The following is a 56,856-nucleotide window of genomic DNA, read 5'->3' as shown; positions in this document are numbered from 1 at the left end:
GTGTTGTTAATGGATACGGTCCGTCATCTTCATGAACCTGGGCTGATGCGTCTGATAAACGCCAATCCACATACAAACACTGTGATGTATAAAGACAAACTCCAGAAAGGCTTGTAAGTTTTTACTTAATAGTCACAGAGAGAAATAATCTGCAATTCAAATGAATGAACGTATGTCGCTTCTTTTTCAATACAACTGCATTTCAAAATACAGATCATGTCTTGTTCTACAAAATGTCTTTGGCAACCCATACTTCAACATTTTTATACAAAAATACATGTAGATGAAAAAGTGGTTAGCTTGGCATGAGGACACTTGTGCGTATTTCTTTTAAGCAAGGCCATGTGCGCTTTAGCGTGGATTTAGCTGAGGATTCTGTTACACAGTGAAACTCTTTCTCAGGATAATGACAGGAAGCAGATGACATGGTGGAGACATCTGCCTGCTACAGCCGAGGTATTATCAATATTAGCACTGACTAACAGCAGTACCTCAAAGTTTGCCGTTTCTCTGCGTTCAAAAGCACACTGGCAACTGGTTCATTACCACTGTGCCTATTTGAATTTTAGGCAAAGAGAACTTTTCACAAACATCTGCTTTGCGAATAAAGGTAAATGCATATCATATGCATATCTGTGACGTGGTGAGTATGAGGGTAACGGTCATGCATATCTGTAGGCTACAGCCATCCACACCCACCGTGTGCTCATTCACAAAAAGCCACACAAAGTAGACACACACACACACACACACACACACACACACACACACACACAAATATATTTATAGAGTCCCTGAGGATGTGCTTTGCTATTTGAGAATCACAAACACAGGTCATGCATCATGGGAAGTGTAGTTTGAAGCATTTGGCTCTTGTACTGTTCTAAAGCACCACAATCATTGTAGGAGCCGCCATTTTAGCATGATCAGACACACAGACAGACTCATTATTTCCCCACAACAGGACATGAGATAAAACATCAGTGCAGTTAAAGAGCCTCACAAAAACGCGCACGCGCACACGCACAAACAATATGTGAAAACATAACAAGAGTGCTTCCTTGCTCTTCAATTTTTTGTAATGCTGTGCTTGTTGTGCATTTGTTGGACTGTGTGTGAGATATTTGTATTCGTCAATACATTTGCCCCATCACAGATGCACACACTCTCTCCTTCACACACACACACACACACACACACACACCTCCCTAGCATCAAGACACAAAGTGCTCCTCCTCTTCCTCCTCCTCCTCCATCTTGTTGGGTCCGGGGTCGCTAAAGCAACGCGGCAACCTCAGGTGGTCTGACTCGCCGTGCGGCACACTTAGCTCCGCCCCCAGGCTACCATCACTGCTGTAGGCCCCTCCCCTTTCAGAGTCCTGCTGCTGTGACAATTCGTCCACCAGGCTGACGGACTCCTGCGACAGCTGCTCCATGCGGGCCATGGGGGCTCGGGTCACCTGGATGGACGGCACCACCGACACCTGGAACCTGGAGCTTGGGGTCGAGGCAGGCGTGGAGCCAAACACCTGGTTGTCTGCAAGGGCGAGGTTTGCAATTAAAACTTTATTTGTACGGTCAATTAATTAATCTTTATTTGTACAGTTAATCAATCAAACTTTATTTGTGCGGTCAATTAATTAAACTTTATTTGTAAGGTCAAATCACTCGAACTTTATTTGTACAGCGCATTTCATACCAGGAAGTAACACTATGCGCCTCACAGGAGGAAAAATGGGGGGGGGGGGGGTTACAAAACACTTGTAAAGATACATAGATTTTCCAGAGATAAATAAACAGGAAATGACTTACTAATCACACTACTTTCAGTCACCTACTCGCCTTGCTATTGATTTCATGGGATATTATTGGAATTCCTGGTAATGCCAACATGTAACAGTGCTTATATTGTTGTCTGTGAAAAACTTCCAACATATCTCAAGGAGCTCCATGAGGCTACAAACAATGTGACTCAGTAAACCAACAGCACGTCACACACACACGCTGAATGAAATGTAGGGGTTAGAGTGTCTCACCTGACTCAAACCGCACTCTCCTGGCGGGTGGGGAATTCTGTTTAGCTGGAACTGTCATGTAATGACTCATCTGTAGGACGTCAAACACAAACATCTAAGCACACATGTGCACAAGACAAGAGTGACGTCCAGCACGTGAAAGTGTGTGTGTGTGTGTGTGTTTTTGGCCTACCCTTCTGTGAATCTCGACTCTTTGCTTCCTCATCTGGGCCTCACTATAGTCCTCCTCCTCTCCCTCCAGAGGGTCTTCAAATAAAGTGTGCCTGCTGTAGGAGCGGAGCTGCAGCACACACAAACACAGAGAGAGAGCGAGAGAGCGAGAGAGAGAGAGAGAGAGAGAGAGAGAGAGAGAGAGAGAGAGAGAGAGAGAGAGGTCAAACATACAGGAGAAAGAAAACAGAATAAGAGAATAACTGCATACAGCCTATTTACATCACGGTCTATCTGTTTGTGTGTGTGTGTTTGTTTCCATGGAATGTCATCTCACCCTTTGTCTGGTGTTCTGCAGGTTGGCCCTGAGGATCTTTCTGACCTCCTCCTCACGACCTCTAGACATCCGGGGAACACGCTCTGGAACCGGCCTCTTGGGCTGGATATTCCTGCAAGCACGCACACACACACACACACACACACACACACACACACACACACACACACACGGGTCAGGCTCATATCTTTTGATCAGCTTGGGCCTTTACCATCAACTCAAAGTTCACCTCTGCAGCAGAATTACCCAAGGGGAACACAGCATAGGTACACAATACAACATAACACACACACTCTAAGAAAAACTAAAATCTTATTTTAGTTACATTTTTGGGTATAGAACCTTTTCTTCATTTACTATTATGAATTAGCATATTTATTTGACAGTATCTATATGTCTGTTTAGTATATTTCAGTATTCCTCATCACTGATTTACATTATTTAGTATCAAATTGTCAAATGAATAGCAACTGCTGCCCAAGGTTCTGCAGACGTTAACATTGATAAGTTTAAATAGATGTGATTACATCCTGACAGCTCTTTTATCCTCAGAAGCTGAGCAAACACACACACACACAAATACACACAAATACACATACACACACACACACACACATACAATACACACACCTTGAACCCCAACAAACACACCTACATCACATTATCAAGTATTGATGCAGCAGAGATCCCATTCACAGTCTGACACACCCCCACACACACACACACGAACACAAACGTACTGCATGGAAACGTTAGTGTACGTGCTGCCGCCCTCCAGCATCATGAGGGCCTGCTTGAGCTCCAGCTTGTGGTAGAAGGAGATGAGCTGTGGCTCCATGGAGCGCTCACCCGCTATCAGCCACCTCTTTACATAGGCCTTGTTAAAACGACTTAGCCTGGGGGGGGGGGGGGGGGAGAGAGACAAGGGAAGGATTTATGAACAGCCAACAAAAAGGACCACTGAAGTACAGCACACAATACACAAGGCCCTTTTAAAACAAGCACAAATGACAACCATTTGTCCTTTGCATTATGTGGTGTCTTAGACATCATGAAGGGTAGTATGCATCCTGAAGGACATTGAGTATCACAAAGGACAGTACGCTCACTGAAGGACATTGAGCCTCATTAAAGCAACAGTGTGCAGTAATTCTGGGGGGGGGGGATTTAAGAACAGCAAATCAAATTTGACACAAGAGCCTTCCAAAAAAAGCATTTCTGCACATTTCCTGTGGAGTGGAGTGTGTATTACACTGGGGGATACATACTTGTCCTTCCAGTGGTGGTGCCCGCAATGTCCACACACATCCTCAATGCCCCCGAGTAAATGATCCAGGAACTAAAACACACGATGGGTGAAACAGAGGAAAAAAGAAAATGGGCGTCATTCAGATCCATTTATCATACATGTCACCAGTTATTATACTACACTTACCAACGGCAATGTGGATGCCCTACTTGCTGGCCGCTGCAGACCAAAGGGGCTCACCTGAATGTGGATCTCTTCATTGATGGAGTGCTTGGTCTCCTTCTTCCTCTTCACAGCCAGCAGCTCCACCAGGGGCCGGATGGTCATCCCCTGCAGAGAGAGAAGAGAGCTGTAGTTTACAGCCTCCACCTTCAACCTTTATATGTGTTGTTTCAACTTTCAGTCTTTGTTGATTCAATACTTTTGATAACAGAGAGAAGCAACACCACGGTGTTAAATAAATACATAATATACAATATAAATAATGTTTAAGTTTATGAGCTGGCAGCTCAGTTGATTACACGGCATATCTATGATGACACCACAATGGCATCCACCATCTGAACACCATGACAGACCCATCATCAACATGTAGGTCTCTGCAACTCAAAGGAAGCTAAATGAAAGGGCCATTTCTAATGCATAAGTCTTTGGTCTTATATTTGATGTGGTGGCCAATACTATTCACCTGGACGAACACAGTGAAGAAGACCACTGTGATGATGGCTGTGAGGAACATGTTCTTCTTGGTAAAGTGCTCGGGAGACAGCAGGTACACCAAAGAGAACGCTATCGCCCCCCGCAGGCCGCCATACGCCACTATGAACTGGTCTTTACAGGTCAACTTCACAATACGAAATCTGTTGATGATTAAGGTTAAGCCAATCACTCCTGTAAACAAAATGAGACACACACAGAGTTTAAAAATATAATCCACATTCTAGAGGACGGAGTGAAAAAACACAATAAAACAAACTACAACCAACCATTTCAACATGATTAGATCATCTCTAGCTTCCATTCATCTTTATAACTTAGAGGATACCAAGTCGTTCAACATTAGAATAAAGAAACATCTCCTCCAGTGCCTGTGGATATTGCATTGTGCTTTATCTGTACTCTGAAATCTGTTATTATTAGTCTTATACTAATGTCCAGATGACAAATACAAAAAAATTTAAATAGGTCACACTCACCGAGCACACGAGAGAGGAGGCAGAGGAAGACAGTGACAATGATGAAGGTCCAGTTCCACTCGTGAGGCCCTGCCACTGTGGACACGCCCAGGAAGATGAAGATGAGCGTCTCGCTCACACTGCTCCACATCTTCAGGAAGTACTTGATGGTGGTGTAGGACTTGTGGGACACATTAGCCTCCACATACGGCCGCATCACCACCCCACACGCAATCAGACTACAAGAGAGGGGACAATTTTTTGAAACATTAGTTCTGAAATATCTCCTGATATAAAACTTAGTCTGTGGAGAGTTGCTTATTTGTATGCTTATGTTCATTTGCACACCTAGTGAGAATTGTTCTTCATTTCAACTGGAATGTTCCTCTCTTGTTTGTGATGAAAGAATGTATGAATGAATTAATGAATGAAGAGCTTCCATGAATTTCTGCCACACCATTGGTTCATATGCTATACTGCAGTATGACCTTGTGAGTTAAACACACTAAGGCACTTCCAATAAAATACATTGTTATATTTCCCTTCTAACATGTATGAATGTATCTGTATATGAATTTAGCATCGCACGGAGAGAGTATGCAAACGTACGCCATGATGCCGGACAGATGGAACACCTCGGCTGACAGGTAGGCCATGTAACTGTAGAGGAAGACGAAAAGCGGCTCGATGACACGCGTATGCGAGGTGAAGCGCGAGGTGAACGCCCCCAGGACCCCGTAGATGGCGCCCACAAGGATCCCACCCAGCGACACCACCAGGAAGCAGACAACACCCAGACAGGCGTCCGCCAGGGTCACCATTCCCGCGTTGGAAAACTCCTCAAACAGATGGTAGAGGACCTGGAACAGACAAAAGAGTAAGAGATGCCCTACAGAGGTCCTATCTGGAACCTCCACACCACAGTGACATCAGGGCCTAGTGCACTACATGAGCCATTTTTGTTGCCATACCAACATCCCGCCTCAGGTCATTCTCACGACTTCTCTGCACCATTATGACATAAAGGGTTTTGTTTCTATCATTTGGATTCTAGTACTTAGTTATATAGTTCCCTTCAACCTCCACACAGTGACTCACAGACCTCCTATACAACAGTGACATGATAAACAAATCAACTGTACAATTATTCCCTGTCTGGAAAAGGTTTTCAGTATCTTCTTCTGCAAATTCCTTTACGGCACTGCCATCTGCTCATGCCTCTGGAGGCCTGCTGGACTGCTTACAGGAGTGCTAATTCAAAAAAACAATTGGCTTACAAGAGTTAAACTGTCAGGCTGAGCAGAGATAATAAATCACATTTAATAGACTGAGTGGAGAGATAATCAATCACATCTTTTCCTGTGGGGAAAACAGAGGTGCTTTCTTGCATTTATATCTGCTTCATCTACATAACCTATCGAACTTCCACAATAACAGCCACATTATCAAGTCAACTTTGTCATCGCCTAAACTGGCAGGTAACGAAGGACACTCCAGAGAAACTCCTCTGGCTATAATCTGGGCTGCCTGTCAACTTCATCAGACATAATCTGACACAGGTCAGATTTGCATCTACAAGAATCGCGTTCATTCACCCAGCCCCACTGGGTGCTAGAACAGACAAGTGCTGTGTCACGTTTAATGAGTCATCGATCGTGGCCGTAAGCGTGGTTCACTCTGGCTGACTCTACAGTGGCCCAGCTGGTGCGCGTGGGTGATTAATCCATAAATTAAACACAGCATAAGGCAGCATTACTCCCAGCACGGAAACCCTCTGAATGGGTTTTTCTACAGACTGTACATACATAGACATCTTGTACATACATACAGACATCCTGTACAGATATATACATTGATAAGGACGAAATCATGGTTAAGGGACTTGTTAAGTTTCTATTAGCTTTGAAGATGTGCCCTGGTGTTTGGCTATAAAGGTCAGTTCAGATCGAAGATTTGCTACGAGACGAGCTGCAACTACTTGAAACTTGTTACAACAAAGCGTTCTAAAACCTGAGGGTTATTATCGCTGGGACATCTTACAAAAGCATCAATGTTTCCGTAAACAACGCATATGTTACATCCCTCATTCTTCCCACCTGCACCCTGCAATCAAAATGAATCCCGCCCTGGAGGTCTGGGACCAGCGGGAGTCATGCATGTCCCTAGTAAGAGATACCCCCCCCTCGTTTGGCATCTTTGGTTGAATACTCACATTGACTTGTCCTTCCCCGTGCCACACTCCTTGCCAACTATTCCCTTTATCACATTCCTGGACAAGTAGCCACTCTGGTTATGACATCACAGCCCATACACCTCATCACTCTAAAGGTTCCCTCATTCCCATGTAAACAGTCATTGAGTAGCCTAATGTCTTAACTTTTGAATTCCTGTTTACCACCTACACTTTTAGGTAACGGTGAGATACATATTTGACAGGTTTGGACCATTAGCTCACCCTGACGTTCAGTAAGGAGGCATACTCACCACAGTGACGGCATCATTGAGCAGTGACTCTCCAAACACGATGATGTGCAGCAGCTCGTTGATGTGGATCTCTTCAAACACAGCCAGCACCGCCACCGGGTCTACCGCCGACACGATGGAGCCAAACAGCAGGCATGCCAGTAGGCCGACTTCCTTCAGCTCCCCGCCTTCCGCCTGGCACACTCCATACAGCACCATACCCGTAAAGGCGGCATTCCACAGCGTCCCTATCACGGCGAACATCAGGATGGTGCCCACGTTCTCGGAGAAGGCGCGGATGGGCAGGAAGTAGCCGGCGTCCAGGATGATGGGCGGCAGCAGGCATAGGAAGAAGAGCTTGGAGTCGAGGACGGGCGGGTTCTCGCCCACCAGCTTCATGAGGCCGCCCACCAGCAGACCCACCACGATGAGTAGGCAGCTCTCTGGAACCACAGCAGACAGCCGTGGGACCAGGTGGAAGCCTGACGGGGAGGAGGGAGAACAGCGATGACAAAAGACAGGTTAACACAGGGGGGTGTCTAACAATAATGGAGTCATTACAGAGCTGAGTGAAGACAGAACTAATGGGACGTAATGGAACATAATGGGAGACCACTAAAACCTTATTAGACATTAAGGCAGCAATAAGGAGTTCGATTCCAAAACTAGCAAGCTCACTACCCAAAAGGCATGCAAAAACCTTGCAAACACCACCAGCAGCCCAGTTGACACTGATAGAAGCTTGCCAACACACTTACTGGTGTCTTTTGACAGTATAGCTGGCACTGTCATGCTGGAAAGCTTTTCTTCATTTTTGCAGGATATTACAGCCCGTTACACAGAACTACATGGCATATCCTGGATGGCTAGTGGGAAAGACACCGGTGTTTATCTGTCCTTAACATGACTATATGTTGTCAAAATGAATTTGAGGATGGTACCATGGTGTCAAATTGTTGCATAAGACCTGCAGCGGGTAAAATAAGTATTGAACACGTCACCATTTTTCTCAGTAAATATATTTTCAAAGGTGCTACTGTCATGACATTTTCACCGGATGTTGGTAACAACCCAAGTAATCCATACATTCAGAGAAACCAAAACAAATGAGTTCACAAAATATATTACGGTAATAATTTAAAATGATACAGGGAAAAGTATTGAACACATGAAGAAGGGAAAGTGCAAAAAGACATGGAAAGCCAAGACAACAGCTGAAATCTATCAGTAATTAGAAAGCAATCAGGCCCCTTGTCAGTGCAAATTAATATCAGCTGTTTCATTGGGAAATTGGGAAAAAAAGGTGTATCATTACCAAGGTGTCACACAAGAAACATCTCATGAAGGGTAAAAGTAAAGAGGTCTCTCAACACCTTAGCAACCTTATTGTTGCAAAACATACTGATGCAATTGTGTACGGACGCATTTCTAAACTTCCTATTGTTCCAGTAAGCACTGTTGGGGCCATTATCCGGAAGTGGAAAGAACATAATTTGACCATAAACTGGTCATGACCAAGTGCTCCTCGCAGGATTTCAAGATTTCTCACATTTGCAGAGGAGTAAAAAGAATGATCAGAGTTGTCCAAGAGCCAAGGACCACTTGTGGAAAGCTTTAGAAAGACCTGGAATTAGCAGGTACAATTATTTCAAAGAAAACAATAGGTAATGCACTCAACCACCATGGCCTGTATGCATGCTCACCACGCAAGACTCCATTGCTTAAGAAAAAGCATGTTGAAGCATTTGAAGTTTGCTGCACAACATTTGTACAAGCCTGTGAAATACTGGGAGAATATAGTCTGGTCAGATGAGAGCTAAATTAAACTCTTAGGATGCCATAATGCAAACCATGTTTGGAGGAGAATGGAAAGGAAGGAAATGGCATTGCACATCATCCCAATAGTGAAGTCTGGAGGTGGGAACATCATGGTGTGGGGCTGCTTTTCAGCATACGGTACTAGCAAACGCCATACAATTGAAGGAAGGGTGAATGGAAAAATGTACCAACACATTCTTAATCAAATCTGCTGCCATCTACCATCCATCTCAGGATGATGAAGATGAAACGAGGGTGGACATTTCAGCTAGGCAATGAACAGCCAAGGAAACTCTCAATTGGTTTCAGAGAAAGGAAATAAAGATGCTAGAATGGCCTAGCCAATCACCTGACTTGAATCCAATTGAAAATCTATGGAAAGAACTGAAGATTGGAGTTCATAGAAGAGGCCCAGGGAACTTTCAAGATTTGAAGACAGTTTATGTGGAAGAATGGTCCATACTCACACCTGAGCAATGCATACAACTAGTTTCTCCATACAGGAAGTGTCTAAAAGTTGTCATTACCTACAAATGCTTTTGTACAAAGTATTAAATAAATATCAGTAAGCGTGTTCAATACTTTTTCCCTGTGTCATTTCACATTATTAGACATAACTTAATTTCTGAACTAATTTGTTTTGGTTCCTTTGTATGTTTGGATTACCTGGGTTGTTCCCAACATCTGGTGAAAATGTCATGTCAATAGCACCTTTGGAAAAATAGTGACATGTTCAATACTTATTTAACCCACTGTATGTGAGAAAGTAGTGTAGGAGAAAGAGAAGGAGGATCTATGCTCAGGGACTACACAGAATAGATATGGGACAACCCTAAAACCATTACAAGCAGTGTGGCATGTTTACAAATTGCAGTCTTTCGAGGGCACAGCCTTACAGTTTGATTAGATGTTTAATCTGGGTTGAGGGGTTTCTGTGTATTGCTGCACTGGGCATTCACTGATACAGTACGCAACCAGCGCTTATGTGTATCTTTTTGGCACTCTTATCAGGCAAAACACCAGGCACACCACCCAGATAAGCCCCTAAGGCCAATGCATTTAGTAACCAAATAGATCAGGAAAATGCCAACTTAAACAATAGAAAGACAGGTCCCTGATCTGAAAAAGCCTGAAACTAATAACAAGCTTGTAAGAGAATCTGAAAGATTTGCACTAGTCAATTATTGGATACCGATGTTACCTCATTACACAGTGTCAATTTATTAAAAAAAAAAAAAAAAAAATGTAAAACTTTGAGGACTAGCAGTATTACACACTCATACACTCGGTCCCAAGGATGGTGAAAACGTTTACCTTTAGTGCATAATAATTACGCACAGCAGTGCAAATTTTACTAATTTATATGTGCATTCTACTTCAAACGGGTGCACTCATTAGAACTTTATGAAGTGCAACGCTAATATTAGCTTTTAATGATCTGCACGACGACGTGACGTAATTGCGTGACGATAAGGAAATTAACAGCCTACAAATCCCACATTATCAGCAATGATACAACAATCACCAAGGAACATTTCCGAAGCGAAAAACTTAATTTACTTACCTAATTTCATTAATGAAGCAAGTAATATCCATAAAGATATCTCAAAGGGCATCCGAACATAGTCATAATTGACAGAGAGGACTGGAAAAGCCTTTTTCGAATGATGACTTGTGCCGTTAGTTTTGGAATCGGTGTGGGAAGTCGTGCCGTTTCCCTGGCCGGTACCGGCGGCGGATGCAGCCGCGGAGCTTGCCATGACAGACAGAATTAATACCACCACAAGGAGACTCCATCTCAGCCCCGGGGAATGGTGTGGAATGCCGGCACCTCCTAAAAGCGCTGGCATCGCAACGACTCTGGAAGTTGAACTTAGTTCTTCATTCTAAACAACACGATAAAGATGCGTATGACACCACTGGGCGGAAATCACCGAGCCACTGGAACAGGTGAGGCCGCGCTCTTTTACGCACATCGATCGACGTAGAATGAGACTGTCTGGCGGTTGGCTCGATGAGTAGGTCAGAAAACGTCAACGCTACAGAGTCCTCATTCTGAAAAAGATTATGGTTGACCCCACAGACTGAAAGATAAGCTCAGTATAGGCCTACTTACTGTCTCTTTACAAAAAATTAATTAGATGACATATAAAACCGTGTCTATCACGTATAAGCACCACATTTGATCTGTCCACTAGCGGTTTTCTGTCCTTTTGGATATATTGGATTTTAGGTTGACTTGTCTTTATATACCTTTCTACAGGTTTAAGATGGCGAGAGGAAGTTTATTTAAAAAAAATAACGTCACTAGATCAAATTATGGCATTCTCATGGCCTGTATATCGTCTGGTTGAAAATAACGTGAGAAGCGTGAGCGCCTACGTCACTGTATAGGAGCTTCCAACCCAACACATACCAATATCCCACTTGACAGTTTGTATAAACAAGCCTGTGATTATCACAGGCAGTAAGGCGTTTTCTTACCATCAAGTAGAAAGAGATATAATATTCTACTCGAGTCACTACCCGATGACGTGTGGTGATGTTGGTGATGACAACGATGATGTATACAGTACCAATATTTACCGCAAGACGTCGGTAGAGATCTACTTACTTTAACTTTTAATGAAAGCAAACGGCGGTTGAACATAAAAGTCCCTGCTGTCACGGTTATCCATTTATTCAGTCTCTTAACAGGTGACATGGATAACATGACCGTACCATTCCTATGAGTTGTCTAATGCACTTGAAAGGAGTTGATGCTTTATGAAGTTTATGTATAGTTTTGACAATTATGTTTTTTTTTTTAATATGCAGGCCCTAATATTAATCTTTTAACTTCCCTAATATGCAGAATTACATTATCTAAACATCCCCAACAGTGCATACTCTGTTGTTCTCACAAGTGAATCAGCACATTTGAAATGGTAATAGCAGAATGACAGACATGCATATCATCCATGTCACCTTGTCAAGTCAGTTAAGAACCCTCTGCTGAAGATGTGTGTACCAATACATAGGAGTGAGTGGAAGAAGAGTGTGACGCAGAGTGATCAGTAGTGGGGAATGCGGATTAAATAAACATGTTTTACTAGTGAGAGACAGTAGCCTGGAGTGAGACGTGAGGGGTCTGTTTCCTTTCCTGTACAGCTCACAATTTTGGCGCCAGAGATAGTGGGATTTGTCCCTGGAGCCGTACTTCCTGTTCGGCTCTCCGCTTTTCATTATGGACAACAGGCGTTTGAGTCTCTGCCTAACCAAACATTACTCATTCACACACTAATGGGACTTCACAGATGAACACACACTGGATGACAAGGGTGGGAAGATGGCCACGTTCAAAACCGTCCATGCAGTTCAGAAGCGCTCCACAACTGACTGGGTCTGTGCATAATAAAAGTGAACCTTAGGTAATATGTCACATGATTGTAAATGTATATTGCAATATTTTGTATGCATTTTACCATATGGGAAGGTGTTATACCGCATTAATGTGCTCAGAGCTTATTAAATAATAGGGAGAAGGTTCTTTACTTTTGTGGAGCTTTTATCATATGCCAACTTTGTCAAGGGAAGAGTAACATATCCAGGAGGTTAGGATATTACTCCACCAATAAATGCTGAGATTCTTGAAGGGAAATGATTGCTTTTGCCCATAGTGAGAGTATATTTTCTAAATTTGAATTCGGCGGGAGAAGAACCAATGGAATAAGAATAAAAATGCACTGAGTAAGAACTTGTTGAATACTCTGTTCCCCCAGTATCCTGAATTCCAAACATCCACCCAGTTCTTACTGCAGCGAGGAACATCCCAAACATTCCGGGTGATCTCCCATGGTGCCTCTGTGTAAACATGACTGCCCTCAGAGTGTCCAGGCATGTGTAACAGGAATGGATGGACCAGGGCTTACCTCCAATCAGATCTTCCCTCATGTTTTTCAAGGCAATATGTGCATCTTTTGCTTCTGTAGTGTGTGTGGAAAGGTATTAGCATCCAAACTAGTTACAACCACCCTACACCTGTTGTCACCATCAATACATTAGTTTACTTGAGAGACAAGTAACGCTCAAACAAACAAAAAGAAAAGGTTTTTTTCATAATTTTAGAGATATTTTTGAAAGAGACATTTTTAGACAAATACAAAGGATGGATGTCTACGGACCTTAATTTTAATTTCGAATTAGCTTTGCGTGCTGTTCGACCTATCAGGGCTTATTTTCCCGATAATGACCTGTGTTCTAGCCTACATTATCCCTTACATATATTTCTTTGAGGGGCAGTGATGCTTAAAGACTCAATAAACATTTTTTTCTTTTTTTTTCTCAAGGATTTTGTAACTTTTTAAAACTCAGCTATAACTATACAAAACTATAGCTCCTCATGATGAAACTGACTGCGCCTCAGAGAATAAATAATAATAATAATTATAATAATATTATTAATAATAATAATAATAATAATAATAATAAATGCTTCACATAGATGAAATTGAGGAACCATGTCACCATTAACTATTGAGGAATGCCTGTTTGAGTTACGGAGATCCTTGATGGTGGACTTGCTAGGTAAATCACAAGCAGAGGCCAACAGACACAGGCAGTGGACATCATACCAAAACAACTCTGTCATTTTTGTGCCAGGAGTCCCATGAAGTCTTGTGTTACAGCAATTAGACAAAGAGGCGGATTCATGGGGACCTGACCAGATCAGGCCTGGGTAATACAGATCATATTTGCAATAGGTCAGATTGGAGAGGTTTGTTTGTTCTTTTAACGGCAAATGTTCCCCCCAGGATGCTGCGCTCGTCTAATGAGTGTCGTTTAGCACTGCCGTCTGTGCAAGTACGGCAATCTAGACTATTCTCATTCGTAGTACCACGTTGGTTGAACGAGCTGCCTAGCACTAGAGCAGGGGAGTCTCTCTCTACCTTTAAGAAGCTCATGAAGACCCAACTCTTCCGAGAGCACTTCCCTTCCTAACTTGCACTTCTACTAGTACTTAACTTGCACTTACAGTAGCTACATTCCTGCATTTCTTTTTCTATTTCTTATGTTAAATAGTATTTATTGTTACACTAGGTATCTATTGCTCGTAGCTTGACTGTTCTCTACGTCTAAAAAGCCTCTGCTAAATGTAGATGAATGTAAATGTAATGATTCATTCTTTTGATACAATCAATATTTTTTTCATCAAACCTTATTAGATCACCAATGAAGAAAACTGTTAGAAGAGTTGTGCAGAGTTGTAACTGGTATGGGAGGTTTGAGATTCAGCTCAACGTTGAAAACAGCAATAAAAAAACAAACATCTATGTAGTGGACCTCTGTGAAAATGAAATGCATTTTAACATAATCTTTTACAACCATGTTCTTGTGAGTGGTTCGCAGATGCAGACACACACACCAAACAAAGGCAAAGCCTGAGGTATGGGCGACAGTGGTTCAGGAGGTAGAGAATCGTAAAGTAATCAGAAGGTTGCTAGTTCGATTCCCACTATCGAAGCGTCCTTGAGCAAGGCACTAAACCCTTAATTGCTCCTGTCAGTGTAGATGTAAAATGTACAGTACTGTGCAAAAGTTTTAGGCAGGTGTGAAAAAATGCTATGAACTAAGAATGCTTTGAAAAATGTAAACAATAAATGTTTATTTTTTATCCATTTACATGGTAAGACTGAGCACAGCAACAAGACACAACGTAGTTATACTGCATCAGCAGGGTCTCTCCCAGACAAAGATTTCAAAGCAGACAGGGGTTTCAAAATGTGCAGTTCAAGCTCTTTTGAAGAAGACGTTGAGGATCGTAGACGCAGTGGTCAGCCAAGGAAACTTAATGCAGCTGATGAAAAACCCATCAAGCTTATTTACCTTCGAAATCGGAAGATTTCAAGCAGTGGCATCAGCTCAGAACTGGCAGAAACCAGTGGTACCCAGGTACAGACATTTACTGTCCGGGGAAGTCTGGCCAGAAGTGGTCTTCATGGAAGAGTTGCAGCCAAAAAGCTCTACCCCGACAAGGAAACAAGGCCAAGTGACTGAACTAAGCACGAAAACATAGAAACTGGGGTGCAGAAACATGGCAGAAGGTGCTCTGGACTGATGAGTCAAAATTAGAAATATTTGGCTGCAGAAGAAGGCAGTTTGTTCGCCGAAGGGCTGGAGAGAGGTACAATAATGAGAGTCTGCAGGCAACAGTGAAGCATGGTAGAGGTTCCTTTCCAGTTTGGGGCTGCATTTCTGCAAGTGGAGTTGGAAATTTGGTCAGGATGAATGGAGTCTTCAATGCTGAGAAATACAGGCAGATACTAATCCATCATGCAATACCATCAGGGAGGCGTATGATTGGCACCAAATGTATTCTGCAGCAGGAACATAACCCCAAACATACAGCCAATGTCATTAACAACTATCTTCAGCTTATAGAAGAACAGAAAGTCCTGCAAGTGATGGTATGACCCCCACAGAGCCCTGATCTCTACATCATCGAGTCTGTCTGGGTTTACATGAAGAGACAGAAGAATTTTAGGAAGCCTACATCCACAGAAGATCTGTGGTTAGTTCTCCAAGATGTTTGGAACAATTTACCAGCCGAGTTCCTTCAAAAACTGTGCGCAAGTGTATCTGGAAAATTGATGCTATTTTGAAGGCAAAGGGTGGTCACACCAAATTTTGATTTAATTTAGAATTTTCTTCTGTTCCTTCACTGCATTTTGTTAATTTATGAAGAATTGATGAAAATAAACTGTTAACACTTACATTTTTGAAAGCATTCTTAGTTTACAGCATTTTTTCACACCTGCCTAAAACTTTTGCACAGTACTGTATATACAAACTTGTAAGTCTCTTTGAATAAAAGCGTCTGCTAAATGTACATTTATTTTTGAGTTTCAGGCCTTGGCTCCCTCACGCAGCCAACCCGGCCTCAGGAAGACATATAACTGTACTGCTTTTAAACATTACTTCCACATGAATTAACCCTTTTAGACTGTGCTACCATCCATTCAAGAGACAATATGAGTCCCTGCGACACCCCCTCACATCAGTGCCCAAACACAACACCCCTGCAGTGTTCATATATAGTTACATAAGTGCTTCAAAGAGCTTCCATTAGAGAGAGGTTGATATGATCATGTAACTCTCCTCCATCATACAGGACTAGCCAACACTGCCCCTGATTTTATAATGAAATATACAAGCAACAATATGGAGCAACAATATGGACCCTGATACTGAATTACACACCGTCAGGCCAGATACATAGAAAGATGGACTAAAAGAAATGGACATCAGCATCCTCAGTTTTGCTTAACAAAATCATAGCGACAGAATTCAATTTTGAAGAAAACTTTATTCACAGTTTAAAAACAGTACGGCGCACAGTATTATTCCGTCTACACCAGGGGTGTCAAACATACGGCCCGCGGGCCGGATCAGGCCGTCGGATGACTTTGCTTTAGTGTGAAAAGAAAGACATAAATTGCAAAAAAGTCGCTGCAATACCTAATCAGTCCACTGGGGGCCGCACTGTTAAACTAACATTACACTGAGAACCATAACTAACAGTAAATGAAGCTGCGGGCCGGATCAGGCCCACCAGGGTGTCCAGCTCGGCCCGTCGGATGACTTTGCTTTAGTGTGAAAAGAAAGACATAAATTGCAAAAAAAAAGTCGCTGCAATACCTAATCAGTCCACTGGGGGCCGCACTGTTAAACTAACATTACACATATCTAACAGTAAATGAAGCTGCTTGCAGCTAGCAGCTAGCTAGCGAACTTTGCTATCTAGCTAACTATCTAGTTGAGAGAACATCCCTGAACAGTTATGGTACATGTCAATTAGTATTATTACCACTACTAGTATATAACTAGTCTCTCCAACAAATGTGTTAATATGAAATAAAATGTTAATATTACCGTCAAAATGTTAATGTTAATGTAGATTGTCACCACCCTAGCTATATGCTAGATGGATACCTCCCCAGATTTTCTCGCCAGAGACGGAATAAAGACTAAACATAAAGAATCTTTGAAGGTAATTAGCTAGTTTGAAATATTATATACAGATCTTACCCAGCGGTGAAAGAACATGACTAGTATGCAAGGGGGAGCTGGTTGTATCAAATGAAGAGGTCGTAGGGTTTCTAATGTTTTTGATTGAGACCTATGCTTTTGCATCGATTATTGATGTGTCCACTTCGTTGTTTATCTTAATGTTTTGGATCCTTCCACTGCATATTGCAGTCTCATTTGCAATATGAAATTGCACTTGTTTCTGTCAAGGGTTGTGAATCAGAATGTCTGTTAAGAATATGGAAGTTTATGAGTACCAACGTTTTTAAACGGTCCAGTAATGGCTTTAAAAACAGCGTAAATGCGATGTCTGCTCCTCTGCAGACGCCAAACGCGTCGCAAGGCGAGGGAATATGCGGAGGAGAGCCATAAACAGTGGGCTGATGTCTTTATGTTTGTGATATATTAGAAAGACCTTAAAATAGGGTTTATCATCCAAAAACCTTCACCAATGATTTAAACATAGAGAAATATTGTCATTATATGCGTTATTATGCTTTTTGATGATTTTACTGGTCCGGCCCACTTGAGATCAAAGTGGGCAGTATGTGGCCTCTTAACTGAAACGAGTTTGACACCCCTGGTCTACACGGTGCTGCAAGTGCTATCCTTATGATGAGTTTGACAATGTAAGTCGTGAATGCTTATCATGACAGTGTGAGGACTTAAGTATTGAAGATCTATTGAAGAAGTCTTATATTATAATTTGAATGTGATAAACTATGGCTTGTTATTGTTATGTATGTGGTGAGAAAATAATGTTTATATGTCAAGTATCATTAAAATGATCTCATGCATAGAGACATCTCCATGTTAAAGCATTAGACAGAACAAACATCTTTCACAGGAGTAGGACTTTCACTTTTCCTTCAAAACACTTGTCAAGAACCTCTTCTCTGTTAAAACACATCTTAACAACTTCATTCCTCGCCAACATGCACATTCCAACTCAAACATACAAAAAACACGGAACGTCATCCATCAAGCTTCATATTCATTGTCAGGTGCACTCCTTCACATTAGTTATGTCAATTATCAAGTTTCTCCTTTTTTTCGTTTAGTTTATGGTGACAATGTTACTTTTTAAATGTCAGCATTAAGTGCTACAGGTGTGTGTGTTACCTGAACACATGTTTTAAATACAAACACTGACCACATAGCTGACACACCACCTTCTTATCAGTTGAGCTGGTCGAAGATATAAAAACATGAAAAGATTAAAAAGTAGGAGTTAGACAAAGTGGTCCTGTAGAAAATTCCAGGTAGGGTTATCATCCCTGCCAGTTCGGGGTATTTCTTTCACAGAACCTTGCAGCAGGTCTGAGTTCTGAGAACGCCCCATGGTCTGGTAGGCATGGTGAGGTGTCCTCTAGTGGCCTTTAGGTGGCGCTGTCTCAGGCAACAGGCTACTTCAGGTGGACCCTTTCAGCCATCTGCCGGGCGCTGTAGCAGGACATGCCTAATCCCAGCGTGGCCATCGTCATAGCGATGTGGTTGACAGGGCGAATCTGTGGCTGCATCTGCAGTTCACCAGAGACTTGCCGCTGAGGTGAGAGACACACACACACACACACACACACACACACACACACATACAGACACACACACCACATGTCAACAAATGAGTGATTACACGACACACAAAAACAAAAACGTTTTTTTTATGAAGACCCAGGGATATCTAAAATTCACAGAAGTCAAAGCTACTTCTTCAGGTCAGTCACAGGGGAAATTCATATAAGCAGGCATCTTTATATAATCAAGACTAGCCATGAAATGTTAATGCTCAGAGATGGGGAGTACAGGCGTGACACGTGTCCTGCACCACTCTGCTGCCTATGCGCTCATTCTCATCTTAAAGGGGCACAAAGGTTTGACATGTTGACATATGTACAACATAGACATGTAGTCTTCCCCTGTGATGATCAGAGTAGCATACAAAACAAACCTAATTTGAACAGAATTTACAGATATAATTGTAGTATTATATAAATGTATTGCAATCTACTGTTCTTCCATCAAGATTAGCTCAATAGTCATCTAATTAATATAATCTGGCTGTACCATATCAATACAACAAATGCACACTGCTTTTGAGAAATATAGAGTAAGTAAAATGTCCACAAACCTGCAGGAGACGGCAGTATCCTGGAGTCAGTCTTCCTAGTCTGATGATCATGGTTGCGGTATATCTCACAGATTGACTCCACAGCCGCCCTGCAGGGCACAACAACAACATTTCTTCAATTTAAGTAAAGCATTAGAGCTTCCTGTGCAAGGAAGCACTTTGTGTGCGGTCTCCCAGCAGAGGTGGCGAGCTCATCTCTCTAACGATCTTTAATGAGTTGTAATCTAATACAGACTAATCTACAACATAATCCTGATAATCCCAGAGAAAAGGTTATCGGCTCAGCAAAGCAGGAACTGCTTCCAAAACACTTTTATACTGTCTGTCTGTCCATCCCAAGAATTCAACATGTTGATTATGTCAAGGCTCAAACCTTTCTAAAAATATCATTTAGACCGTGACATATCAATAATAGTGCATTATTTCTAACATGCAGACATGAGCAAACTATGACACTTCACAAATGATGGTCTCTACAAATACATTATCCATCCACAAAAAGCAATGATGCTTCCTCCTTAATCCTGCTGATTCATCCTTATTCATTCATTTTCAACCAAAAGGCAAAAGTGCAGAAAGAGACCATCAGGATCTGACTTTAAGACAGGGCAATCTTTCCCAAATAACAACTTTAAAATCAAATTGACTAACTTTAAGATAATTTTAGTCCTAATAAATAAATCATCTTCTCATAATACTTGCAAAGTAATGATGAATAAAAATGTCATAACTATCGTAAAAATGTTTCAATTAATGAATGTATAATCCCACAGTCTAACTAAAGTAACCAAGACAAGGACAATAGGTTGAGTCAGAGCATACTGGAAAACACCAAATCACTTCAGGAACACACACACACAGAGAGACACACAAAGACTCTATTTAGATTAATCAGAGGCCGGCGGATTTGTACAGAGTATGGTGCCTCATGATTTTCATTTAATAGCCAAAAATAAAGTAACACATGGACGTCTACTCCCTCCATAACGAATGCAAGGAATCTGAAACTTGATCCTGTAAAAGAAACCAAGCTTAATCTGTTTTCTTTCTCAACGGATCAGGATTATAAATACAAAGAAACAGTTTTTCTGTAAAACTTCCAAATCACGTCACCTAAAAAAAAAATATCAGTATTTCTAAGAATCCAATGTTTCCCTGAAACGCTCTGAAAGGTCAAATAAGGACTTCAGCTTCATTCTAAACTAGAAACTCGGCTGAAATCTCCTCACTAACTACTACTCACAGCATCAGGAGGTAGGAAAGTAAACCGTAAAACTGCACAAAAACTCACACATCCAATTAAGTACCACAAAGTGAGGATCTAGCCTTTAAATCTAAACCTGTGAGACTAGAAGCTGGACTCACCTTCCTCCTGCCTGAGGAGGGAAGACTGAAAGCGTCCAGCACGAGCAAGAGACCACTACACTCTGAGGAGAGACAACCTGAAACTCCCTACCCCTAACACTGCCACACTGTGTGTGTGCGCCTCTGTGTGTGTGTGTGTGTGTGTGTGTGTGTGTGTGTGTGCCTGTGTGTGTGCCTGTGAGTGTGTGTGAGTGTGTGTGTGTGTCTGTGTGTGTGTCTGTGCCTGTGCCTGTGCCTGTGCCTGTGTACCTTTCAGCTAGTGGACACAGACACACTTTCACATACACTCACAGAGCTGCACACACAGTCTGTCAGATATGATTTTGTCATCCAGTGAACAGGGACCAGGGAGAGAGCAAGGGAGAGTGTGTGTGCGCACAAGTTTCACTGTATGTGTGCGCCTGTGTGTGTCTGTGTGTGTGTCTGTGTGCGTGTGTGCGCCTGTGTGTGTCTGTGTCTAACTGTGTGTGTGTGTGCGCACAAGTTTCGCTGTGCATTATGGTGCACGCTTGACAGAGCAAGTGTGTTAATACACTGCAGTGTGTTATGCAACTCAACGCCACTCCTTTCATCACTTACTCAACAAAATACCCGCGCCCAATGCCTCACGTCACATGTGTGACATGTATGATGCTGGAACCATATCTAATGCTGTGTCATTGACCTAATTAGACCCACATTGGATGAATGTGGCCTTAGCGACGCAACATGTACTGCGGGCATGCTCTTCACTGGACAATGTTTCTGACTTTGTTTTGGTGTTACGTAAAACCATTTATATTTCAAATGGAGCTTTATGTAATTCTCAGGAAAGTGAGTATGTATCTGGAAAGAGAATTCAGATTATTAAAAGAAGATCTTTAGTTTTCAAGGGTACAGAGAACAGCTGAATTGAACTGGCAGCCACAAAACAACACAACAAAAATGAATTACTGTGGATTATTTCTGTGTTGTGGCTTGGAAGAAAATTGGATAAAAATAACATATTTTTTTGTCAATTATAACGATAAATCACTATAAACACTAAAGATGCCTATTTTACAAAAAATATACATTTATGTAGCATCCGTCATGCCTATGACAGAAGACGGCACTGATCTTCAAAACATAAACAGTAATATTGGAGAAATCACATCATCAAATAACTCAACAGCTCAATTTGAAACAATAACAATTGTAAGAGAATAATTCATAAATAAATAATTTAAATAATAGGAGATAGAAATGCTCTCTCTCCAGTCCGTAGCCTACCTCTGCGGGTCAGTGGGACCTGCAAAATGGCACGTACGGATGTTACGCAATTTGTACCCATTGTTGGGTTGTCTCATCTTGTATTGGCAATTAGACAGTGACTTACAAGATACATTCGTGTGAAAAGGCTTAGGAAACACAGTTTTTTTTTTTTTTAAACGACTTGGTCTACAATTGGCGTGGGACTCTTTAGAATGGATCCCCTTGTAAATATTTTAGAACGCGCGAGGAACCCGTTGGGCAGAAGTAGAGGGGCTGTAAAAGCCATAGACGTCATATAGGTATGATGTCTATGGTAACAGCTATATGATGTCTATGGTAACAGCAATATGATGTCTATGGTAACAGCTACCAGGGTATTTAGGGCTATACGTTTTCTGTCACATGAACTCAACAACCCTAGCGGGTTCACTTGGTGCATGCTACACCGTGCGGAGCCATAGCCGGGGGAGGGGCGGTTAGACGATAGTAATGGGTCCTTCGAATTACTAAAGTAAAACTGAATATTTCAGATAACAAATTATAGCAAAGGCCTAAATCCTTTTTGTTAACATATAGACATAAAGCTGTCATAGTGGAAGTGAGATAAAAGCTACCCAACATGAGGAAATTAGTGATCAAAATTAATTTGCAGATTTAACTATAATAAAACTGGAAAACCTCACCACCACCACCTCACCAACAAAAAAACAAAAACCAGTGTTTGATTAATGCATTTTATGAAGTACAGAACATTTAATTTAAAACACAGAATAATTAGAGTACCCAGTGTTCTACCAGGCAAATCAAGCTTTTGTGAAATACATTTTTAACAATAAATGTCCTGAGTGTTCATGAATATACTACCATACTACTATATATCTACCATACCACTGCATTTCACCAAACCATTTGCAACATTTGCCTTTACAATAGTATGTATGTATTTCATCTTTGCCTGTACAGAATATGCATGTGTTGAATTCACACTCAGTAAGAAATGGTTTATGGTAGAAAAAGAGGTGATCTTTATTGAACAGAGACAGCGTTGAGGTGCTCCAGGTCTTGTGCGGTGGCTTGGGGGAGTTTCCTCAGGGCCCCTCCCTGTATGGGAACCCTGGCGAGGGCTAGATCTGTGCTGGCCAGGGGCCCTCCAGTCAGGTGTGCAGGGGTACTCTCTACTGCCATCACCCGGCCACAGAATGCCTACAATACACACACACACACATATATACACACCCGTACACGCACACAAACACACACACAGTTATGTATGCGAGTGCACACATACACCGGCAAAGAGAGAGGGACAGAGAGAAAAAAGGAGGAATACAGATTACTGCCTGAGTTTCAGGGGTAAACAGGCCCACTGAGCCACACTGTGTCACACATAGCCATGCTGTGCCAAAACATAACATTAACATACCGTACTGTATACAAGTAACACTGCAACATAGACCCTCCCACTGACACAAAGACATACAATTACAGCAGTGTATGTCGTGATGACTTGGTAACACCACAGACTGCCAGACAGATAAACGGCGCGTCAATTAATAAATAAATAAATAGATAAAGGCTCTCTGTGTTGGCCATGCAACCATGCAGCAGGTGGCTCACTACTGGCAAGCAGTCATGACTGACATTATGAATGAAAGGTCATCATTGTTTTTACTGGTTGAGTGGGAAATAATGTCTTTATTTTATTGGCTATATCGCAACATCTCAGAGCGAAATCTTCAACAGCTGTAATCTGTACTCACTGTGGTCTGCAGCCCAGGGATATGGGTGTGGTGGTAAACGGCACCACTGTCCCTTCCCTTTGTCTTTAAGCGTGATGACTCAATGGACTTCTCCTGATGCTTCTTGCACTCCTGACAGAATGACAGCAACCACACAGATTTACACAATAATCCCAATTTTTATTTTATTTTTGGTAACACTGACACACTTGTATACCATTTTTCCAATGTCATTATTGCCACAATCATCAGTAGACCTCCATAATCACAACAATGAATAATTCAGACTTAAGTGGGTCAATCAGTCTCTCAATAGTATGATAGCAGCCTCTTGTATAAGAGCACATCTTTTCATCTTTTTCAAATCATGCATTAACTGAATGTTACTGGACATACATGGAGTACTTTTAAAATCTTGTTAATCTTTTTTGAAAATCTACCTTTAAAATCACAAAAAGCACATATTATGCATAAACTGAATGTTACTGGACTGGAGTACCTTTAAAATCTTGTAGTCTGATGTCTTTGCCACAAAGTGCTCCCAAGACTTGGCTGTAAGTTCCTGCTGTTTGTGATTTGATCTTATCTGTTATATGAAACAAAGCATAACCTTTTAAAAATGAAAGCCCTATTGTAATGTTAAGATGAAGACCTAAACAAAACTCTTAACAAGGAATGAGATGTGATGCGTCTTCATTGAATGAACAAAGAAGAATCTTAAAAGCAGAGAAGTTCAATTGCTTCTTACTTACGTTATACACTTGATGGAGAAACTGACAAGCACAAGCTGTCATATCTAATACTGCACTGTGCCTTTATGAAGTTATCAAGAACAATATAGTCAACAATCAAAACAACAGTGTATGTACAGGCCAGACTTGAAGGCATCGAGACCAGTGGGGACTCAGAGGGGTCCTCACCATCATCCTCTCCTCACCTCTGCGTACGTCTCCTTCTCCTTCCGAGCGTCTTCCTCCCCCTGTCTCTGCAGGATGGCAGTCTGCTGCTCTGCCACTCTCTTTGCTGTGTCCTCCGTTGCCTGGGAGATGGTCTCCAAGGCCTCTTCGTCTGGGGTAACTGGCCGCACACCCTCAAGTGCCAGCTCGCGTGAGATCTCCTCCCAGACCTCGCCCGTCTACAAACCCGGTCATGGACACGTGTACACACACACGCACACACACACACACACACACACACACACACACACACACACACACACACACATAAAAATACACAAGCACAAAACACAGGAGTAATAAATACACTGGATTTAGCTGGGATATCAGCATCAGTATTGAAGAGATCTATGGAACTCCTCCCATACCATGCCCATCTACTTACACACATCTACTCATACAGTACCAGTGTGGTTAGCACGTCATTTCCTATTTATCTCTGGAAAATCTGTGTGTCTTTACATGTGTTTGTAACCCCCCCTATTTTTACTTCTGTTAGGCACATTGAGTTACCTCCTGGTATGAAATGCGCCATACAAATAAAGTTTGATTTGATTTGATACACAGCCAAGAGAGACCTCTTATCTAATGTACAGCATGAGGGCCTTTACCTTAAAATCCAAATATCTGCTGACAATGCTTAGAGTGATGTAGTCTTCTGTAATCAGACCAGGGAGGTCCTCAAAACCTGAATCATTATACAGAGATAACAGTCAGACACATACACACACAAACACACACACACACACACACACACACACACACACACTCAACAAAACACATTTAGTATTGCTTTGGCAAACAAACCAAAGCAAATCTAAAAAAGTATCGAGTGTTCATGTCATTTTTAAACATATTTTTGATAGATAAGTTAGATGAATATTCACGTAAAAATAGAGGCACCCAGTTTGGAGAAGAGTACGTAGATCTTGCAGCGCTGGTTCTCGGCCACGTCCACCACCGCGGCGCTGGGGGTGTTTGCTGGAGTGGAAACCTGCGCCTGCTCCTCCTGGTGAGTGTGCACCAGGGGCCTGACGGGGTCTGCCGGAGACAAACACGACGCGATTACAGACACACAAACATCCACACAATCAGAATGTAATCCTAGGGCTTAAACTCCGGGTTTGGAATAGATTTCAAGCCCTCCACAGAAGTCAAGTATAAACATCTGGATTTGCTACTCAAGCATTTCACACTATATAAAAACTGTGATGAAGGAGGTCCCTATTCTATGATCTCTGATTTGGTGTACCCCCACGGTTTTTAAGCTGCTCGCCTGTTAAACCTGGATGCACTGTAGTGCTACTGATGGCGGGGGGGGGGAGACATGGTATTGTGATTTTTTTAGCCTGTGGGTAGAAGTATGTAGTGGTGGGATACAATAGTACTGCACATCTCAGTACACATTCACTGCCTCCCCTGTGTGTCTGAAAGACTTGCATGAGCTTCTCTCTCACACATGTGACACCTCTATGCGTCTTGTTCTAAGCACACCTGTGATTTGGCCGTGCTGATCGCGCTGCACCCCCAGCACCTCCTCCTCCTGCCTCCAGAGCTGAAGCAGCATGTGGGGGGCGCTCACGCCTCCTGGGCCCCGCCAGCCATGCACGTGGGACAGCGCTTTGGGGTTGTCACATAGCTCCAGCAAAGCCCCCATCACCACGCCGTGCATAGTCATCGCGCTGGACTTAAGGTGAAAATAAAGTCATTATGCAAAGAAACATGGACACAGTAAGGTTTTTGGTAACATATTTCAAAATATGTAATATAATAATTTGTAAGTATTTCCAAATATCCACCTGTGTAAAAACAAATGTGAGCCAATCCACAAATCGAACTGTTAACTCATTAATGGAATGTTATACAATTTGAATTACACAGTATGTTTGTTATTTAACAGAATCATTTCACTTACATGAATGAGATCAAAAAGAAGGAAAACCCCTTCTTTCTCCAGAAACACGTCCTCATTGGTAAAACACCCAACGATACAGGACCTGTATTTATTGAAAGATGGAAAGATAAATATAAAGTAGAATATAAAGTATCAATAAAAGTATAAATATATATAAATTAAACATAAAAAGTAGAATATTAAGTATAAATATAAAGTATAAATATATATCAAGTATAAATGGGTATTTCTTAGATTAAGGGCCAAATTAGGTTGCTGAAATTTAGAAAATTTTAATTCCAAATTTGACTAATTGGTATACATTAAACTATCAGTCCTTTAGTCAGAAGCAACGTTATGAGCAGGGTTGAGACCAAAAGATAAGGGAATTTCAGATTTTTTGCCATTTTCTTAACTAAATGTCAAGTAAATGTGTCATTACCATCACATCATTGAATATAGTCAAGTAGACAAGTAAATGCCATATGTCTCAACTTTTTTTATACAGTTATGATTTAGATTGTCCAACATTGTCCAAAATATATAATTGTTGGATGTTTTGTAATTAATACATAATTTATTGGCAAAAATATGTATGGTGATGGTGATGACATTACAGTTCTGGTAATGACAGTTTGTGTTGCGGTGATGACAAATCACTTCGTAACCTATAGCAACAAGCTGTAATGTGCTGGTAATGACTGTGCTGGTAATGACATTTTTGCCAAAAAACTAGCCTTACTAGCAAAGAGGATGGCTAAGCAAGTGTAGCTAACTTTCTATGTGTAATGTACACCATTTTAACTATTAAAATCATAAAAAATAATAAAAAAAAAATCAAAAATACAGAAATACAAAACATGTGGTAATGACGCATAATAAGTGCGCATGACCCACACAAAGAATAAAGACTAGATTTACTTAATGTTCTGGACATCAAGGCATCAGTCTTGCAGCTTGAAATACATGTGCTCCACTATGATATTAAGTTACCATGGCCACCAAATAAACTTTTGATGAAAAAACTGTAGGAAAGTGCCTTTATGCAGAGTGTGATGGTAATGACGGCTAAACCATGGGACAGGTAGAAATAAACCAAAATAAAGAACAAAATGCATATATATGCTTAATCTGTGCATGTAGTTTATTAGTTCAAGTAACATTAAAGTCATTATGCATATTTTTATTATTAATTTGTGATAAATAATGCTTGAGATATGGCACGACATGTGAAAACTATGGTGGCGGACAACATCAAAACACAGATATTGTACCACTAAACACCAATAAAATGTGTGAAAATCATTAGTAAGAGCAACCATAAAAAAAAGTCTAGGCTTGTTTTTGTCTATACTAATTAATGGATCTAAAATGTATTAGATTTAATTCATTTTTAATATAATTACACCCTGTGGACTGAAATAGGCCCCAATTCTAAGAAATACCCAAATATAGAGTAAATATAAAGTTAAATATAAAGTAGCCAAATGTAGCTGTTGACCCAGCAGAATCTGTCTACTCACCAAACACAGTCCACAGTAGAGAGGATGAGCCTGCTGTGGCCCATGCCACTGTAAAACTTGGCTGGGTTCATCTTCAGAAAACGGATAGTCATGTCCACTCCTTCAATGCCAAAGAGCTCCTGTGGCATAAAGACGTCTACAGTTTCTACTTTTCTCTTTGGATAACTGGGTCATTGGATAATATTCATTATTGAACAAAATATCTGCTAGAACTGGTATGTAGAGTTACCGCAAACAAAATGGAAAGGATCTTTTCATTCTAGTCATGCTTGTCCCATTGTGCTCGTACAATTATGACTACAAAGAAGATGAAGGCTTTTCCAGACACATTTAAATGGAGACATATTTAATAATCTGATTTCACCTTAGAGCTGCAAATGAAACTGTATTTCATAACTATTCCTTTGCTTAGCATGAAACCGAATTAAGGTCTGGCACACAGGACTTTACAGGATGTAAACTCATGAATGCACTCTATGCAAATAATCAAACAAAGAATCATATTTCATCAAAGAATAACAATTCATTTTTGAGAAAGATGAACACTAGCCCCAGCCAGAGGCACAGTAACCTTTCTGTGTAGGTCACTCTCACAGAGTGTAGACAGGATGAGCTGGAGGTCAACCTTGATCTCCAGGGTAACCGCATCCTCATCATCAGGACCACCCAGCTGCATCAGCAGCCCTGCGGGTGAGAAAATGAGTGTGTGGATGGGGACATGCAATAGCTACAGTAATGTCTCCATGTTGGTGCAACTGGTTGTTGAAGTACAGTATCTGCCAATAGAGAACCTTTTTAAACTCTTTTAATTGTTGCATTTATCTTTGCCTAACTGTCACATCTTTAAGATTTCCTCTATCAACAAACTTTCAAGTTTTTTTTGTTTAATTCACTTGGAAGATTGTACACAGTTCGACAAAATTGGACACAATTCGACCCAGTGCGCAGTGAGCATTGAGCAGTATGCATCTTACCTAATAATAGGCTTATTGCTCCTTGGTCACAGAGGTCCTGGTTAACAGTTGGGTTGGCAAGCGACACCATGGATCTCAGGAGACGCACACTATAGCGCAGCTGAGCCTTCTTGCTGCCCCTTCCTCCAGTACCATGGAAACTGTGGCCCTGGCTGGAGTAAGCATCTGAGAGACAGAAAGCAGCAGAGGAAACAGCAATTATTTGTTGGTGTTGGTGTTATTTGTGTCAGCATTAAAAATCATATCCTGAGCACAGCTGGTTTCTTCCAGACAGATTAGAGCTAGCTAGCAATCATACGACAAACTGACAGCCAGAACGACTAAAAAGACTAAACGATCGTCGATCTGAACAAGTGGCTGCAAGGTTATGAGAATAATGAATGAACTTGACATTACAGAACACACACACACACACACACACAAACACTTCTACAGACACTACAACCATCTTTTATAATTGGGCTCTGTCACCTTGTTGAACACACCACTCCAGCAGCATAAGTAAGCAGGTGTTGGCCTGGCAGGTCATGTACTCCTCCAGCATCAGTGGAGCCACGGTGGCCAGTGTGGCCAAAGCCTGCAGCTGCAGCTCCTCCTGTTGGACCGGAGTCCAACTGCGGCCACTGGACTGAATTGTGTCGGGGGGTTTCACCAAGTGCATCAACGCCAGCATGACTTTACCCTCTCTAAAAAGCTGTTAAAAGAGCAGAGGTTTAAGTACATAAATACACATAGACATAACAACAACCAAAACTAAAAAAACACACAAAAAAACTCTTTAGCATTCAGTCCCAGTGCCACAAGCTTACTTCAGCTAATAAAAAATGTGATTACCCTTATTAAACTGCTATCACACACAAGCACACAATTATCGATCAGAAATTACACACAACTCCCTTGACCATACCACTACACTTTGTTCACCTAGCATCTCATGATGGAAAATGATTTTGAGTATAGGTCATTGTTTGAACTTAGATAACCTCCTACATGCTGAGCTCACCTGCACAGAGGATATATCCTGTGACATCACAACCACCATGTTCAGCAGCAGCTTTTTCATCTCAAAGTCCTCATTGTTGAAGGTCAGTTTGAGGTTACGGGTGAGGGGATTATGGCTCTTCACTTAAAAAAAAAAAAGAATCACCACTTGGAATGTAAAATTACCTATAGCAGCACTATGTTATATGTTTTTTTTAAGAGCAACTACCTTTGGTAACATCTTCAAATTAATTTCAATGGAATATGGCCATGTGATGGACAGATAAACACACCAAGTTTTTTTATGAATGGCAACTGGCCTGTTGGTGGTGTTTGTAAGGTTTCTGCATGCTTTTAAGATAGGTAGCTTGCTAGAACCAAAATATTTCTTTATGTTAAGAGAAGTCCTGCGGGCAAAAAACACTCACATTCTGGAAAGGTAGCTAAAGGGATGAGTTGCCGGGCAAACCCACTCTCCTGGAAAACATAACAACAAGACATGATTACAAGACACGCCCTTGTACAGAATTAGACAAGCAGACGCTGCTTCAATTGTGCAACCCTTACAATGAGTGGTGCTTTGGGATTCTCTGCAATTAGAGTTGTGACGACCAGAAGATCATTTCTTAACTGGTGGTCATAGTTTCTGTAGCCGTGTTGGAGCTGGTTTAGAAAGGCCTCTTTCAGGCACCTGTAAGTAAAATAGGGCAGATTAGTACATAGATTCATCGACCGATAGATGATCATGTGTGTGTGTGTGTACAGATCTACTGACAGACTGGCTTGACTGACTAGATAACTGACTGACTGATACTAACAGGATGCTGTCCATGTTGCTGAGCTGGTCAGTGATCTCCTGGGGGCAGCCCCTCTCCAGTAGGTTCCACAGTATCTCAGAAGAGCGGAACAGCACCTGGCCAGATGGGTCTGGCTCGTTCATGTGGAGGCATATCTTCTGAGCAGCTTGGGCCTTCAGCATCAACTCACAGTTCACCTCTGCAGCAGAATTACCAAAGGAAAGACAGCATAGGTACACAACATAACACACACACACAACATAACACACACACACACACACACACACACACACACGTATACACACACAAACACACACACACACACAAAGGTTAAGGTAATTCCCACAGAAGCTATTTCTAACTTGAGAGGCATCAGGTGTTTCGATGTATATCTGTGCATGGGGTACATATGACTGCAGAAATGTCTCCAGGTTTGTGCAGTGCTCTGTAAACATGCACAGTGTATGTGTGTTTGTATGCCTGTGTGGGAAGGTGTGTGTGTGTGTGTGTGTGTGTGTGTGTGTTTGCGGGTGTCTGTGTGTGTGTGTGTGATGAGGGCAGGTACCAGAGGTGCAGGAGAGGTCCTGCAGAGTATGTAGCAGCTGCAGACGATTGGCCAGCTGGTCCTCCAGCAGGACCAGGGACAGGACCAGCGTCTCCGCCACGCCACTCTGCTCCAGCAGCTGCAGCCTGGAGCTCAAACTCAACGGCTGCAGTCCTGAACCTGTAACACAACAGATCAAAACATCATTGAAAATATCCAGTCAAATATCCAAGTATTGGGAAAGAACTGACCAAATACAACTATACGGCTGTTTAATAAAAGAAAAACGCTTTCCAATTCTCTGATATTATATGATTTTGCAGGGCTCTTCTATTAGCCTACATTTTATGAGGCAGTTCATACAATCCAAACCTGGTGGCTTAGTCGTCGTAGAGTTGCAAAAGGATGAAATGGAGGCACAGATCTGCAGTCTGACATCAGCGTTTGGCACTCTCATCAGGTAACCTGTGACAAGTGAAAGTGTATAACACAAAGCCTTCGCTTCGCGGATGCACCCTTTTAGAGAACAACAAATGTTTCCTTACCAAGTTGAGAGAGTGACTGCTTTGCAATATCTGTGTATTTCACCTCATCTGAAGTCTTCTCTTTCAGGAAAGGTAGTCTAAAAGAGAAACAGATGCCCTAACATACACTACAAAAGCAGGACAGTACTAGACCTATTCTGCACTACTTGACTATGGACATTTTTACATCTTTCATAACTGTCGTACAGAATTAGAAGCCAATTCTTACCCACATATCTTAAGTAACTCATATAATATGGAGGTGTATTCTGGGTGGTCTTTGGACTTCTCTGCGCAGATACCTATGATTTTGAAGATGTTTTCAAGATCCCTCAAAAGCTTCAAATGATCACATTAGGGAAAAAGGACTGAAATGCAAACACAGGAACTTCTTTGATGCACAGCAGTTAGATATTCAATTTTCTGTAAACACAAAAAGGTCTGACAGACTATTGGGACAGCACTCTAGATGGCTGACATTTTCGCTCTCGGATGATGATTAAGCTGATTGTGGAAAAGGATGGTGCTGATGTTGGTGGAGTTATGGGTAATTGGGGTCTTGGGATTTGCAGCTGTCCCATACTGACTCTCTTAGGACCTAATAGAGTTCAAAGAGGTTGAATGTGAATTTCCATCATCAAACACCAACATAAAAAGCATTTTAATTAAACATGTCAACCTAACACCTAATATTTGATATGCTCTGTGCAGAGACAAATCCGAGACACAAACACCCAGTCTAATTTTTCAATTAAGGATACAAATCCTTTATGATATGTCTTCACCAACTTCTTCAAAGAGTATAAATGTCTGTCTTTTAAAGATACCTGAAAGAAACCAAATATGTTACTGGGATTGTGGGACAGGGTGAGTTTTAGTCCAAGCTTATACTTTGTATGGGTCGTGCATGAATCAAATACAGCTCAAGTTGTTCAATACAAAATATTTCTTGGGTATTACTCACGGTTAAAGGATCCGTGAGGAGACGTAACACGCGATTCAGGTCAGATGGTTTAACGTTTGTTATCTATGAACGCAAACAACAACGATAAAATAAATATCACAAGGCACACAAAGTAGGTTCTTGTCTAATTATGGGATAGCTTACACTAGTAACTTTACCTCGCCTTTGCCCTTAGCACTGATCGTGTGGTTGACAACAGGAACTCCAGGCTTCCGGGAGTATGTTTTAGATACTCTTGCCATAGCATGAGAACTTTTCGAGATCCGAGTTTCTGATGTAAGCATAATGACAAGTCCGCCGCCCTAGTGAAGACAGTAGATGAGTATGATTTTTTTTAAAGACGAGAATCTAATTTATCAGTAATTGTCGTTCATCTGTGGAAAAATATGGGTTGCCCACGACGTTCTACTCATATGACACGATTTGTCTACATATTTCTAATGTTCATATGGATAGCCCTCTTGGGCCCCGCCTATTTACACACTTAACGATCTCCATGGTTACAACTATCTACTACAGCAAGTGAAACGTTTCATAACGCGTTTTCGTTGGATAAGGTCAACAGTACGTCTTGCCCAACTCCGCCTTTTCCGATTTGTCACCGGAAACGAATATTAGATGACAGCTAGACAATACAATTGTTTTGTGTATTGTTAGCGACAGACTTAAAGGTCTTCATTGGACCATTTTTACGGCATATGCAATCACGTAAACTTAATTTCGGGTGTCGTTGTTTGTTCGAGGCAGTTGTTTTCGAGGAAAGGATCATTCAGCCATGCTGTCTGACGCAGGTTTGATTCAGACCTCTCTCTACACATAACATCTGCTGGAGACACCATGCAGAACCTCAAAGTAGAACGTAATTTATCAATAATCTTTTGCTTTGGACCAACGCTTCCCATATAGCCATGTTTGCGTCTCTCTGTGCATCAGATTATGGTGGCAACGCGTCCGGTGGTCGGCAACGGGGGAAAAAGCGAGGAGCAGCGGCAGAACCCACGTCAGGAGACAGCCAGCCCATGCGGTCCACTGGCAGACAGAGCAACGTCAGGGTGAAGCGATCCAGCAACAATAGTAACAATCCTACTGGGCAGGTAGCACAAAATGTGTTTCTCTTTTGGTAAATATCAAATGCTTGTCTGCTTTTGCAACATTTGAGTTAATGTTCTTCGGATGTGATGCTGTTTGGCCTATGTGTGCGCGAATATAAGGGTATCTTTGTGAATGTCTGTTTACTACGTTCAAGGCCAAGAGGAAGGCCACAGACACAGACGAAGAGGACGATCAGTCAGAGAAGAAGTACAGGAAATGTGAGAAGGCAGGATGCCCAGCTACCTATCCAGTGTGCTTTGCCAGTGCCTCTGAAAGGTGTCTTTTTTCAGTATCGAGCACCTTCACTCTGATATGGACACTTCAGCCTGGTATTTTGTAGCTGGATTCCTTAACTCCTTTATTGCCTGTTTTTCCAGGTGTGCCAAAAATGGCTACACATCAAGATGGTACCACCTCTCCTGTGGTGAGCATTTCTGCAATGAGTGTTTTGACCACTACTATAGAAGGTGAGAAACACAGGATAGGACAATAATATGTAAGTGGCTAAGGTTCCTCATCCAGTCACTCTTAAATTGATTATCTGAATGCAGAAACATGATACTTGTCAGGCAACAGTGAAAAACAAATCATAATTGTTTCTGTAAACGCAATCGAGTAGCAGTGGAAAAGAGCCTGGGTGATGGTATTTGTTAGAAAAACTTGTTTCCTCTCATAGGAATTCAGTTGCGACAGATCAGTCCATCTTCCTGTTATCTTAAATAGGAAACAGCAACATGCCCAACTTCCAGCATAGTACATCACACTTCTCCATCTTCATCCATCACACTTTGTGTCCTCTGCCTTTCTAGTCACAAAGATGGCTATGAGAAGTACGCATCGTGGAAGAGGGTGTGGACTGGGAATGGTAAAAGTGAACCAAGTCTCAAGGCTTTCATGGCTGACCAGCAACTTCCCTACTGGGTAAGGTCCAGAGACCGACATGTCTGACTATGTACCAGGGGTATAAGCTAACACCCAAGTGACCTTACGTTCATTTTTTTTTTTTCTGGTTTGAACTAGTTTAGTCACTCTGTTCGTGTGGTAACCAGTAGAATTAAACTCATAATTCACAACTCACCAGATTGTCACCAATGTTTTACTGGTGGTGGTGGTGTTGCTCAGATGAAGCATCGACTGAACCACTCACTAATCTGAATTTGTTTTCTGATGTTTGGGGACCATGAGACATTCTAACATGTCTCTAGTATGTGATGCGTGCGGTTTGCACGTCAAGATCTGTAGCAGAAATGACGGGGAACACTTTTGCCCATTATAGAGCGTGGATCTCATTCTGTATTCTCTGTGCTCATCTGCCCCGCAGGTTCAGTGCACAAAGCCAGACTGTGGCAAGTGGAGGCAGCTCACTAAGGAAATCCAGCTCACGCCATCTCTGGTCTCCTCCTACCGCTGCGGACTTAAAGTCAATAATGTCAAGGTAGAAAGATGGCAGCCGTTACAGCGTGACTTTAAAGAATAGAATAGAAAAGCCTTTACTGTCGTTGTTTTTGTATACAAGAAATTTGGAATGTGGAAATGGAAGCGGTCTATAATCTGGCTCATTCTGTATCAGTCATTTGCATGATGTTTAAAGTCTGATAAGAGTTCTCTCTCGGAGACCTTATGATACCGACTGGTTTGCTAAGAGGAGATGTGTGTTTTTGCAACGCAGACTGAAGGACCAGACCAGTGCTCTCTTCCAGAGGACATGGTGAGTGCATGTGAGACTAAGCTGCCAGATCTCTGAGTGCTACTCTATTTAGAGGGTGGTATAGAATTTCATATAGTCGGTAGGTTTGAAGTTTTTACTATAAATACAACACGTAAAGAAATGTGTATTGGCCTTCTCGTTAAATACTACTGGGTATGAGGATAATGAATAAGAATTAAGATTAAGGTAATTATTATGGAGGAAGGATATATAATTAGGATTAACCTGCTTCCTACTGACTAGACTGTTCTGGTGGCTGAACCTGCTTACAATTTTTAAACTTCCTCTTACAGAATACAATTGTTCTTATTATTAATTATTGTTATCTTATTAATGTTTACATTATTATTAATGTTCGTTGTCTTGTTGTCTCTGTGTGTCCAGCGAGTGGCCGGAGTGAGTGACAGCTGGTGGAACTCCATGTTGATCGTGCCCCCACTGCTGAAGGACAGCCCCGCCAACCCTTTCCTCATTGCCTACTACCCCGACTGTGTGGGCATGAGTCCCTCTGCGTCGCCTAGCAACTTTGCCCACGGTGACCTGAGGACAGAACGCAGACGGGTGATCCAACCACAGAGTAAGAGCCAGAACACTTCAGGAGATTAGGAAACTTTCTTCATGGGCTTGTGTTAAACAAACAACACTCAAGACTATGCCCTTGCTTTTGCACTTCACCGAAAACAAATGAGGTGGCTATTATATGGCTCTCATGGAACTGCAATGGGTTTTTTCTCCCTATCTACATAAATAATGTCCCTATTATTAAAAATAACATGTACAAAAACGGGTCTTTTTTTTAACTGTCACTATCTTAGTGAAGAATTATTGGAATTATGAAAAAGAAGAGGCTCTCATATTTTACTAGCTTGTGTAGGACTTCTACACAGAAGTCATTTGTGTGGTAAATGTGTCAGATTTGAATGGTAATGTGCATACAGTTTTGAACCAAAATGTAGATGATTGATTATAGGGAGTGTCTCATTTACGTGAAGAAAAGACCTTTGGCAAAGCCTGGTTAACCGATTGTATATGGTGTCAGTTCCAGGTCTGTGTCCATACTTCCAGCCGTTCTACCAGCCTAACGAATGTGGCAAGGCTCTGTGTGTGCGGCCAGACATGATGGAGCTGGACGAGCTCTACGAGTTTCCAGAATTTTCTCGTGACCCAACCATGTACCTTGCTCTGCGAAACCTCATCCTTGCTGCGTGGCATCGAGAGTGTAAGGTAAGACCTCTGTCTGTGTCAGGATGTCTGTTGATATCAGTCATTGCCCACACGTGTGGTGGTTTCCAACTGCCCAGTCCCTCTGCTGAATAGCATTATCTAAAGACTTTTAACCTATGTTAGTGTTGTGTTTGTGTATTATAAGACTACTGGTTTTATGACTGACCGATTGTGCCCTTTTGTTTATGGGGGTGCATGACAGGAAGCGCTTACACCACAGAAGTGTATCCCCCATGTGACCGTCCGTGGATTGGTGCGTGTGCGCTGCGTGCAGGAGTTGGACAGAGTCCTCCACTTCATGACCCGGAAGGGATTGATTAACACAGGAGTCTTACTGGTGAAGCAGCCCACTCTGCCAGAACAGTACCACCAAGTGAGTGGTGCCAACACTAGGGGTCATCCCAGGGGCATCTCTGAAAACAGGGGGGTCTTGCTGATAACACCGGGTTAACCAGCTCTGTTGTAGGGACCTGTATGTGTCAAAGTGTAGTGACTACTTCTATCACTGGTTCACTTACGTGTTTCTAATGAATTTTTTAGATATAAACAACCAAAGGTGAATAGAAAAGGGTGCACTCACAGTATTTGTGGTACATGTCTCAAATCAGTTCTATTTTAAATCCATGTTTGTTTGTCTGCCACAGAAGAAGAAAGTGCTGGTTATTGGTGCTGGAGCATCAGGATTGGCGGCAGCGCGGCAACTCAAAAACTTTGGCATGCAGGTGATAGCTCCTGGCTTATTTAACTCTACACTTTTCTTGTCCGTTGTTGTCACAATACTCTCAAAACTCAAAGCTAAAATGGTCTGTTAACCACCATACGCTTACCTTTTACTGAGAAGTCTGGCAACTTCTGGACGACTACTTCCTTTTGATCCAGTTTAGGGATGTTAAAAATTCAGTATTGACAAATTTAGCCAGGAACAATGAATCCTATTAAAGCAGCTGTTGTTGCTACACTCCGGATATCCCCCAGAACTATACATCAAAGGAACGATCATCATTTAGGAGAGCATGGATGGACACACACATTGAGGGCATTGCATTGGATTTTCTTTTGAGTAAGTGCTTGGTGAGTCCAAAAGGCTTCATGGTCCTGTGTGCACTCTGAGCAGGTGGTGGTTCTGGAGGCTCAAGACAGGATTGGAGGCCGCGTCTGGGATGACCAGTCACTAGGTGTCACTGTTGGACGAGGAGCACAGATAGTCAATGGCTGTGTCAACAACCCTATTGCCCTCATGTGTGAGCAGGTGAGTTATGGTATATATAGATAGATAGATAGATAGATAGATAGATAGATAGATAGATAGATAACTATCTTTGAGTGTATGTGTGTTATATATATGTACACATCATCTTTAAAATAACAAAAAACAGACAGTTGAATTAAGCCCATACATGTAGTGAAGCTGTTTATCAAGTTACTAAACAAACATGTTTGCTTGGTTTTGTATCCTCTGCTTTCTGTGTGTTTGTGTATATGTACGTGCATACACAGTTAGGTGTTAAAATGCACAAGCTTGGGGACCGATGCGACCTGCTGCAGGAGGGAGGTGGCGCGACAGACCCAGCCATAGACAAGCGCATGGACTTCCACTTCAACGCCATCCTGGACGTGGTCTCTGAATGGAGGAAGGACAAGTCTCAGCACCAGGACGCCCCTCTCGGAGGTATGGGCACAGAGCTCTGGACTAAGGACTCATGTCATTACAGGAGCCCAGTTACAATTATGGAAAATTAGTAAAAATTGAAACATGTTTTCTTGTGACATTATTGTTGTCAGTGGTTACTCTTGAGTATGGATAGAGTCTTGCTGTCATTCCTCTTATACTGTTCCATGCTCTGTATTGCAGTGAACTTTGTATAGTACATTAGATGACAAACATACACTGACATATGGCATAGGGTATTGTTTTTAATGCAATGTTCAAACAGTTCCTCTAGCTACCATTCTGACTCCGCACCAGTTCAAAACTGTATTTTCTGTGTATCTTTTGTTTGTTTGGTGCAAGCAGAGAAGATCCAGGAGGTGTTTAAGACCTTCCTTCAAGAGTCAGGAATCCACTTCAGTGAGCTGGAGGAGAAGGTGTTGCAGTTCCACCTCAGTAACCTTGAGTACGCCTGTGGCAGCACGCTAGATCAGGTGTGCACTTCCTCTCTTCGAGTCAAGCCACCCAGTGTGGTCTGTCGGTGTCAAGCCAATCCGTGTGGTCTGTCAGTGTTGGTGCCCCAAATAGCCCCTCAGTGAAATTCAGATCAGATTATTTTATGCTGTCTTGTAAACGTGCTCTCACTGGCAACAACAACAAAATAATAATAATACATCACATTTAAAATATGGGTGATGTACTTGCATTGATTCACTCAAAGCCTTCAAACCACTTCAGTGAGCTGTGATGCGTGGCCTTCTCTGCAGGTGTCTGCTCGGTCATGGGACCATAATGAGTTCTTTGCCCAGTTCTCTGGGGACCACACCCTGCTGAGGGAAGGCTACTCCTCTGTGCTCCACAAACTGGCCGAAGGACTGGACATTCACCTCAACTCACCGGTCTGTCTGCCTTTTATATTGTTCCTTTACTCAACCCATGTCTTTCTCTTTCTCTTTGACCTGAACTCACCGGTCTGTCTGCCTTTTATATTGTTCCTTTACTCAACCCATCTCTTTCTCTTTCTCTTTGACCTGAACTCACCGGTCTGTCTGCCTTTTATATTGTTCCTTTACTCAACCCATCTCTTTCTCTTTGACCTGAACCTACTGGTCTGTCTGGCTGTGTGTATTGTTCCCTTACTCTGCCTAACTCTTTCTCTTTCACCTTAACTCATCGGTCTGTCAGGCTGTTTATATTGTTCCCTTACTCTGCCTAACTCTTTCCCTCTCACCCTTGTTCTTCCTCCAAACCCCTTTCCCTTCATGCTCACATACGTACTCACAGTAGTAAAGTGTCAGTATTATAGTTTTAGTGGTGAGGAGATAGATGTGGATATTATATGATCTTATTTAAGTATAAGATAAAAATTAAATCTTTCTTTACTGAGGTTTAAATCTGACATTTGTTGCATTGAGTTATGGGGCCTGTATTGTTTATATAATAACTTTTACATAAGAGGATGAACCCTGCTGTTCAACTTAGAAGTAATACAATTTAGGTATAAGGTGATACGTTTTTCAATAATTTGACATTTAAGTCATCTAGCACAGGGCTATTTGTTGTATACTGTATATCGGGTTTGGTTTTCTGACCATTTAGTTTGAGGGTTACAAAGTGACTGACGGTGCCTTTCTCTGCTGCCCTCCCTCAGGTCCAGTCCATTGACTACTTTGGAGATGTAGTCAAGGTCACGACTACCGGTGGCTCTCAGTGGACTGCTCAGAAGGTAAGAGAAATGAAATACAAAAGTAAGTGCTCGTGCCTGTTGGAAGAAAGAGTTCCCCCAGTTTCCGTTATGAAAATGGTTTTGTAGAACAGTTGGTGTGCTGAAAAAATAGGTTGTGGCCATTTTCATTGGAGGGCTATTTTAGTGCCTGTTGGTCTCTTTGATAAATGTTTCTGTGTTGGCACTGTGGACTACAACATGAAAATGAAACTGCCTGCTGCCATTGAGAGTCAAATGGCTTATTTCCAGCGAACAAAATTAGATATTTGTGTTGGCGTGAACTTATCTCTACCCAGAACAGTCTAATGGGTCGTACTCATTCATAGTTTTTGCACCTTCTGCTCCAATATTAGGTCTTGCCAATTTTCTGTGCTCAAAAAAGTTCAGTTATCAGCATCAACATGGGTTGACATGAGTGAATAACCAGAATGTGATGATGACCAGTGTCTGTTAATGTCTCCAGGTGTTGGTGACCGTCCCACTGGCTCTCCTCCAGAAGGGCATCATCCAGTTCTGCCCTACCCTTCCAGAGAGGAAGCTGAAGGCCATTCACAGCCTGGGGGCTGGGGTCATAGAGAAGGTCCATTAACAAGTGTTGAAGTAAATATAGCGGGACTGAATAGCTGGAAATAACAGAAGAGAAAGTGGAAGTAATAGTGGAAAGGCCAAACTCATAACCCATAAAGTTTTTTTACACAGAATGTGATCTGATATTAGTTTGTTATTTTATTTTAAATGCATATCCATTTAAAAAAAATCCCCTCTTCATTGCATGTTTATAAATGATGGCTTTAAAATAGCCTGACCTACCACAGTGAGGGACTTCCAGTTGGCATAGACATTCTACAGAAGTTTCTACATGCATGAATGTCAAGCCACAAAATTACAATTAACTTGGCCTTTGTTGCTTCGTCACATCTCTGACCGCTTTACAAAAGGGGAGATATTGAGGAAGGAGTAGCTATTAGAGAAAAAGACAGCAAATTAAACGAAAAGACTTGGAAATATTAGCTTCCCAGCAGCCTGTAGAGTAGAGTTTTTAGTTTTTGACTCCTTCGCTCTCTTCTCTCACAGATTGCCTTGCAGTTTCCCTATAGATTCTGGGACCGTAAAGTCCAAGGGGCTGACTACTTTGGTCATGTTCCGCCAGTCCCGGAGAACAGGGGGATATTCAGCGTGTTCTACGACATGGACCCGAAGGTGGGAAAATGGCTTTTAGCAGTGAGGCATGCATGATGTCTTAAGACAAGGTCAAAACATGATCAAACTCACATGTGTTGTCCTTCCAATAACTGACAAAAGCAACATTTAAATTCACCCAGCTGAAAAACTAAATCACCAAGCAGATTTTTCCTAAATGGTAAATGGACTGCATCTGTATAGCTTTTCTATTCATAGAGCACTCAAAGCATACTTAAGATTGCCTTGATTACTCGAGCACCATAGACGTCCATAACAGTGAGGGTGAAGGGAAGTGAGGAGAGCAAACAACACACATGGTCCCACTGCTATATGGGCCATTATACCGAATTCGTGTAATATGCAGTCCCTCAACAATAAAAACTATTTACAAAACAATTAGGTATCTAGGCATAGATATTTAATTAGAACATGTTATGGTCTATATAAACCCAATGCATTACATGAGATAGTGATAAGCTAAATGTATACAAAATCATCATTTATAGGGTACTTTCTATTGGGAAGTAGCTGTCCCCAACCCTGACATCTAAATTTCAATGCCTTTAAATAACACTTTTAAATTTTTTTAGATTTTTTTCAATTATTTCATTTCAAAGATCTTTATTATTGGGTTGAAACAGAACTTGGAATATTTAGAATTATTGTGGGTTTAATTTTTAAATCAATTTACTATACTCAAAAAATCATGTCCCTAGTTTTCATGTCACTACCGAAACACAAGAGTTTTAGTCCATTGGCGGAGCCTGTGTTTTAGCCACGACTCTGCATTTTTGACCATGCAGTGACACTGCATCTCTGTCCCACATGGTTGAATGGTAAGTAGCTAAATCCCATAGTTTTTATATAAATGTGTTCCAAAGTCTGAAAATCGACGTGTAACCTTAAGAATTGTCACTACCGAAACGCATGTTTTCTTCAATTAAGTAAACCTTTTGGGGTTTCATGGAAAATCTTATGTTTGTATGTGTGTTCACCTCTTCAAAGATGTGTTTGAAAGCCGTGTGCTTGCTAGAATTCTTTATTTATGCTTAAAGTTAGCTAGAATTGTCACTACCGAAACAGTCACTACCGAAACATATGGAAGTGACCAGATGATTTGGGTAGTGACAAAATGAAATGGTAAGTAGTTCAATCCCATAATTTTTAAATAAATGTGTTGTGTGGACTAAAGGGCGGCCCAGAGCACCTTTTGGATGATTTTGGGAGAAAAATGAACATCCATCCAACAGTGCAGTCACTACCGAAACAGTGCAGTCACTACCGAAACAGATAAATTGAACTTGAAAATTTGGTAAAAAATTCATTTCTATGGATTTCATTGTGAAAACCTTCAAGAAATATTTGTAAAAATACACTTTAGAAAAGGGAAGGAAACACAATCTGAACAGGTCAATAATAATACTTTTTTACTATAGTAAATGTGATGTTTCGGTAGTGACAATTTTTGGAAGAGGAAAAACATTCCGACACATTCTGAAAATACAATATAAAACTTGACTGTTCTTTTACTAGATATGTGTACTTTAGATATGGTACAATATGCATACGGACAAAGTTTTGGGAATAAACCATAAAAAAATTCAAAATATATCCGACATGACTTTGCATCAATTCGGTAGAATGGCCCATATAGGCCTACTTGTACTTGTATGCACCTTCACTGCAAAGTATATTTGTTTAAAAAAAAAAAAAAATAGATGTAGTCTTTAAAGCCTCATATTTGGTGTCACCTCAGCAGGCAGAAAAGTAAATGGAAATTTGACTGCACTGTGTGTGTGTGCGCGCGCGTGTGTGTAGGGTAAACAAAGCGTGCTGATGTCAGTCCTCACTGGAGAGGCGCTGGCCACTGTCAGAGACCTGGAGGACAAAGAGGTGGCCGACATGTGCCTGAGGGTCCTGAGAGAACTTTTCCAGGATCAGGTAAAGACCCCAGCGTCTGTGTTTGTTAAAGTGTATTCATTCTGAGCTTTATTTTCTTTACTATACTATATTAGCCTGACGATGTCATACTCTAGTCAGTAATTCTAGTCAGAATATGAGTGTGAAACTGAACCATTGGGCTGTGATTATGGGGAGGTTTCAACGAACCAGGAAAGAAAATTCCTCTTCGCTGAATTGGATACCTAGAACCAATCAGAGCAACGTAGTATTACCATCTGATAGATTAAACTTTTACCTGATCCCGTAGGAAGGACGGCAAAAACATATTTTCAATCGACAAATGCCTTGATCGCGTTTCTCTGTTCCTCTTTCAAAATGAATGCGCTGTCAATATCTGTTGAGATATGCCTGCTCACGTTACTTAATTAGCACTCAAGGCTAGAAGCTACCATTTGTTTCAATGTTTTTTTTGTCTACGCGTTAGCATAACCTATCAATAATGGTCTAGAGTGCTTCAGTTAAGACCTACAATCCTAGGCAACATTCGTGTTGCACATACACAACTAACCGAGTCAATGTAGACATAAAAAAAGTCGTGTAGATAGCTTAAATCATATAAAATATGTCCCACTAAGCTCCCGAGACGGCGCCATCTTTGTTCGATGTATATTCTATCTATCTAATCAACTCAAGCGTTGGTTGGTCATCTGTCCATCAATGTATAAAGCCCGCCCTTACAATTTGATTGTTCAGAACACTTTTCTGAGACGTTTAATCTCTCCCAACTAGCTCAATTCCAGACTGAATCTCCCAGACCAAAAATGTTGTGGGCGGAGTTCAGGCTGGTATCCAGGCTAATACTATATGTGATAATATTAATATGGCTTGTCCATTATTATTTATATGCTTTGTACGCGGTTGTTGTCCCCAGGAGGTTCCAGATTACCAGAAGTTCTTTGTGACCCACTGGAGTCAAGACGCCTGGGCGCAGATGTCCTACAGCTTCGTAAAGACGGGGGGCAGTGGCGAGGCCTACGACATCATCGCGGAGGACGTCCAGGGGAAAGTGTTCTTTGCTGGCGAGGTGAGGCTTCTCAGGGGCTTTCCCTCAGGTGTTTTTTACCTCCACAAGAGAGATGTGAGGTCAGGCCACTGAACTGAGCTCCACAGCATGTCATAAGTGGGGAAAATGCATGCCAATTGAAATGAACTGTTTATTGCTTGAATGAAGTATTTGTGCGCAAACTCCTTTACTAAGCTTTTCTGAGTGTGTACCACAAACCAGCAGTTTTTTTTGTCCCAGTCATTATCCAGGTTAACCTGACACTATACATTGCTGTCACCAGAACAGCCTGAATAAGGTTCTCCATGCGTATTTGCAGAACTTCCTGTTAAATCAGTAATGTTGGGCAAAAATAGCAGTTCAACTTCTCTCACAGTATTTATATCAGGCAACTGTAGTCGCTCGTCTACACCTCAGGACGTTTTGGTCAGTGCTTTCACAATATTGATAGATACTTTTAAAGCAGCTTTTTGAATGTGGCATAGACAGACAGACAGACAGACAGACAGACAGACAGACAGACAGACAGACAGACAGACAGACAGACAGACAGACAGACAGACAGACAGACAGACAGACAGACAGACAGACAGACAGACAGACAGACAGACAGACACCATTGGTTAAACCAGATTTAATGTATCTGTAGAAAATTGACACATTTATGTGGTCTGCATCCATGATTAATTCCCAACACACGAAGACACTACAGTTTTGTTTCCTTCTTTACAAAGTGTCTTATTTATTTATATTTATTCATATGGCCTACAGATTATTTAGAAATCCTAAAAGACTTCCCTGTTCTGTCCTGTGCTCTTCAGGCCACCAACAGGCACTTTCCCCAGACCGTGACTGGAGCCTATCTCAGTGGGGTTCGAGAGGCCAGTAAAATCACTGTGCTCTGACGGGCTCTCAGGGAGAACAGTAGCGATGCGTCAACCTCCATCTGAATGTTCTACTGTGCATTCTGGTTCTTTCCATGGAGAACGCTAGTGAAGCGAGAAGACTGACGGTTCTGACCCACAATAACATTGGTTGTGTACGGAGTGATTGAGTGGTGACGTTTTTAAGGTAGCCACTCTTTTATGTTCTCATTTTGATGATGTCTGGTTACTCGGCTCTGGAAGGTGAAGTAGCACTTATTGTGTCATATTCAGTGCAATTACACAAACATGGCTCTATAGGACTGAGTCAGTACAGTGGGATATTCTGTTTTCAGTGATAGAGAGAGAACATGCTTTTGTTCAAGACTGCTCTATTGGACTGAGTCGGTACAGTGGGATATTCTGTTTTTCAGTGATAGAGAGAGAACATGCTTTTGTTTAGATATGTAGGTAATGCAAGGCAAAAAACAAATCCACAAATTAAAGGCTTGTCCAACTTTCTAATTTATCATATATCATGACTGATGTACATATAAAGATTTACTTTATGAGTTTGTACCTATTTATGATCCTTTGTAATACACTGTATAACAAGAATAATGCACATTACCAAAATATATCATGTCTTTCTTTCCAACTTTCCTTTGTGTGTATTTGTCATTTTTAAATGTCATGCACTATTACACAGCAGACACCTACCATAGATACATTTAACTGACAAGTCGTTTTATTCTGCTCAGAAAAAAATCATTTTACATAATACATTAAAATACTGAATTGACTGTCAGTCTTACAATATTGATTTATATAATTACAATATACAATTAATGTAAATATTCATGATCTACAAACACAGTATATAGGCATAAGATCAAACTGAGCCGACCTGTCAGCCGTATCTAAGCACTATGAATGGTTACATGGTTTCCCCACATTTAGTGAATGCCTTAATAAAAGTAAATGTTAGGTGAAAATTCACTCAAGTTACATCAGGACTCGTCGGGCTCACTCATGTCTTGGCAGACAAAAGAGAGGCACGGGCCCATTCTCAGAGAGAGACAGCACAGTCAGCACTTAAGAATCAAATTTATACAGAATCAGAAAATTCATGTTTCAGCTAACAAAGGCATATGATTAACACCCATTCATGCTTGATTAAAGTTATAGTTTCATATTTCCCTATCAGTTGGCCTCTGGAATCACTTAAAAAAAAAATATAATAACACACAGATACACATGCAAATTTGCAGGGCCTAATTTGACAGCAGTTAAATCACCTGTTAATCATGACAGATGACATGGACTGAAAGGTCTTTTTCCTGCTATCTCCCACACCACCCTCACTGGTCTGTCAATCAAACCGCATCATGTGCCACCCTTCCAAATATAACGCGTTCCCAGATGCATCATCTCCCGAACAGGAAGGTCTGGACTGGGCTGGATATGTTGAGCAGCCGTGGGAGCGGAGGCCATATCAAGAAGGCGCCCAGACACAGTAATGAGGAACTCTGAAACAGGCTGGCTTGATCTGCTCATTCTGTTCAGTCTCCTCACCAGGGGCATCACAGGTAGGATATCTGACAAAAACAACAAAAAAACGTAGTCCTTAGTTATAGGGCTGAACAGACTGCCACAACTATGCGCAATTAAACTGACAAATTTAGGAACTTTATTTCAAGTTTTCAGTTTAACTTTCTTTACAATATGTGTGGTTGTTTTCTTCACCATATAATATTAAGTTTTCAAGTGAATTGTTTTTAGAGTAATACATTATGGTTTACAGTGGCAATTGTCCTTATAGGGAACGACTGGATATCGCCTAAAATTCTTTTTATAACATTTTATTTGGATAGTCCACCTACAGAGACTTTACAGATGGTTTCTTTAAATTTAAGTTCGGTCTATCTTATTTTTCACTGAACATCACCTTAACCAAAGCAACCTTTACCATCCTTCTTATTGCTCACTGAACATCACCTTACCCATAACCTTAACAATAAATTGCAGTAAAACCGAGTTATAAAGATAGTTTGTTTATAATATGAGCATCTGTAGATAGTCTATAGGGGACCATCCAAATGGAGTGTGACTATTCTTTCTGCACGGTGTGCTGTAATTTACAGTTGATGTCAAAGAGATACTATGTGCCTGTGCTAGAATTGAATTTGTCATTTTTTTTCGCCACCTCAGTCAGAAGGTTCTCTGTTCCTGAGGAACACTTCCTGTTACTGCACTGCGACAGCAATGCAGACGACCCGAATATTGAGTGGACGAATGGGAAAGGGGAAATCATTGCCCTGCAAAATGGAGCTGCAGTGTCTTACCTCAACCAGAATAAGTATCACATATCCGACGGTTACCTACAGATTAAGGAGCTGGAGCTCTCTGATGCTGGAGAGTATTTCTGTAACGGTCACCTGGAGGCCGAGGTGGAGGTGCTGAGAGGTACAGAGAAACATCCAAGGCTTTATGAGATACATTTGCTGCTTTTTGGTCAATTAACTTATCAATATAAATATATATATATATGTCTGTGGCCACAACAGGAATTTACAATGTTTTCAGTTTGCAATTCAAATTCTGATTCTGATTTTGAAACCCTTTCTGGGCAAACAGTGCAAAACCAGCTGTGGAAATTATAGTTGTTAACTATTAAATATAGTTAACCTTGAGCTTTGGAAGTAACAGACTTAACAGACGAAGTGTAGGACTATGTTCAGATGCCAGATTAGATGAATGGAAATCAGTGATGGTGGAAATTCAATATATACATGCCTTTAATTTGCATTTTAACATGTGTTTATTGTTATGTGGATGTGCTGACCATGCAGGTCAAGTCTTTTCCATATCAGAAGGAAGGACCCTGTTGATCCCTTGTGAAAGTGACCGTAAGCAGGTTTGGTCCTTCAAGAAAGAGAAAAGCTTGCGTCGGGTGACCATCTTCACCTTATTCAAGAATGGAACAATAATCAGAGAGAGGGACGACCCGCAGGGACGGTTTGTCCTCCATCGCCAGGCTCTTGAGATAGTCCGTCTGGAGCTAGAGGATTCTGGGAAGTACATGTGCAACAGCAACCTGGTTGCCAAGGTCACCGTGATAAAGGGTGAGGACCTTCTAAGGAACTTCTGTTTTGTCTCCCAACTCTTTCAGGAAGAGCATGCTAGTTTGCCTGTGTAGCAAATAGCTAATGAGGCTTAGGGAAGACGAACCAACTATTCATCAAAGGGGTTTATACAGACAAGACCAAGAACCCTTTGTGGTTCAAGATTGCAGTTTCAGGACTAGGTAAGCTTGTATAGAAGAAGAGGAAGTTGTTAACTTGTGGAGGTTGAGTGTTGATTTAGTATAGCAGCCTTAAGGTTTAGGTCGATTGTGTTGCTTGGTTAATTAGAAAATAAAACAGTATAAATCACAGTATCCCACACACTGTGTACCCCAATCCTGGCATGGTTTTCATTTGTTTTTTTCTTCGCAGCCCATCAGGATCAGTTTAACCAAACCACAACAGTAGTAATGGATACATTTGTTACAGGTAATTTAGCTGATGAACTTGTCAATTTTTTGGTTAAAACTACAGTTTAGGAACAACAAGAATGTCTGTTATCAGTTTAATTTGCTCTCGGCATAGCCTACTCAAGATGCAGTGGATGCAGATGTCATCCCCTTATCATGACCCCAGCACAGAACAAAGAAAATACTAACTTGCATCAAGTAGGAAACACAGTAAGGGAAAAGTTATTTCATATGGATCTAGTTAAAGCTGGTGCAGAAGTGAATTAGTGTGATTCAATTATTGAGGGTAAAGTACTATAAAAGTTATGATCTGACAGAATTCGTCCCTTCTTTGCAGATTCACCAGAAATACGTGTAACAAGTCCTATATTTCAGAAAGGTGGGCTCATATACTTTTGCAAAATTATATGGATGTATGAGGTATGTCAGCCATGTATCTTAATTGTTTTATATTTCCCTGTTAGTGGCTGTCGTTGCAGTTATCGGACTATGCATGCTAGTGTCATCCGTTTTTCTGGTGTCCCTCATTTTGTGCCAGAGAAAGAGGAAGAGGAAAAGAAAGAACAAAAAGAACGGCAGATTAACAGGTGAGGGGTAGAACTGCTGTGCCAGTACTTTGATTTTTAGTCCACAGATTGAACAGTTTGATAGATACTTCTAAGAGCCATCTTGTGTTTCAAACCTTCTTCTGTTGACATAGGGACAGGACATGAAGAAACTGAGCTGCAACTTCAGGGGCTGTCCACTAGGGGTAACATTGCCGATTTTTGGTTGACGATATCATATACTACGATATCATATACTATCATATACTTAATTTGTCAAATAGCTCAGTGCCATTTAATGTGCCAGGAAAATGTTAAAGAGTTTTACAACTGTTATATTCCAGTTATAGTCAAATTAATTCAGCACATTGTAAGATGTGACCAGTGGATATCATCTTGATGCTCTCTGCCCCACAGGTTCACCAAAGACACACAGAGAGCAAGGCCAGGTAAGCACCTTACTTTAAACATTCCAGGTGTATTAAATGGCCATTAATGCTGGATGCCAGCACATAGTGAGCACATTTGACCCATCAGTAAGTCCACTACCACGGCCCGTGACAGAAAATAATTTTGGGCCTCACATACCTACGTATAAGCAGGTGAGCTGGAGGCAAGACAACAAATGATAAAAACAAACAGTGTTGGTATGATGGCTAGTGGTTAATACATACTGTATATATACTGTTTATATGTGTGTGTACATATATAGACATTATGCTTGAAGGGCTGTGATTTACAGGTCATTGTCTCACCCATTACAAGATTTCCTTTACACAAAATTCAATATTTGAATTGCACGTGATGTCAAAAAGGAGAAATTCAACATTGGTGTATATGTGATATTGCATAATGAAACCTGCACACTCGAGTCATACACACTTTAATTTCTATATCATGGTGTCATTCTTATACTGTACTGTAGATACTGTATTTAGTACTCAATGCAGTATCCAAATTTGTGAAAGTACACCAAAATAGTTTATTTTACATAATGTAATGACTAGATTTGAGGATTGACTGAAGACTGGAGAATAAAGAGTGTGTTTGCTTGTGTGTGTGTTTGTGTGCATGTGTGTGCCCGTGTGTGTGTGTGTGTGTGTGTGTGTGGACAGAGTCTGCCAGCGGAGGGAAGGGAGCTCCACTATGCATCACTGGGTCGGCAGAACTGGCTGGAAAGAGGACGAATGCAAGACAACGATCCCCAGGTCATCTATTCTACTGTTGCCATGGCAATTAATCCAACTTCCGAATAGATTCTGTGTTCAAGTTTTGTTTACTTCCTGTGTGCCCTGCTGACACACACACACACACACACACACACACATACACACACATGTACAGATTTCCATGATAAGATGTGAGCATGACGTATAATAAAAAATAATACAAAAATGCCTGTACACTGATCAGCCTGAGTATCACTTTTATTTCAAAAGAAAATTTGCTGGAAAGCGTGTAGTCTGGAGAGAAGTTCAGTACACATTACATGCTAAGGCTAAGCTATCTGCTACAGGTATATCATCGTCAATAATTGTCAGATAAACTCTCTCTCTCTTTGTCATACACACACACATGGGCACAGATCATAGACACATTGAGAGGTTTTCAGCTTGTGAAAAAGTTTTTCGGTTATTGCTATTTGCTACAGGCATGTTTGACTTGGCTGCACATATTGACTTGGCTCACTCGCTCACTCGGCTCACCCGGCTCACTCACTCAGTCACACACACACACACACACACACACACACACACACACACACACAAAATCATTCCATGTCTATCTTGTTAGTTACTTAGCATTATTGGTGAAATATTTACAAATAAGAAACAATGTAACAATATTACATCACGTAGTCTCCTCTAAAGGCACAAGCAAATGAAACTGCTCAATCATCAGAGACACATTCAGCGAATAAGGCCACTGGCATTGGCAGGAGAACGATGAGCCACTGTGGCGTAGGTCACATCTGGGGGTCGATGGAGTTTTTTCTGATCATTGATGCCTTGGCATCTCAGACTGGTATACTGCACATCAACACTCTGAAACAAAACAGCAGAAGGTAGAAATAGTTTTGGGAGGATCTTTTTTCAGTTGTTTTGGTTGTTCTTATGTTGTACTGTGTGTGTGTGTGTGTGTGTGTGTGTGTGTGTGTGTGTGTGTGTGTGTGTGTGTGTGTGTGTGTGTGTGTGTGTGTGTGTGTGTGTGTGTGTGTGTGTTTGTGTGTGTTTGTGTGTGTGTTTATGTCCATTACCTTAAGACCATCTGTTCCTGTATTGTCGATGCTGCGTTTCACTGATTTGAACATGACAGAAACATAGAAGGAAATACATTATTCATTGAAAGAAATATGAAAAAGAAAATAAGTACATTTTAAATTGCACGACACAAAAGTGTGAATGCCAATAATAGCTTCATTGATTGAACAATTTTACAGCCATTTGATACATTTCTAAAGAAAGAATTGTACCCGAATTTAACAGAACCTTGAAGAGCCCCTCTTTTGGCAAAGGCCACATCAGTCCAAGAGTATTGCCATTTTAATGTCAGATTATTTTACTCTTACTAACTGGTTGCTATATTACCTCCAAATCTCATTAAATCTCATATAGGCTTAGAGGAAAATTACCAATGAAAAAATACAAGTGCATTCAATTCAATTTGTATTTTGAAAAGTGTTCCATAACTGACCTCGGTAACAGCTTATGAAGAAGGTGACCAGAGCCCCCAGGAAGGCTGAGGCGAGTCCTACGCCAGCAAGGAGGGACCAGCCGAGTGTAGACCCCTGCTCTCCAGCTCCTGCCTCACCTCAAACACAAAACCACACCACAACACTTACGCCCCTCTCTGCGATCACCAGAAATCAGAACTGGGCTTGGTTGGTGCTGTAGCATCAGGTCTCCAGTTTCAGAGGTCCAAACAGTGAAGCTGTCCAGAGACCTGCTGCTTCACTATTAGCAGATACAGTATATATTTTATATGATTGCGAATGCACAATTTTACAATGGTGAAAGGGATATTCAGTGGTAATCAACTAATAGAGAAAAAATAAGAACATTTTGGTATGTTATAGACCGGCAGCTAATGGGCACATACTGTACCAGGCCAATCAAATCGTCTTTTGTCATTCGTCAGTCGCTCGGATTGGTTGTAGCGCCATTCCTATTGCGTGGCATTGCGTGCAGAGGCAACTTAACAGACAACCGTTAATCCCGCCCACACTGAAAATCGTGTTGTCCCAGACCCTTGTACAGCTTCTTGCTGTACAGGTTTGGCTTGCGAGGCTAAAGGCCTATACCATTGGGATCAAAATATGAGCAAAACAATAGTGGGTGGTTGTCTACACAGCATCACTACTTGGTCTGAATAACTGGTGTCCCAACATTTCAGCACTGACCAAATTTTTTACAATATCAGGAATGTATTACATTATCAGGTTCTGCAAAATTGAGGCTAACCTGATAATGTAATAACTTCCAATTAATGTAACATTTTATTACATTATTGGTATGGCGATTGTTACATTATTGGGAATGCACTTTATTACATTATTGGGATATTATTACATTATCAGGTTTTATTACATCTTTTAGGGACTTATGAGGGATTTTTTTATTACATTATCAGGGTTATTACGTTATCAGGAAATTATTACATTATCAGGTTCTACAGGGCTGTTTGTGAGAATGGTGCGTGCCTCAGTGGTAACATTTAAAAAATATATATACATAGTTTCGAAAAGTGAAACGACTCAGATAAAGCAGTTTCAGTTTGCTAGAAAAGGAAGTTTCACACTGAGCTTACAGCAAAGCCAAGGCATGTCCAGAGAGGACACATATATTTCTGATATATTTCCTTTCATACATTTTTTAGTTTTGGTAGTTGTATACGGCTCTACATGTAAAGTGCCAAATTCTGTTTTGGTTGTATGCAAGGTCTCACAATGCATTCTGCTTCATATCTACTTATGTCAGCAATAATGCATGAATCACATTTTTTTGTGTCTGATGACCAGGGCTATTCGGTCAGCTTTTTACCATTGATGATTACCAACACAGTTTATTTTTGCTAATATGAACTGATGAGAGAATACATGCCAGATTTTCAACAAGCACAAAGATAACATTCAGTAAAATTGTTTACTAACCTGTGAATGACAATCTGAAGCTTGCCTTGACAATCAGGGTTATGGCTCCTCTTCGGGCCATACAATGGTACACCCCCAAATCAGACGTTTTCACTCCGGTAATAACAAGGCTGGTGTTGTCCACCATATCTATATGGGGATTGTTCTCATTCGGGATTTTTCTGTACATTTTGTAAATATTAAAAAATTCTAAGATCATCACTGGTTTCAACTCATCTTCACGATGGTGGAGCCAATAAATTATATCAGGCCCACTAACTGCATCTGACATATTGCAGGACAGAGTGGCATTGTCATTGGGTTGCACAATGTAAGTCTGAGCGCTAGATGCAGAAACATCTTGTCCAGCACCTGAAAGAGAACCAATCAATTAATCAACCAACCAATCAATTAAATAACCTATCTATCTATCTCCCCCTCTCTTTCTCTCGGCCTCTCTGTCTGTTCTCTTACAGTAATTATCTCATATCATACACCTCTTATTTCAGGATACTCACATAATAAAAGCAGATTCAGTGTTAATGCTATACAGTGCTCCATGTCTGCTGAGGCTGAGTGAGTTGTTGTAGAGTGGGCACAGTGAGGGTCTGCTATATATATATAGTCAAAATGGTCTTGGAAAAAAGGGGGGGGGCTTGGGATTTTGAATCAGACATCCGTGACTGGGACCAACTTGAATGAAATAGCGTTTGTTGATAATTTCATGTTTCTGTTTACGAGGTAAACTTTTAGGTTTCTATTCCCACTAGGTTTCGTTTCTCGGCTTATAATCATGCGAAGTCTGTGGTTCGGCTCAGGCTCAGTCACTCACACTCTTCCAAAAGCGAAAGATCCGCTTCACATCCCATGGCAGAGGGGAGCAGCACAGGTGAGGACTGTATTATGACTTTATCGATTTGTAACAATTCATAATCATCACAGCCTGTGGTGTGGTTGTCGTAGGAAGCAAAAATAACGGTATTCTCTCTCTATTACCTTACAACGAACGCTCATTTTTTTGCGTGCACTCCGAAAGAGAAACAGAGCTTCAACAAAGCATAGACTACTTGTTAGAAATAGAAGAGTTAGAAGCAACATATGCTGTCCTGTACCAGCATTAAGCGTTGTCATACTTTGATATTTGTAAGGTTACAAACAGGTTGAAGCTCGTATAGATTTGGGTTAAAATGTTATCTGTATCAGGGCAGCGACAAAGACAGATGTAATGACATTATTCGTACTAATGCATTGAGCGTCGCTGTTATTTTGATTAGCCCAGTAGCACGCGCTGAAGGCGTCAAACACATACATTTCGCCGAAGGAACGTAGACGGGGCCGTCCCTACTATCTGGCTGGAATCTGTGTTACACAGAAACGAAACTAGTCAAAGGGGAACATTTTTCATTTTCATTTTCCAACCCCAACATATAAACAAGTGGATTAAAAAGCTAAGACAAAAGCTCCATTAAATGTAAAGGAATATACATATATGGGAAATAATTGTATCCCTTTTACTGCAACTTTTTAAGTATTTTTTATCAAGAAAACAATTAATCTGTTTAGGCTTCAACAAATGTGGAATTTATTTATCTATAAAGAACAAGTGTCTTTATATTAATATGTTTTTTAATCCTTAACAGTCAAACTTTGATGGAAAAGTGAAGCTACTCAGACATGGCCAACCACACTTCCAACCTTCCAATGTCTCTTTGGATTGTCATACAAGTCTGTGAGTAGCCTTAATTGCCACGCATCAGTGATGTGTGTAGGTTTAGCTGTTACCTAAATTAGGCTGTTATACTGAATATGCTGTCCAGCATTCTTTTAGTGTATATTTAAAATCTCAGGGAACATATTAGAAAACAGCTCCTGTCTCTGCCTTACAGGTTCCTATGCCCATGGCTCCTTGGTCTCCACATCGTGCCATGTGGGGCAGTCTGCCGTACTGCCTTGCCTGCTGTCCTCTCTGGATCAGGCTGCTCCCTACATACAGTGGCTGAGCACCGCAGAGACGGTGTTTGAGCGCATGGGCTCAGAGAAGTTCCAGGGCCAAGGGTATGAGGGGCGAGCCAACGTTCCTCAGGGAATGTTGGAACAAGGCAACTGCTCTCTGTTTCTGGAAGATGTCCGGCTGATGGACTCTGGCGTGTACGAGAGCTACCTGGTGGTTGCCGACACGAGGGTGAAAAGCAAGGTGTTGCAGCAGAGCATTCAGTTCATTGTCAGGGGTAAGGACACCTGTTAAAAATGTCCCGTGTTTAGAATAGTTTGGAAATAATGTTTAAAGTCAGTGTCATTATGTGTCATCCTCACCAGTGGTATAGTCCAGGGTATACGCATGTACACAGAGTATACCCACTTATTTTTCAGTCAGCATTGCGTATACCCACTTCTCCAGGGACCACTACACCACTGATCCTCACTTGCTCAACTGAAAGTCTCCACCACTTTCAGTCTCAAAACATTGAGGTTCAGTTACAGCTGGATTGAATATGCCAGCACAATGGTTTGTGTTTGCTTTCCCTCAGTTGAGTTGTATAGTACAGTAGTTTTAACTTGAAACACAGGCCTTGAGGACACTTGGACGTACAGTTAAAGTTTGTATTTCTCAATGGGCCAAATTCCTGATTCTGTGTCTGTTTGTAGTTCTAAATGGGCCTAATTCCAGATTCTGTGTCTGTTTGTAGTTCTAAGTGGGCCTGATCCAATTTGTGCATCTCATTATATAGATGTTATAGCTGTCTGTCCCTCTCCCTCTCTCCAGACTACAAGATCAAAGAGACAGTGGAAAGGGGGAAGGACCTGGTGCTGGAGCTGCACACTCCTCAGGCCAGACAGGTGGTGTTTCAGAGTTGGCGGCCCACCAAGTGGGAGGTCCTTTGGAAGAGAGGTCAGGAGCCAGACCCGAGTCTGAGTCACCAGATCAGGGAAAAGGAAGGGAGGGTTGTCCTTAGAAACGTCGGATTGGACCATGAGGGCACCTACCGCGTGTTGGATGAGCAAGGATTGGCACTGAGCACGGTGAAGGTCACGGTGACAGGTGAGAAATGTCCGGGTATTCACCTGTAGCTCAGTTGATCATGATGGCATGATGCCAAGGACATGCGATGGAACCCAATGTTAGGCCTCTGACAATGGACAGTACTGTGTGAGGGGTCCTGTGGGCCTAATTTATGGTTTTAAATACAAATGAAGTGACCACTCCACTAGCGGGCCCTGGTTCCACATTTCTTCCACCCTGACACAGCAATGTGGAAATGTTTAATGAAAGTAATTACATTTAATTGGATCTGTGCAATGGAGAAGGCCCAGCATTTTGTGC

General features: G+C 41.4%; 3 protein-coding genes across 7 annotated transcripts; 1 reads left to right on the top strand and 2 right to left on the bottom strand.

The window, feature by feature from the left end:
• Nucleotides 1-1,214: 1,214 nt before the first annotated feature.
• Nucleotides 1,215-11,078, bottom strand: slc9a1b (solute carrier family 9 member A1b; the record flags this gene model as incomplete). Its single annotated transcript, XM_080859338.1, has 12 exons — nt 1,215-1,537; nt 2,037-2,106; nt 2,209-2,316; nt 2,524-2,635; nt 3,264-3,419; nt 3,792-3,862; nt 4,013-4,102; nt 4,461-4,663; nt 4,969-5,186; nt 5,557-5,807; nt 7,432-7,892; nt 10,793-11,078. 12 exons carry the CDS (start codon nt 11,076-11,078, stop codon nt 1,215-1,217), a joined length of 2,349 nt encoding a protein of 782 aa, XP_080715464.1.
• An 11,969-nt stretch (nt 11,079-23,047) lies between these two features.
• On the bottom strand, nt 23,048-33,201 carry cfap69 (cilia and flagella associated protein 69; the record flags this gene model as incomplete). The annotated part of the gene is made up of 23 exons (XM_080859332.1): nt 23,048-23,224; nt 23,782-23,892; nt 24,260-24,346; nt 24,698-24,895; nt 25,328-25,404; nt 25,620-25,757; nt 26,211-26,403; nt 26,632-26,713; nt 28,134-28,252; nt 28,705-28,817; nt 29,108-29,272; nt 29,579-29,801; nt 30,111-30,232; nt 30,517-30,565; nt 30,656-30,779; nt 30,907-31,084; nt 31,451-31,609; nt 31,802-31,894; nt 31,975-32,051; nt 32,183-32,292; nt 32,715-32,780; nt 32,918-32,980; nt 33,076-33,201. 23 exons carry the CDS (start codon nt 33,199-33,201, stop codon nt 23,048-23,050), a joined length of 2,850 nt encoding a protein of 949 aa, XP_080715458.1.
• A 375-nt stretch (nt 33,202-33,576) lies between these two features.
• kdm1b (lysine demethylase 1B) lies at nt 33,577-45,954 on the top strand. 5 transcript variants are annotated; one of them, XM_080859335.1, is made up of 21 exons: nt 33,577-33,708; nt 33,851-34,011; nt 34,164-34,285; nt 34,387-34,476; nt 34,819-34,930; nt 35,331-35,444; nt 35,679-35,717; nt 36,102-36,294; nt 36,757-36,941; nt 37,144-37,314; nt 37,586-37,663; nt 38,056-38,190; nt 38,439-38,610; nt 38,956-39,083; nt 39,357-39,488; nt 40,241-40,315; nt 40,779-40,895; nt 41,390-41,515; nt 43,316-43,438; nt 44,331-44,483; nt 45,284-45,954. In XM_080859335.1, exons 1-21 carry the CDS (start codon nt 33,693-33,695, stop codon nt 45,365-45,367), a joined length of 2,526 nt encoding a protein of 841 aa, XP_080715461.1. In that variant the 5' UTR covers nt 33,577-33,692; the 3' UTR covers nt 45,368-45,954. The 5 variants fall into 5 exon arrangements, with proteins under 5 accessions (XP_080715461.1, XP_080715460.1, XP_080715459.1 ...); XM_080859334.1 differs by lacking the exon at nt 33,577-33,708 and having other exon boundaries at nt 33,740-34,011; nt 36,763-36,941; XM_080859333.1 differs by lacking the exon at nt 33,577-33,708 and having other exon boundaries at nt 33,740-34,011.
• The last annotated feature ends 10,902 nt before the right edge of the window (nt 45,955-56,856 follow it).

Source organism: Sprattus sprattus (genome assembly GCF_963457725.1).
Source record: "Sprattus sprattus genome assembly, chromosome: 20".
Lineage (NCBI taxonomy): Eukaryota > Metazoa > Chordata > Actinopteri > Clupeiformes > Clupeidae > Sprattus > Sprattus sprattus.
The sequence above is the reverse complement of the archived record's forward strand: the minus strand, read 5'-3'. Positions and strand labels throughout refer to the sequence as shown.

Excerpts from the sequence above, each read along its gene's own strand:
- kdm1b (XM_080859333.1), top strand. The coding sequence starts at position 33,826 with ATGTTTGCGTCTCTCTGTGCATCAGATTATGGTGGCAACGCGTCCGGT. Across the intron at positions 36,942-37,143 it reads CGTGGCATCGAGAGTGTAAG|GAAGCGCTTACACCACAGAA; the intron begins GTAAGACCTCTG and ends GGTGCATGACAG. Across the intron at positions 37,315-37,585 it reads TGCCAGAACAGTACCACCAA|AAGAAGAAAGTGCTGGTTAT; the intron begins GTGAGTGGTGCC and ends TGTCTGCCACAG.